Source organism: Mixophyes fleayi, chromosome 11, assembly GCF_038048845.1.
Source record: "Mixophyes fleayi isolate aMixFle1 chromosome 11, aMixFle1.hap1, whole genome shotgun sequence".
NCBI classification, from domain to species: domain Eukaryota; kingdom Metazoa; phylum Chordata; class Amphibia; order Anura; family Limnodynastidae; genus Mixophyes; species Mixophyes fleayi.
This window is the reverse complement of record NC_134412.1, coordinates 28,754,177-28,816,007: the sequence shown is the minus strand read 5'-3', so window position 1 is coordinate 28,816,007 and position 61,831 is coordinate 28,754,177. Positions and strand designations below refer to the sequence as shown.

The 61,831-nt window shown below is 41.2% G+C and overlaps 1 protein-coding gene across 1 annotated transcript; it reads left to right on the top strand.

Moving 5' to 3' along the window:
* Positions 1-20,159: 20,159 nt before the first annotated feature.
* DNAAF3 (dynein axonemal assembly factor 3) lies at positions 20,160-47,128 on the top strand. The gene is made up of 12 exons (XM_075191331.1): positions 20,160-20,310; positions 20,444-20,524; positions 22,203-22,342; positions 23,544-23,637; positions 25,590-25,747; positions 33,190-33,366; positions 34,936-35,058; positions 39,144-39,266; positions 41,946-42,171; positions 42,263-42,377; positions 44,101-44,175; positions 46,173-47,128. Exons 2-12 carry the CDS (start codon positions 20,449-20,451, stop codon positions 46,348-46,350), a joined length of 1,485 nt encoding a protein of 494 aa, XP_075047432.1. The 5' UTR covers positions 20,160-20,310; positions 20,444-20,448; the 3' UTR covers positions 46,351-47,128.
* The last annotated feature ends 14,703 nt before the right edge of the window (positions 47,129-61,831 follow it).

Genomic DNA, 61,831 nt, shown 5'->3' with positions numbered 1-61,831 from the left:
CTAAACAGGGATAGTATCATGACAAAATAAATCACGAAAAATCATGAAAATCCTATTATTATTTTTCCAGTGTAATATATTGTCTATATCCCCAAAGAGCAGAAGTTTTGTAGGAGGCTACATTACATTATGGGACTGAACATGTGGCAAAAGTCAAAACCTTACTTAAAAGATTTGCCTGAAATTAAAAACAGATTTTCCTTTTTTTTTTTTTTTTTTTTTTTTAAACTTATGATCGTTGGATCATCGTGTGTGTATTAAGTCATGCCAGTAACAGCACATTCTGGGGTACATTTATCAAGCTGTGTGTTTGAAAAAATTGAGATGTTGCCTATAGCAACCAATCAGATTGTAGCTCGCATTTTGTAGAATGTACTAAATAAATGACAGCTAGAATCTGATTGGTTGCTATAGGCAACATCTCCACTTTTTCAAACCTGGAGCTTTATAAATTAACCCCCCCGAGTGTATGGCAGTGGAAAGTGTATTACTGCAGCTAGTCTGCATTAGCCCTGATTTACACCACTTCTCTCATCAGTCGGAACTGCATTTTGCTCTCTTTCAAACTCCTCCATCTTGATGCACTAAGCCTCGCACAACCGTAGCAAAAATAGGTTCATAAAAATAGCCTAATTAACAAGACGAAATATCACCGACTTTCCATGTCCACAGTACATGCCTCTTAATAGCTACTAAATACACAAATGATCAGGTAAAATATGATCTATAATTTATGCTCAGGATATATCCATCAAATAGCATTGGTGATATAATTTCCTTGTTGGGTTAATATATGCAGTATATAATTCATTATTTCTGATTACACATAGATTCTTGCACTGATAATTAGAAACCCATTTATACTACTCTTTAAAAGTGTGTTCGCCCAGCTGTTTGATGTTGGTTTAACAATGTTATATTTTTGTGAGTTTCTATATTTGGAACATTTTAAAGTTGCAGGTTATTTTTAGGAATTAATGGAGAGCAAAGCAAGAATACGATGACATTGATAATGGAAAAAACATTTACAATATGCATCATTAACCTTACTGCCTTGAGTACTTAATAATCCAACTCCTATGCAACAATAAATGTATCTGCTCCCATTTTACCTACCTCCCCGCTCTACCCTTTCCTCCATAATTTTATAATATAACTTTAAAATCTTAAAATGATGTGCTGACAATGTTCTGTTTTCTTTTTTCACTGTTATCTTTGTTTATTTACTTATTGTTGTTACATTGTCGAACATTCAACTATTTGTAAATCATATTCGCCAACTTTTCCTCGTTGGCTTCAGGGAGATCCCGGGGGAGGTGGGCGTGCGAGGGCAGGGCTTGACAAATTGCATAATTTTGGCCCCGCCCCTAAATGATTGTCACAATTTTGGGCAATTACAGCAGGGAGTGGGGCTAAGATGACGTGATATTCGCGTCATTAAGCCCGCATCCGCCACTTGTCTATTACAGGGGTGAGAACTAGGACGTTGCCCTGCTCTACCGGGAGTCCTCCCAGAAATGCGGGAGTCTCCCGGACATTCCGGGAGGATAGGCAACTATACGTTAAAGAAAAGCAGCTGATGAATCTCTAGAGACTGAACTGTCTTTTATATTTCTGTCTCCATTACTGAAGTCATGTTGTCTTACTTGTCAGTCTTTGATTAAATCTTGGTCTCCATGAAAATGGACCCTCCATAGGCATCACTACATGGACATAGGACACAATTTCTGAACTGTGTCATCATGCCACAGATGCATCAGGGAGAATGCCAGACTCTTCAGGGAGTGAGGGAGATCACTCCTATTTCAGGGAGTCTCCCTGACATTCAGGGAGAGTTGGCAAGTATGTTGTAAATGCACTTGTTTATTTCACTTATCACTTTATTCACCTTTTAGTGTTCTAGCCCTAGCATTACAGAAAATATACACTTTTCTCACCTGTATTTTTAATTTAATTAATATATTTCAGAAACACTATTTTTTTCATTATCATTTAATCAGGGATACTATGCATATTAATCACGTTTTGGTCATGATATATATTTTTGGATATATTTTCTCAAATTATTAGCTTCACAGTTGAAATGTAAACAATAATATATGGTTAGGGTTAGAGTTAGAGGATTAGGGATAGGGTTAAGGATTCTACTGTTGACCTAATAATATTGTCTACATTTCAATTGTCAACCTAATAATACTCTCAATGTCAATAATGTCGACTTTCCAACCCTGTCTATATTATAGTGTCGACCATATAAACGTCGATCATGTAACTGCAAAACATATGTATTACATCCCACAAATACCAAGAACAACTGGTCACAAACCAAAAGGAACAATGAAAAATAGAGAGTAGATAAATCTACTTTGCTTAAAATACCTTCATATTTCCTAAACAGGAACAGGAAGATCTGTAAACGAAATCCCTACCTAGTTGTACAGAAAATTTGTTGCTTAATGTAGTATTTATATATATTTATTATGCATCCGAAATAGCATGACAACTGGTTTTGACTTGCGACCTATCACTTTAGAACCACTATCAGTGGCAAAGACGATACAGAGAATGAGAAAGAAAACCGAGAAAGCTGGAAAGAAAACTGACACTAACTTATAGAATAAAATGACAACAATTACACGTTGGCACAACCTTATCAACCTCATGAATAGTTTTTATTTATGATTCGTATTTCATAGATTTGTCATACCAAAAGCCTGAATCGGCGAAGTTTTGTGGAGCCTTATAAATAATAGGTGATGTTGATGGTGATGATGATGGTGATGATGATGATGATGATAATCCTACCTGTGACTATTGAGAATAACAATCTATTAAACTACAGCCTTCAACAGGTGTAATCTAGACAATGCCACAAGGAAGTTCCATTCATTAATTTTAATGCAATCAATTGGGTTTTTTCCATAAACTGTGTCACTATACATAAAATATACTAAACCACATTTAAAAATCCTCCCTATCTCCTGATACAATGGTGATCATTTCTTTGTGCATGACAAAATTTCTTTTTTTACCTTCCGGTTTTTGGAACTTTTTGTATGGGTTTCCAGATAAGATATAACATACTGTACTATGTGACAAGCACTGTAAAGCAGTAGTTTGTTAATACTGACTTTGGATCTAACATAGAAAGCTATATAAGTTATGTTTCCATGGAAATGGATCACATAACCCCCTATGTTTTACAGTCTGGTCTCAACAGACACGAACCTCCGTAGTGAGCCTGTAATTAGCATTATCAGAATGTATTGCAGTACTAGTATGGTATTTATTACAAGAAATAATTAGCATTCTAAGTTCTTAACCATTACTCCAATTATAAGTGAATATCACTAAGGGTTCCATTTACTAAGTTATACAGCACAACTGTACCTCACTAATTGCATGTTAACAAAGAGGTTTCACTGTGCCTTTTTTCCAGCCAATTCTAATTGGAAAGAGTATGGAATTCTAAGAACAAAAACACAGACATATAATGCAGGGTCAAGTAGCAAAATCCTTAATGATACACTCCCACGCGTTGTTTTGCTTTCATCAGCAAAGAACAAGACATAGCAAACCATTCAATGGTATACTCAAGTGACAGCAGCGCTAAATAATCAAATATATCAGTAACAAAGACCACGCCACATCACTTACAATAATAGGACATAAGTCTATATCAATAAGGAGTCTTCCCACACATTGCAATGGTTTGTTGCTCCATCACACCATTAGGCATATTTTAAAATGTGTAAAAAGCTGTAACAAACATTGCTGATGTTGATACTACAATAATAATTTAACAACACAGACAGAAATGTTTTGACAATTGGAGCAGACCATTGGGTGACAGTAGACAATCGACAACTTACACCAGCCTGTCCAATCAGATACTTCTTGAAACTCTCAGGGCTAGATTTACTAAGCTATGGGTTTGAAAAAGTGGGGATTTTGCCTATAGCAACCAATCAGATTCTAGCTGTCATTTTGTAGAATGTACTAAATAAATGAAAGCTAGAATCTGATTGGTTGCTATAGGCAACATCCCCACTTTTTCAAACCCGCAGCTTAGTAAATCTAGCCCTCAGTCTCACTTTATTTTGAAATTCTCAAGCCTGAAAAATACAGCACTTTGGCCCTGATGAGGGGTGAGGACTGAGTATCTCTGGTTCTGCGTATTGGAGGACATTGTGCCTTAAAGAAAAAGAATAGAATACAGCTTTGTTTTCTAAAACTCCCCACTAACATTTTCTTCCCTGTCTATTGAATATGACTGAAATAATCTCATCCCCCAAAATTAAATATTGCTTTGCACATGGTAGATGCATTAGTAGGTGCATTCATGTAACTCACGCAGCAAAAATACCCCCCAACTGCTTAGCTCCTCTCGTTACAAGATACACAATTTTGCACCTCGGCAGACACCTCAACGCTGCTCCATGAGCCTGATTCAGCAAGGTACACATACTGAGCGCAACCTGCGTTTAGTATTAAACTTATGTATTTAGGCTTTGCATACTCCCAAATTCATAATGGCACGGATCTGTTGAAATTGGGGTGGGCCTGCTGTGCTCTATTACACTAGAAGCTGCAGGATACATCCAATACCTATGTGGATTATCAATTTGCAAAAAAACATGCAGAATTATTTTTTTTTAATTAATGTCACTTATTAACAATATAGGCATTAATGAAGTAACAATTTTAAAAAAAAGTGCTTTTTAATTTATTTTTTTCCATGAAATACATTTATTAGGATGTTTTCAATGTCTACTGAGCATAAAAATACATGTTTACAGTTGCCCGTGGTTGCAAACACATGTTATAGCATGCATATGAGACTGCCATCACTACTGATCAGGACTTAGATTAGTCCTGTAGCTGGATCAAGAGATACGGCAGAAAAGCAAATAACTTTGAGATGGCCAGAGCTGGATTCGAACGTGGCTACATGTGCTTGAGTTTGGCACACCCTTACTGTACAGTGAGTATGGCAAAACGTCCCTTTCCCGCTCCTTTCAGTCCCCAAAGTCGTAGTGTCCTTGGCATTTGAAGACGGAGGAGACAGGGCTGCGTTCACAGACATATCTCCCGATTCTGGGCATGTGCAGAGTGATTTCAGGAACAATTGCTAACAATCAGCAGATACATGCCTTGATGAATCAGGCCCCATGTGATTACATATAACAGGTGCATTTGGACAAAAACTGAAGTGTGATGTTATAAAACAGCATTCCCACTGCAGGCCAGTTTCTAATCTGCATTAGCTTACAAGAGGCAAATTTTCCTAATTGCCACAGCATTGTGACATTACTGGTATTTCTAAAAGAGGAATTCCCTGAATGGTGTCTATATTCCTCTATATTCTATAAATTCCTCTATATTCCTCTATATATGGTGGCTAAGTGGTTAGCACTTCTGCCTCACAACACTGGAGTCATGAGTTCAATTCCCAACCATGACCTTATCTGTGAGGAGTTTGTATGTTCTCCCCGTGTTTGCGTGGGTTTCCTCCGGGTGCTCCGGTTTCCTCCCACACTCCAACAAACATACTGGTAAGTTAATTGGCTGCTAACAAATTGACCCTAGTGTCTCTCTCTCTCTCTCTCTCTCTCTCTGTGTCTGTCTGTGTGTGTATATGTTAGGGAATTAAGACTGTAAGCTTCAATGGGGCAGGGACTGATGTGAGTGAGTTCTCTGTGCAGCGCTGCGGAATTAGTGGCGCTATATAAATAAATGGTAATAATATTAATTTACATGATTATAATACATTTATTTAAGAGGTGACAGGATCCACACGGCCATTATACTCTGGAAACTCCGTTTTGTATCACCGGTATCGGGAAATTTACCAGTTTAACAACTAACCTTGGTCCATTATCCTTAAGTACACATTCTGCATTGTGTTATTTTAGAGAGAATATATGACAATTGCATTACAGCTTTGATTGTTGTTTTATATTGTTGTGAGATCTTAATACAATTATTTATGTTGCATATATCCTTTGATATCTGTGTTGGTGTTAAATTTGTGAATTAGGTAAGTGACGATGCTCAGCGTTGTACATTTTTCTCTTTTTACCTCGTCCCTAGCCTCTGATATATGCCTCTCTTTCCTTAAATGTTTACAGGCCAAACCTCTCCTCAAACGAGATAGTTTAGACAAACAGGGCTGCCATTAGAAATTGTGAGGCCCATTATTAATGAAACAGGCAGGGTCCTCTCAGTTCGGTGGACTCAGAGGTGTAGTGTAGAGCATACTTACCTACTTTCTTCAGCTCCCTTCCGGGAGCCAGCCAGTGGAGGGGGGCGTGAAGGGGCGGGGTGGCCGAAATCGCGTCATTTCGGCTCCGCCCCCTGTGACGTCATGACGCAAATTGCGTCATTTGACAGCGGGGGCGGGGCCAAACGCCGCGATTCACCGGGAATCGCGGCGTTTGGGATCTAATTCTGCCCACTTCACTAGGAAGTGGGGCACTTCCTAGTGAAGTGGGCAGAATTCGGGAGATTGCCACACTCGCCCGGGAGTCCGGGAGACTCTCACAAAATGCGGGAGTCTCCCGGACATTCCGGGAGAGTTGGCAAGTATGGTGTAGAGCCACGACAGCCGGAGAAACAATATGTCCCCAGACATCACCACATGCCCATAAGTTCTTCCCACATGCCTGTTACATGCCCAATAGACCTCCCCTCATGCCCCATAGACCTTTCCCTCCTATCCTTTACCACAGACACACAGAGAAGGTCCTTTGTTGAGCACAGCACAGATACTGAGATGGAGAAATATATCCTCTGTGTGGAGTTTGTACATTCTCCCCGTGTTTGCGTGGATTTCCTCCGGGTGCTCTGGTTTCCTCCCACACTCCAAAAACATACTGGTAGGTTAATTGGCTGCTAACAAAATTGACCCTAGTCTGTCTGTCTGTGTCAGTCTCTGTCTGTGGGTGTGTATCTTAGGGAATTTAGACTGTAAGCTCCAATGGGACAGGGACTGATGTGAATGAGTTATCTATACAGCGCTGCGGAATTAGTGGAGCTATATAAATAAATGATGATGATGATGATATCCTGTACATTGAACTGTGGGGAAGGTTTTACTAGTAGCACCAGCCCATAGACTTCATTTGTACAGGGGATGTATCCTGGTGATCACCCTGTGAGTTTCTACTACAGTGCGCATTTTCAAGCTAGCCTCACCAGACGCCACATAACATTAATATCTACCCCACATATTAATAATACATCTATAATAAATCACCCGCACATAATATTTATCAACCCATATAACTTACCTATCTTCAAAAGCAGATGGAGGCAGACACACAGCCACATGTAGAGAGGGGATGAGTAGAGCAGACAGACAAGAGGAGGAGAGGAGATGGCTGGGATGGGTGCAGAGAGATGGAGGATGAGAGATAGAGGAGAGGGACTGGACTAGAAAGGAAAGCAGCCCATTGGTGGTTAGTCCCAGGGGAAGAGCCAGTCACCAGGGAGTACAGTAATGATGGGACCTACCCTCTTCAGGACAGAGTTGGCCCCGATAACGCTGCACAAGCCGCCCTCAACATCTTCAAACCTGGGGCAGAATGAATGAGGGCCTCAACAGATTATTACAAACAAAAAACGCTGGTCTTAGATGTTTTCTACTGATGTAACTTCAGTGACCTTTTGGAAGCTCTACAATCTGCTTTCAAAGAACAGTAATGTCACTGATGACCCTCACATTGATAAACACAGAGGTTACTTTAGATTCTAATTCTTCTTGATGGCTATGTCACACTCAATTTTTTAGTTTAGGTAACACGGTCGGCCCTTTCAATTTCTTACCATGCCCTCTAATGCTACCTTTGAAATACGCATGCATCCTTGTTATTTGGCCAAGAGGGTTTAAAATAAATTCCCAATTGAAAGATCTTATCGCAAACAATCTTGTACACACACATTATAATCCTGACCATTTTCATCTAGTGAGCAAGCACAAAATAGAGATTTCTTTATTATGATTATTCAATCTGCCCACACACAATACGATTGTTTTAAAAAACTGGGTGTTCAAAATGATCAATGTTGTAAAATCATAATTTGGAATATAACTTCAATGAAGGCCTTTTAATTAGGAGGCTCATGTAGAGTGGGACGTAGATCTGTTTTATTTGTGTAAACTATACATTTGCGTACTTTGAATGTGCACCTACTAAGCAGACAGGTAAGTCTATATGCAGATTTTGCAGAACTTTATACTTGTAACCCCCTGTCACTGTGTGTAGTATGAGGTGCAAAGGGTACACAATACACCTCCTTCTCAAGTCCTGGCTAGCTGATGGGCATGGGTGTAAATGATCAGGGGGTCCCTGCACATGCAGGTGTTTCTTTGTAGTTAGTGGGACACAGGGGATGTCACTTTGGTGCAGTGTAATAGAAGTTACAATAATTTGGGCGCCAGACCATCTCTATAACAAACTCGACTCTTTATTTACACTCCTCTTCCTTCAGCACGATAATCATAATGGTTGCAGCAATAAAGAAAAATATATACATCTCCTTACTCTCTCCAGCACAGTTCTTAATGAGCAATACGAATATGGTTGCAAATATCTTATTACTCCTCCTGCACAGTTCTTAATGTTATCCAGATGTTAAATAACATCAATCATAGGTCTCTTACACTCCATACTCACTGCAGATCACCCTCCTCTGCAGGGGCACTCACATGGATGCTAACAGGCAGGCAGCCTCTCCTCCATGCAGCTCTGACACACTCTGTGTACCTCTCAACTGCAGCTCATCCCTCCTCTGACACTTCACTCTGTGTACTCTCAGCCTCAGGATCTGATAATACAGCTACCATGCCTCTTGTAGCAGCCCTCCTCCAGGGTCTCTTCCAATGCGAAGTGTCCCCCTCTATCTTGGGTTCTCTATAGTGATATGGAGTTCTCCCCCTCATCCAGGGTACACATTCCTTGCCCTGGTGCAGTCACCATGCTCAGACTTCCAGGGAATGCTGGGGGAGCCTGGGAGGAAGCTCCCACTCCCCAGCTACATCTCTCCTCTCCTGTGTCTCCTCTCTCTGTACTCCTGTGTCTCTCTTCTCTATCCCCCCTTAATGACAACCCCTCCTTCCTCTCACTTAGTCTCACAGGCTGGGCTGGGTTATCACCATGGTAACCAGTTTATGTAACTTTTTATAAACTTCTAGCTTACCCTCTAGGTGACCCCTCCTGTATTCACTGAAGTGCAGGGTTTTACTAGAACACCACTAAGGGGGTGTTACATACTTATGACTCCTTACAGTTGTAAGGAGTCATAAATATAACATTCTACAATTTTACAACTTAAAATTCTACAACTTGGGGCATATGCTAGTAACGCACAGCTGGACGCATCCTGGGATACCTTTCATTGAACATATGTAAGTAAATGCACATAATCATATGTACGTATTTTCTCCACTCCGCGCAGGGAGCAAATGCATCCAACTCTACATGAGCAGATTTGTGTTGAACACATATAGTGATAATTGTCTGATTGAATGTGATTGCAATGCAAGACAAGTAGTTGTGTGTGTCGTCTTTAGAGCATCACTCAGATAGACACAATCAGGACATGGAACATTCCTGCTATTGGGAAATAAACGAGCACATTCCTAAAGCTACTTGAAAATACAGTCATACAACCAAACACAATAAACACTTTTCCACACACAGATGCAGTCACATCTCTACTTGGACCATATTTGTAACCACAAAAATCTTAGATGTTTCCAGCATAATTATCCTCCAGACTGAATATTAGAACATTGTGCTCCTCATCTTCATGCCTTACGTCGCCAACATCTTCCTCCTATACCCAGGGCCAGATTAAGGGAATGGAGGCCCCTGGGCTAAGGGGGCCTCCATTCCCCCGTGAGGGCCCCCCTCCCGTGATCCGAGCCACCCCCCCGGTGAGCCAAGCCGCCCCCAACCCCCAAGGCACTTACCTCCTTCCCCTGGCATTGCAGTCCTTCCCCGGCGAGCTGTACGCTCTTTACTGAGGAGATCTCGTGAGAGTGAGACTCACGAGATCTCCTTAGTAAGGAGACTACAGCGCGCCGGGGAAGGACCGCAGTGAAAGTGCTCAGCAGCATTGATCGCGCTGGGGGCGCCCCCGCCCCCGACCAATCAATACTGCTGCTGAGCACTTTCAAGGGCCCCCTGGATGTCCGAGGCCCCTGGGCTGTAGCCCAGTTAGCCCTAGGCTTTATCCGGCCCTGCCTGTACCTTAGATACTAGTATGCAGGGCCAGACTGGGACAAAAAATCAGCCCTGGCATTTGAAGCACACAGGCCAACCTGTTGTGGGCTCCATGCCCTATATTGTTGCACACTGATGCTGGCTCAGTGTGCATTGCTGGTGCAGTACAACATGATGTAGTATGAGTGTGTGTCTGTGGGGGGTATTTATTTCTCCTAATGACCCTCAACATTACATTGTTAGCACCCCAATTACATCAATAAATACCATGACAATACATTATTAGTACCCAAATTACAGCAATAAATAACCTCCCACACATACTCATACTACATCAATACCCACCCACATTACAGCAACCAGCATTACCCCCCCCCCCCCAAATTACAGCAACCGGCCTCACCCCCCACATTACAGCAACCAGCATCACCCCCCACATTACTGCAACCGGCATCACCCCCCACATTACAGCAACCGGCATCACCCCCCACATTACAGCAACCGGCATCACCCCCCACATTACAGCAATACCCTCTTCTACTTAGTAGCAATACTAAGCCCCAAACACACTACAATAATGCCGCCACCACACCACCCCATAACAGCAATACAACCAATTATACAGGTGCCTTTGTAGGAAACCAATGTTTTGCTTTTTTCAAATCTCCCACAAAATAGCAACAACAGAATACTTACACACATATAGGTAACAGGTACCCTTTTCCCTCAATTAAATAGTAATAGCAGAATTTTCATGAATCATTCCACATGAATGGAATGGCTCTCTCACAAATATATAAGAAAAATCATAACCATTGAATGATCATTTGAACCCACGCGGCCGCATTAAAAGTATTTCCATCTACAGCAAAATGTCAGAGAAAAATATTTTTTTTACCATAGTAACTGGATATGCGTCTTTTCTATTCATTTTAAATAACACAGTATATAAATTAAGGGGGACAGAGGAGGTGGGTGAGAGATAATTGGATGTGATCCATCAGTTTGATTAGATAGGAAACATTTAGATTATTTACCTGGAGATGTCTACCCCCTTGACTCACAGGCAGGGCCGACAAGAGGAATTTTGGGCCCCGATACAGTAACTTATTTGGGTCCCCGTCATATTTAACAATGAGTGACTTGCCTTTGGCAGAAGTTCATATTATGCCACACCGTAGTGCCCCCAATTCATATTATGCCACATCGTAGAGCTCCCAGGTCATATTATGCCACATAGTATTACCCTCAATTCATATTTGGCCATGCAGTAGTGCCCCTAAATCATATTATGAATAGTAGTGCCACCAAATAACATTATGCCATATAGTAGTGCCCCCAAATAACATTATGCCCCACAGTAGTGCCCCCAAATAACATTATGCCATACAGTAGTGCCCAGACAAAAACTCATTCACAAATAAAAATTGGTACAGCATATCAGATACTGAGTGTGAGTCACAGGAGCAGCTTAATGCACCATTTACAATGCAAACAAAAATAGATATATTGACACAATCACAGATAAAATTTATGACAAGCAGTGTTTTTTCCTCTTAATTAAAAATCTCTGTACAGATAAATATGCAAGAAACATTACAGCGCAATAATGGGCAATACATAGTGTTTTAAACGTCATTGGATACACAGTAGTGCCCCCAGTTCAAGAAAGGATGGTTAAAAACATATTGCACATGAGAAAATATATGAACTTACCCGATTATGACATTCTGTGTTCTGTTCTCCTACTGGGCGCGCTGGGCGAGGAGGGATCTGCAGCTGTCAGCTCTCACAGGCAGTTGGGAGCAGGGATAGAGGGCAGTGGTCGAAGCGGAAATTTAGAAGTGGGGGTATGGAAAATATAAGTGAATGGAGTATGAAGGCTTGATTTTTTTTTTTTTTTTTTTAACACTTGTCACCTCTGTGCATTCCCATTCTTCATTACTACTTGTGTTTTATGATGGCTGCATCCCTGACATTCCCATTCTCAAGATGTCTCTCCCTTTACACTTTCTTTTGCTATGCCCCTGCACCATCTTCTCCTTTGTCCCTCTCACACGTCTTTCTGCACCCCCTATCCCCCTGGCTCTCACACGTCTTCCTGCACCCCCTATTCCCTGGCTCTCTCACACCTCTTCCTCCTCCCCCTCCCCCCTGGCTCTCTCACCACTCTTTCTGCACCGTCTTCTCCCCTGGCTCTCTCACACGTTTTCCTGCACCCCCTACACCCCTGACTCTCACACATCTTCCTGCTCCTCCTCCCCCCTGGCTCTCTCACCATTCTTTCTGCACCCCCTTCCCCCCTGGCTCTCTCACATGTCTTCCTGCACCCCCTAGCCCCCTGGCACTAATACCTCTTCCTGCTTCCCCTTCCCCCCTGGCTCTCTCACACCTCCTCCTGCTCCCCCTTCCCCCTCTGGCTCTCTCACCCCTCTTTCTGTACCCCCTACCGCCCTGGCTCTCTCACCCCTCTTCCTGCACCCCCTACCCCCCTGGCTCTCACCTCTCTTCCTGCACCCCACTTCCCCCTTGGCTCTCTCACCACTCTATCTACACCCCCTTTTTCCCTGGCTCTCACCCCTCTATCTGCCCCTCCTATTTCCCTGATTCAATCTCATCAGGCTCAGTACCAAGGGATTGGCGAATAGCAGATGTGGTGCCGTTGTTTAAAAAGGGGACGAGATCACAACCAGGGAATTATAGACCTGTAAGCCTGACATCAATAATGGGGAAACTACTGGAAGGTATTTTAAGGGATAGTATTCAGGTTTACTTGATGCGCAATAAAATTAGTAGTGGGAATCAACATGGATTTGTGAGGGATAGGTAATGTCAAACTAATCTAATTGGTTTCTACGAGGAAGTTAGTGGGAACTTAGACCAGGGCAGCACAGTAGATGTGGGGGTAAATGTATCAATATGTGGGTTCTTCAACACCCGCGTGTTCAGCCTCTTCCGCGATTAAATTTCAAGCGGCGCTGCATTGTAAAGGGAAGTTAACCCTTTACAATGCAGCGCCGCTTGAAATTTAATCGCGGAAGAGGCTGAACACGCGGGTGTTGAAGAACCCGCATATTGATACATTTACCCCCAGGTCTACTTAGATTTTGCAAAGGCCTTTGATACAGTGCCACACAAGAGGTTGGTTTACAAAATAAGGGAACTGGGTCTAGGAATCAATATTTGTACTTGGATTGAAAACTGGTTAGAGAATAGGGAACAGAGAGTTGTGATAAATGGAACATTTTGTAATTGGTCAAAAGTCTTAAGTGGAGTACCTCAAGGTTCCGTGTTGGGGCCAATCCTTTTAATATATTTATTCATGACCTTGTTGATGCTTTAGAGAGTAAAGTTTCTATTTTTGCAGATGACACTAAACTCTGTAAGGTAAAAAAATCAGAGCAAGATGTAGCTTCTCTACAGAGAGACTTAAATAAACTGGAGGATTGGGCAGCCAAATGGAAAATAAGGTTTAACATAGATAAATGTAAGGTTATGCATTTAGGGATCAAAAACAAGAACGCAACTATAAATTAAATGGAACTAATTTAGAAAAATCTTTAACGGAAAAGGATTTGGGAGTGCTCGTAGACAGTAGACTTAGCAATAGTGCTCAATGTCAAGCAGCAGCTGCAAGGGCAAACAAAGTATTGGCATGCATAAAAAAGGGGCATAGATGTAAGGGAAGACAGTGTAATTTTGCCACTGTATAAATCGTTGGTAAGACCTCATCTTGAATATTCAGTACAGTTCTGGGCACCACTCTATAAAAAAGATAATTTGGAACTAGAAAGGGTTCAGAGAAGGGCAGAGAAGGGCAACAAAATTGATAAAGGATAAAGGATATGGAGTCATTAAGTTATGAGGAAAGGTTAACCAGTTTAGGCATGTTTACTTTAGAAAAGAGGCATCTAAGGGGAGATATGATTACTATGTACAAATACAATAAGAGTCAATACAGAGAACTTTCATGGGAACTTTTTACCCCAAGGACTATACACAGGACACGCAGTCACCCCCTAAGGTTAGAGGAGAGGAAATTTCACAACCAGCAAAGGGAGGGGTTCTTTACAGTAAGGGCAGTCAAGATATGGAATTCACTGCCAGGGAAGGCTGTGATGGCAGATTCAATAGATATGTTTAAGAAAGGGTTAGACCAATTTTTAGTGGAAAATTGTATCCAGGGATACGACCGTTAATTAAAATGAAGGATAGTAGTGGATATAGGGTAAAAATAGGACTGCAATATTGGGTCTGGGGGGATTTTCCCAATTGAAACAGATTGGCGGTTGCTTACTCTGGATCAATTTCAAATATAAATGCAGGATCGCAGGAGATCCAAAATAGGTTGAACTTGGTGGACTGGTGTCTTTTTTCAACCTCATCAACTATGTTACTATGTATCCGCACCCCCTTTTTCCCTGGCTCTCACCCAGGGCCGGACTGGGACTAAAAATCAGCCCTGGCATTTAAAAAACACACAGGCCCACCTGCTGTTGACTCAATGTGCGATATTGTTGCACGCTGAAGTGGCGTTGCTGTGTATCACACTTTGTCTTCAGCCCACCCTGATCAAATGTCTTGTTGTGCAAATCAGTTTGCTTGAATAACAAAAGCATACCGTTCCGACTGTGTGCGAAAAATAAAACGACTACAGTAAACCCAGGGCCTGAGTAAGGGTTTCAGTCACCGTAGGGAAATACACCAACAGCGCCTCCCAACCCCCGTTCCACCCAATGTATAGAAATACTCCTAAATATAAATATTCCGAAATATTCCTCAGCATTCAAATTTAGATTGATTGTGCCGTTGTCTCTTACCTGTTCTTGCTCTTCTCTCTTGCTGCTTTGTTGTCTTCCCGCTGGCTTCTGGAAATTTGGAGTCCTGTATTGAAAATGCAAAAATTTTACTATATTGCAAAATGTTAACAAACCCTTAATGATTAGGCTCTTTAATTAAAAAAACCCCACTCCATTATGGACAGATAACACTACCCCATTGTACAGGCATATATAAGCAATATCTGAACATTTGTGGTCAATAAAATATTTACCTCTACCAACCCCATCTAATATTCTAGTGATAGCTGAGACCAGAGAGCAGCCATGTAACTGCCACACAAAACAGATATCATGCCCCCCAAAGCTGCTCTATTTTTTAAATACCACGCAGGACATTTTATAAACCCTGTAGACATATTCAGCCCCTCTCCCCCCCTGCAGACATTTTCAGTCCATCTTCCGCCCCCCTGCAGACATTTTCAGCCCCTCTTCCTCCCCCCTGCAGACATTTTCAGCCCCTCTCCTCTCCCTGCAGACATTTTCAGCCCCTCTTTTCCCCCCATGCAGACATTTTCAGCCCCTCTTTCCCCCCCCATGCAGACATTTTCAGCCCCTCTTTTCCCCCCATGCAGACATTTTAAGCCCCTCTTTTCCCCCTCATGCAGATATTTTCAGCCCCTCTTTCCCACCCATGCAGACATTTTCAGCCCCTCTTTACCCCTCCTGCAGACATTTTCAGCCCCTCTTCCCTCCCCGCATTTTTGTGTCCCGTCTCTTCCCCCCATGCGTACATTTTCAGGGTCCTCTCTCCCTCCCTCGGGGACATTTTCAGGTCCTCTCTTTCCCCCCCTTTGCACATTTTCGGGACCTCTCCCCCCCCACCTGTGCACATTTTCAGGTCCTCTCACCCCCCCTGCACACATTTTTGGGTCCTCTCTTCCCCCCCCCCCTGCACACATTTTCGGGTCCTCTCTTCCCCCCCCCTGCACACATTTTCGGGTCCTCTCTTCCCCCCTTCCTGCACACATTTTCGGGTCCCCTCTCCCCCCTTCCTGCAAACATTTTTGGGTCCTCTCCCCCCGGGAGCACCATTTTCCCTGTGAAAAGAAAGAATACACTTTTTCGGGTCCTCTCACCCCCCCCCCCCCTTCCTGCACACATTTTCGGGTCCTCTCTTCTACCCCCCCCTGCGCACATTTTTGGGTCCTCTCTTCCCCCCCCTTCCTGCACACATTTTCGGGTCCTCTCTTCCCCCCCCCACCTGCGCACATTTTCGGGTCTTCTCTCCCCCCTTCCTGCACACATTTTCGGGTCATCTCCCCCCGGGAGCACCGTTTTCCCTGTGAAAAGAAAGAATACACTTACCTCAGCAGTCTCCGGGAATCCACTGTGCGCCCTCCACAGTCAATCCTACGCGCCCGCGCGATGTGACGTCTGACGTCACGCGCGGCCGCGTAGGACTGACTGTGGAGGGCGCACAGTGGATTCCCGGAGGCTGCTGAGGTAAGTGTATTTTTTATAAAAGCGCTGCAGCAGGGCCGGCCCACAGAGCCGTCATGACGTGTGACGTCATGGCGGCTCAAAATATAAATTTTATTTAATTTAATTGTATTTAATTTAAACGGGGATCGCAGGGAGCCGGACCGGCCCACACTGCCATCGGCCCTTCTGGCATTTGCCAGAAGTGCCAGATGGCCAGTCCGGCCCTGCTCTCACCCCTCTCCCTGTACCCTCTTTTTCCCTGGCTCTCACCCCTCTCCCTGCACCTTCTTTTTCCCTGGCTCTCACCCCTCTCACTGCACCTTCTTTTTCCCTGGCTCTCACCCCCTCTCCCTCCCCCTTCCCCCCCTGGCTCTCTCAGTTCTCTTCCTGCACCTCTTCCCCCCTGGCTCTCTCAACTCGCGGAACCCCCCCCCCCGCACGAAAATCGCGCCCCCCTCCCCACCCACGCAACCCCACGCATGAAAATCAGGCCCCAATCCCCCCCGCGACCCCCCTGCATGAAAATCGTGGCACCCCTCCGCCCATCGGCCCTTCTGGCATTGCCAGAAGCGCCAGATGGCCAGTCAGGTCCTGCTTGTATGAATTAGAGATGCTCAAGCTTGGTTCCTCAAGAACCAAACACACCCGAATTTAGGGGATCCGAGTACCGGCTTGGTACTTTCACGCGGCTCAGAATTGAAAACGAGGCAAAATGTCATCATTGCGTCATCGGATCTCAGATCTCTGGATTTTTGGATTCCTTTTTAAGATCCAACATAACGGTTGGTGGGAGGGAGGGAGGGCGGGCCCAAGGACAATTCCATCTTGCACCATTTTTCTTTTCTGCCACTGCTGTGTGCCAATGTGTCCTAGGAACTGCTGTGTGTTTGTGTCATTGCTCTGTCGCTTACCATCCAGCAGGTCGCTGCAGTATCTGTCCGAAAGTGTATGAAAATAATATTGTGATCTGTGAGGTGATCAAAATTGACTGCAAATGGCTTGAAAATAGTGTTATTGAGGTTAATAATTATGTAAGAACAAAAAAAAGAGCAAAAATATGGGATTTTAGCATATTTTAGGATTTTTTTCTAAAAAATCAAAAACCAAAACCAAAGCACACGAGGGCGGTTTTGCCCAAAGCAAAACCAAATCCAGATCCACAACCAAAACCAAAACCAGTTCACGGGGGTCAGTGATTATCTCTAGTATGAATATGAGCAAATGTAAACAATAGACTGAATTCCGAGACTATCCTGTTCTGCGAGAAACCAGGAAAAACTGACAGTGGGATCATCAGCAACACTTTAATTACATGTGTGAAAAACAGTGCAGACAATCATTCCAATGAAGACAATATTGAGGGAGTCCCAAAATAAGAATCCCTAATGATGACTCACTGGAAATGATTATAACTGCGGTAAAAGAAGACAACTCTGTACAACACCAGCCTAATAAATATTATTTTCCTCAATATTCCACCCATGTGCCTGATGAAGAGTCAATCAATGAGGAAAACAAAAGTGAGGGAGATTGAGCCAAGCAAGGGTGATGCACAGCCTGATTTTGAAGATGTACTGAAAGAGTCCTGCAAGAATCCTAGTAACATGGGCAGCACGGTGCCCACAATAAAATACACCTCCTTCTAACCTGTGCTAGAAGCACTGAGGACCCAACAAGGCCTGTTAGTAATAGGCTGTTACATCTCAACTATTAGGGTTTTTTGGAGCTTGTAGAAATACAAGTGCCGGCATATCCATGTCTGCCCCAGCATGCTGGCACATGACAATCTACAAGCATCAGCATGCCCTAGCATCCAGGACCTGCTGGGACCTGTGGATCAACTGTACAAAAACGTGTTTGGAACAGATATAGCCATCTGGGTATAATACTTATTTTAACTGTCATTAACCTGCCCAACCACAATATAATTAGATGGTTCAAGGAGGTCAATTCTGTCTGGAGCGTAGAAAATATATGGTGGAATGTTCTTGAAATAAACCACCATATATTTTATTTTTTTCTGCTATTTAAAATTATACTGCATTGTCAAACATTCTTTGCCCTGTTGGGAAACATGTAAACGCATGGCCCCAGACTAAGAGGTATATTTATTAAACTGTGGGTTTGAAAAAGTGGAGATGTTGCCTATCGCAACCAATCAGATTCTAGCTGTCATTTTGTAGAATGTGCTAAATAAATGATAACTAGGGGCCTGATTCATTAAGGATCTTAAATGAAGAGGATCCTTATTTCAGTCTCCTGGACAAAACCATGTTACAATGGAAGGGGGGCAAATGAGTGTTCTGTTTTGCACATAAGTTAAATACTGACTGTTTTTTCATGTTGTCAAGTATTTTTGTGTGCTACATGAAAAACAGTCAGTATTTAACTTATGTGCAAAACAGAACTCTCATTTGCACCCCTTGCATTGTAACATGGTTTTGTCGAGGAGACTGAAATAAGGATCCTCTTCATTTAAGATCCTTAATGAATCAGGCCCAGGGGCGGGCTGGACTGGGGGGGCAGGGGTGGCAGCGGGACCCCGGGCCGCTCAGTCTAACGGCTGTTCGACTAAATGATAATTAATATTATTATTATCTTTTATTTTTAGGGCGTCACAAGATTTCCGCAGCGCCGAACAGAATACAAACAGTGGACCACACAGGGTGAACAGGACAGAACAATAAATAAAAAATACCAGGATTCCTAAAGCTCCAAATATAACTAGTACAGTGAAGTTGGAGAAGAAGAATAGGTTTAGAGACAGGAGGGAAGAGGGCCCTGCTCGTAAGAGCTTACATCCTATGGGAGGGTAAACAGACAGGCAGCACATAGTGGGGCATATTCAACTAGCTTTTTGATTCGCGGTAACGCGCGTTGCCGCGAAAAGTGCGCGTTCTTGCGGGTATTACGGTACCGCATTAACGCGGATTTTCGTTCGCAACCCTATGGGCTGCGAATGAAAATCCACGTTATTGCGGTACCGTGTATTACGTTTCGCGGCTGTTCCGGCGCGTTACCGCGAATCCAAAAGCTAATTGAATATGCCCCAGTGAGTCAGTAGATGGGATAAAACACAAGAGGAGCGAGTAGCGGGGCAGCAGCGGAAGAGGGAGCTGAGAAGAACAAGCAAAGATAAGGCTAGGTGGATGGCTGGTAGGCTTTGAGTAACAGATTAGCTTTACTAAATAATATTGGACATATTGGTTGCATGCACTTGTATTACAGCTGCTCCCTTACCCATTTCTACATTATTATATCCCATTAAAGCATACTGAAATATTTAATTTGCCAGATTACAGCATGGATGATTTTTATGCATTGCTACACTGTCTTATATCAAGGGCACCCATAAAACTTCTTTCACATTCCCATTGTTATCCAGAGACACCAAAAACCCATAAGCCATACTATTACATATCTCATAGTACTAGGTTAATGTAATAAAAAGTATGCAGAGCAAAGAGCCAGAGGGAGAGAAGGGAGGAAGGACTTAGAGGCACTGCTATAGAAACAGGGACAAAACACTCTGCAGCCTTCCGTCGCCATGGCAACTTCAAAGCTTCATTGACGAGTCAACCTAGCCTGCTAGGATAAGCAGCTTCGGACCCGCCTCTGGCACAACATAAGCCTTCCTATTGCTCGCTTTCACTGTCAGTCATGGAACCTTAGCTTTGTATTGGACAGTCATCTGCATGATACGGACGTTCGTGTGAGCTGTAGGAGTCACAGTGCTAATTTAAACGGCTGTCTGCAGTTGTGGTAGTTTCGTGGTCTTCACTTTAGGTAGTTATTATACTCCTTATAACACTCCATTTGTAAGTATCCTCTTATATGTGTTGAGCAATGTTTTGGCTTAAAATAAACACCAAAGAGGTCAAAAGGTCATTTTTGGCTAACTCTTAGGTCAAGTATATGTCACATGTGTGATTTATTTATGTTCATTTTCAGTGTCCATGGCTGCTGCAGTTAGTGGAGAGGTTTATCCTACCTTATGGGGCTGCAGTCCTGCGTTAGACCTTCAGATGCAGTGTGAGTTTCTGACTGTTTCTTGCTAATCACATTGTCCTTCTCCAGGATCTGTGTCCTATATATTGGTCATCATGTCTCTAAATGGAATTAATGTCTGTCCAGGGGATTTGTATTTGAGAACTGTGTGGCTGTTTATATGATGCTGGAGCTGAGGACATAATGTAAATTAATGTTGGCCATCAGTTAACTCTATCCTCATTAACACAGTGTGGGTGTCTATTTCAGCCTTACAATTTTATTTTCTAACTGAAATCACCTGTGCTGAATAAATTGGAGTCCAATGCACACATCAGTTAAGAAAAAAGCAACCAACAAGAATGATTGCACTGAAAAAAAGAGTTGGGTTGGCAGATGTGGTACTATTTGTTAATTATAAATTAATTACTGTCCCACATAAGCTAATTTTGTAGTGTGTACTATTACTTAAATGGAATTGTATGTGCTACATGGTTTGTGGGTGCCGTTCTTAGTGTACCTGACTTAATATAGGATTGGGCAGCATAACAGTAGTTCAACCATAACCATCAGGTTTCTGTGTTTTTAATGCATTTTGTTGTTTGTTTGTTTTTGTTTTTTGCTGATCCTACAATTTTGAGACAAATTGTAAATTTATTTACATATTTTTGTCGTACACAAATGCTGGTGTCTGCCAGACATTGCTCATGTATAGTTTTTCAATGTGTAAGTGTTGCTAGAAAGCCAACTGAGCCTATCTGTATTGGAAACCAGAATGCTCTCCCCAGTCTTATGCTGTAATTCTTTGTGAGTCTGCAATTTTTACATCCATGTGTTGTGACACCAACACAACTCTGTGAAACAGGAGATAATTTGACACTTTCCAATGGACAGTCGTGGCTTAATTCCAATTAACTATCCTGGAGCAGATTACTTCTGGGAAATAACTGGGGTGAACGGCTGCCTAAAGGTGGAGATCTGATTTGATATCTCTGCCAGGGATATCTATATTGAATTGTCTCATTCTGATATTGATCCATATTGGCCTGAGAGATGTGCTGCTAATGACAAGGTTCTAGTGTTGGAAGCTGTTTTATGCTTGTTAAAGTTGGCTCTAGTTTGGCACAGTAGCTGCTAGTGCAAGGTCACATATGACATAACCAAACCAGCCGTAGTGCTGAATTTTCTTTTTATGCCTGGACTAGCAGTTTTATTTGCTGAAGAGAGAGCACATGGCTAAAACACCTGTGTCTGTAAGTGGATTTTGATTAATTGTTTGACAAGTGTTAATTGGATGCACATCTTTCCCTTTAGGGCTTGTGCAGACAGGCAGATAATGAAGCATTTAGCATGAATTTGCTCACATTAGATTCTGTATGGGACACTGCATGAGTAAACTGCTCTGAAGGCAGTGTAGATATCTAGGTTATTTATCCTGATACCTGTGCTGTTCTGATGACCCAACGTTGTAAACTGTGGGTCAGCATTTTGCACTGACTTGTGGCTTCCAAAGCTGTTCATCTGGACACCAACAGCCTTCTGGCTCCAGGATAAAATGTTCTTGATTCCTGTGCGATAGTCAGAGCAGTTTTGCTCACATCTGGTTCAGTCTAACACCCCATAAGCAAATTTCTACTAAATGTTCCTCTGAACGGCCCATTAGTTCAATATAGTTGCAATCTTCTTTACATTTAGGATAATAGTGTTTACTTTTGTTGTCTAGGTCTTCAGAATACCCTTCAACACTTGTCTACTTCTGATGACATCCCTGAACTGAATATCCTGCTGGTGGGATGTGGTGATGGCAGACATCTTCTAAAAACCATCTGCCAGGCCCGTCGCTGGCCGCAGAGAAGACTTAATGTTAGTATCTAATCACAATAATTTAACACCATTCTATAAAATATATTAATTTTTCTGTAGGGTCCAGTTTAATATCGTCCAAGCACTTTTGAATGTATTTGGTTGTTGGGGGTGTTTGGTTTTTTTCATGTGTGTTTTTTTTTTTTTTTTAACTTTTATTTTTGTACATCACAAAATTGCCAATTCTGGTAAAACACTGAAGGATGGCTAAACATTGTTTAGTCACTGCCCAAATAAGTGCAATACCACTGTTTTTCTCCCATCAGAGCCACTTTTAGGATCCACATACCAGGGGGTAAATTTATCAAGCTGAGAGTTTTCCGGCGGGTTTGAAAAACCAATCAGATTTTAGCTATTATTTATTTAGTACATTCTACAAAATGACGATAGAATCTGATTGGTTGCTATAGGCAACACCCCCACTTTTCAAACCCACAGGAAAACTCTCAGCTTGATACATTTGCCCCCAAATGTTTATGGCTTTACATGGAACAGCATGTCCTATTTCTCAAACATTTTCCACCCTATGTGTAATTAAATGGCTAAATCTAAACAATTTTACTGGTCTTGGAAAAGGGAAGGTTTTAAAGTGAATTGTCACCTACATTTAGTGGAGGCAACTATTTTGTGGATTGAACTAATATTTGTGATAATCTAGTCTATGTGGTGTATTTCCTAAAGTGCGGATTTGAAAAAGTGGAGATGTTGCCTGTAGCAACGAATCAGATTATAGCTATCATTTATTTAGTACATTCTACAAAATGACAGCTAGAATCTGATTGATTGCTATAGGCAACATCTCCACTTTTTCAAATCTGCAACTTGGTAAAAAAATATCCCTATGAATTCATAGAAACCAGAATATGTGGGTATAAGTCAGGCAGCCCTTCAGTGTTGTCACTGGTCCCCTCTACAATAATTGATTGCAGAAGGAGTACAGGCAGACACAAGTCCCCTGCGCTCCTCTGCTAATCGCTATAGCGTAGTGACTGACGGTGTAAGAGGAGTTGCTCCTACGATGAATGACCGGTAGGAGGCAGCATAGATGTGCTACTGTGAGCGACAGCAGTGGGTAGATCACCCCTTGGGTCAATTCTGATGTCTTATTCCAGATATTACTTTGCTTACATAAGTATTCCCTGCTTCTTTAAATGTTTTTTTGCATTTTTCGTTTTTGCACCTTTTTTTTCACTTTTTTTAGTTCTTCATAATCGAGAGTGACCTGGAGCTGCTGGCTCGACAAATGTTGTTCTTGACTTTAGCACTGGAAAATCCAGATCAAATGGGTTTACAAGGTAAGACGGAGATGTACATGTCAAACAGAGTTCATATCTGGCCACGTTTTAAATGAGATACAAAGGTCAGCATCTGTCTCTGCACATTTAGAACGTCGCTTACGTTGTCAGAACGGATTATAAAGAAAAGCATGGACTGTTTTGTCGTCCTGTGTTTCCTGTTCTGTAATTCAATTAATACAAATCACGACTATATTGAAGGATGTTTTTCATTTTAATTTTTTATACATTTTTTTTTATTTTTATTTTTTTTTTATAGCAAATTTGCTCAAAGAGTTGACACCGGGAAAGGTAGTTACAAATGGTAGCCTGTGACGTTTTTGTACTAGTTTTAGAAGCTGCCTGAATATTATAAATCATTACTTTATTGAAAGCATAATATGGAGTGGGAGAACTATCGGGTTATCCTCTACTCTCCAAGGTTTCAAGCATGCACTTAAAACTAATTTCTTTATTAAAACCTGTCGGCCCTCCCACTAAACCCCTTTTCCTCAACGATCACCTCTATTCCCCCACTCGTTATCCTCCTATTTGTCTCCCATTCCCTTTAGGATGTAAGGTCTTCCAAACAGGGCACTCTTTCCACATGTTCTCCTTCTACTACTCCAGGCTTAGGCAACCTGCGGCTCTCCAGGTGTTGTGAAACTACAAGTCCCAGCATGCTTTGCCTGTTGATAACCAGCAGATGGGTGGCAAGGCATGCTGGAATTTGTAGTTTCACAACACCTGGAGAGACGCAGGTTGCCTACCCCAGTACTAGTCCATCTCCCTCTGTACCAATAGACCTGCTTTCCCCAGCCCTGTTTTTTGGAGCCCATACCTACTTCATGTTGGACATTACCATCACTCTTACTCACTGTCCTGTATAAAACGTGATCTGCCTATCTGTATATTATTTGTTAAATAGTAAATGTATAATTTTGTTTTCCATGTAGTGTTATATATAGATCCTTGTTGTTTGTTTATTGTATACTAATGTAAATGTGTTGTACGGCGCTGTGGACCTTTTGTGGCACCTTTTATAATTAAAAGATAAAGTTTCAGTACATTCAACTGTATAAACAAAACATTTAAAGGGGAGTTAGACTGAGGCATTACTAATCTAAACACATTATGGGCCTGAGTCATTAAGGAGAGCAAAGCATAAAAAAGGAGTAACATTTGCACTTGGGCAAAACCATGTTGCATTGGAGGGGGAGGTAAATTTAAAATGTTGGGACAGATTTATACTTGGGGTAGGACATGTCCTAGATCAACTTTAAATTTCAGTGTAATAATAAAGCTAACAAGTATTTGTGTGCTAGATGAAAAAACAGCCAGTATTTAACTTATGTGCAAAATAATAAACTAATTTGCACCCCTTAAGTTTTAACATGGTTTGTCCCAGAGAACATTTACATTTTTTTGCCTTAATGACTCAGACCCTATATGTTTAAGACTCCTTTTCCTGAATATAAATGTAGCCTTGTCCTTTTTAAAGATGTGTTTTTCAAATGTTTGGTAAGACCAAAACAAATGGCTGCCTATCATCTGATGCCTTTAGACCAGTGTTTCTCAACGCCAGTCCTCAGGACCCATAACAGTGCAGGTTTTCCAGGTGACAAGGGAAATGATTATATCACCTGTGGATCTGCTACAATGTGTCAGTCAGTAATGATTACACCTGTGCTTAAGCAAGGAGATATGGAAAACATGCACTGTTAAGGGTCCTGAGGACTGGAGTTGAGGAGAAACACTGCTTTAGACTTTATCTCCGCATCTGAAGTGGGTTAGTTAATAACCTCACATTGATGTCAGATTGCTTGATATGTAGTGATAAGACAAGCAGCGTCTCTTATAGTTATAAATGCATTTATGCAAATGGCAACATGCTCTCTGCTAAATATAAGTCTATATCCATATCATGAAGCATTCTTGTCTTGTCGTCAAGTATCACATTTTCCTTTTTGCAGAGAAGTGTGAATTGTTTTTTGAGCTTTTTGGAAACAGTCTAATCCGTTGTAAGACAGCGGCTTACCTGCAGGAGAAGTGTGTGCTATTCATTCGTTTCGTCACTGACCCGGAGTACCAGCAGAGTGTCCTCCCGCTTCTGAATATGCATTTCATCAAGGTACCTATACCGTCAGTAACATGTGTAAAACACACCTATATTGGATCGGTCATCTGGATATTGCACTGGCTTGAGTAAAAGTGAAGGCACTCTCATTTACGGTGGTTTAGTGGTTGGCACTTCTGCCTCACAGCACTGGGGTCATGAGTTCAATTCCCAACCATGGCTTGATCTGTGTGTGATCTTGTATGTTCTCCCCGGTTTTTTTGCGTGGGTTTCCTCTGGGTGCTCCGGTTTCCCCCCCACACTCCGAAAACATACTGGTAGGTTAATTGGCTGCTATCAAAATTGACCCTACAGTCATGGCCAAAAGTTTTGAGAAAGACACAAGTATTGGTTTTCACAAAGTTTGCTGCTTCAGTGTTTTTAGACCTTTTTTTCAGATATTGCTATGGTATACTGAAGTATAATTACAAGCTTTTCATAAGTGTCAACTTATTGACAGTTACATTAAGTTTATGTAAAGAGTCAATACTTGCACTGTTGACCCTTCATTTTTGGAGATCTCTGCAATTCGCCCTGGCATGCTGTCAATCAAATTCTGGGCCACATACTGACTGATGGCCGCCCATTCTTGCCTAATCAATGCTTGGAGTTTCTCAGAATTTGTGGGTTTTTGGTTGTCCTCCTGCCTCTTGAGGATTGACCACAAGTTCTCAATGGGATTAAGATCTGGGGAGTTTCCTGGCCATGGACCCAAAAGTTAAATGTTTTAAACCCCGAATTAGTTATCACTTTTGCCTTATGGCAAGGTGTTTTTATCATGCTGGCAAAGGCATTGTTCATCACCAAATTGTTCTTGGATGGTTGGGAGAAGTTGCTCTTGGAGGATGTTTTGGTACCATTCTTTATTCATGGCTGTGTTCTTAGGCAGAATTGTGAGTGAGCCCAATCACTTGACTGAGAAGCAACACCACACATGAATGGTCTCAGGATGCTTTACTGTTAGCATGACACAGGGCTGATGGTAGCTCTCCCCTTTCCTTCTCTGGTCAAGCATTTTTCCAGATGCCCCAAACAATCTGAAAGGGGATTCATCAAAGAAAATGACTTTACCCCCGTCCTCAGCAGTCCAATCCCTGAACCTTTTTCAGAATATTGTTTTTCCTGGAGAGAATTTGCTTCTTTGCTGGCCTTCTTGACACCAGGCCATCCTCCAAAAGTCTTTTCCTCACTGTGCGTGCAGACACACTCACACCTGCCTGCTGCCATTCCTGAGCAAGCTCTGCACTGGTGGTGCCCGATCCCGCAGCTAAATCAATTTTAGGAGACGATCCTGGCGCTTGCTGGATGTTCTTGGCACCTGGAAGCCTTCTTCACAACTATTGAACACCTCTCTCCTTGACGTTCTTGATGATCTGATAAATGGTTAATTTAGGTGCAATCTTACTAGCATCAATATCCTTGCCTGTGAAGCCCTTTTTGTGCAAAGCAATGGGGACTGCACGTGTTTCTTTGCAGATAACCATAGTTAACAGAGGAAGAACAATGATTTCAAGCACCACCCTCCTTTTAAAGCTTTCAGTCAGTTATTCTAACTCAATCGGCATGACAGAGTGATCCCCAGCCTTGTCCTAATCAACACTCTTATCTGTGTTGACGAGAGAATCACTGACCTGATGTCAGCTAGTCCTTCTGTGGCAGGGCTGAAATGCAGTGGAAATGTTTTTGGGATAAAGTTCATTGTCATGGCAAAGAGGGACTTTGAAATTAATTGCAATTCATCTGATCACTCTTCATGACATTCTGAAGTATATGCGAATTGCCATCATAAAAAACTGAGGCAGCAGACTTTGTGAAAAACAATATTTGTGTCATTCTCAAACCTTTTGGCCATGACTGTAGTCTCCCCTCCAACTGATATGAGTGACTTCTCTATGCAGCGTTGCGGAAATACTGGTGGTATATGAATAGCTGATGATGATTGGCAGGGTAAATCTCATATCTATAAAGTATTGCATATAAGCCTGCCTGTACTAGTGGTTGTGATGTCTGGTTCTTGCCAAAACCTGTTTTTAGATTGCAGCTGAAACATTTGTACAAATCTACCATAGATGCGCAGTGAACAAGGACCTATGAGTCAAGGAGACCTTCTGCACCCAGAGGTCCACGCATTACTCTTGCACAGTGGCCAATGATCAAACTCTTGTTTGTACCACTAGTTTCTGTAGATCAGGCAGGTGCAGAATAGTATTGATTGAAAAATCAAGATAGAGGGGTATTTTTCTGTTTTGAAATTGATGAAATGAAATTGCACCTAACAGGCATGATGTACATTTTTGTCTAATTTCATATCCTACCTTTCACTGTAGTGTAATGACCCCAGCTCCGTGCCAAACCTGGGATGTAGATTTGTGTTAATGTACTTGTGCTCCTGTTAGTCACATTTTAATCATTTTGTGGCTACAGGCACCGCTCCTTTGGTTGGTAATGTTTTTTGGGTTTTTTTTTTTCCTGCTATTTATGTAATAGTATGGAAGCAACCGTGGATGTAATTAAGTGCAGCATTACAGGGAAAATAGGGGATCTTTCTGAAAAACCCATGCCTGTATTCTACAGAACATACCTCCCTTTTATTTTATTTTTTTTATAATGAGGCAAAGTCAGGCAGTAGTGTTTCCAATTTCCATAGACTCCAATAAAATATATTTTAATAGTATTGAGCATGATGGCCCATTGTTAAACGTTTGTGTCTCTGTAAATACCTGAACAGCAGTGTTGTAATGGGTGAAAGCAGGGCTTGCGGAACGTGGTAAGCAAGGCGGGGGCACCGTGCCAGAGAGGCGCTTCCCCTGTCTGGCTTCCCTGCTGTCCACCGGCCCAGTATTATCCCCTCATGCAGAAATAAAATTTGTTTGTGCACAGGTGTGATTTTGCACCATTTCTAGCTGGATTTTCTTCTAAGAATATGTGACCATTTGTGCCTGTTTCATAAACACCCTGGAGCTCATGTAGTGCTGTCCACGCATGTACACCACAAATACATACTTTATGGATTGAAGTTTTTGTCTGACATTTAAGACTCCTTACCACTGGAGAGACTGCATGGGATGTACACCTGTCAGGATCTCTTGCTGGTACAATCGGTAGCCGTAGCTAGAGGTTGTTGATTGGCTGACTATGGATTGACCTCTCCAGCTGACAATACTTGGATCATGTGGCTGCTATATTATATGAAGTCACGGCTGTCAATTTGCATTACTTAATTGATGTTTCCATTTGCACTGCAACAGGAAAGAATATTCTCATTGGATTTTTAAAGGTGAAAACAGATGTTTGTTTAATTTCACTCCGTGTAACTTGCATTTAATACCCCATTCATACTGCACCAAAAACCCTGGTTTTTGCAGGGGCACGCTGAAAAACCCGGGTCTTGGTGCAGTATGAATAGTCCAACCACAAAATCCCAGGTCTAAAATCCCGGGACTTAGACCCGGGATTTTGCGAGGGGTAATTCCCGGGTTGGACCCCGCTCACCTGCAGTATGAATGGTGCAACCCGTGTAATTCCCGGGTCTCGCCATTCATACTGTAAAAAAAAAAAAAATGCCAAAGTAAAAAAAAATGATTTTAATTAATAAAAAAATACATAACAAATGTTTACTTAACTTATTTTCAGCCAGCGGTGTCTCCGGTGCGTTGCCGGCTGTCAGGGGGACCTCTGGGTACTAAAATGACGTCATTTCTAATGGACTTGAAATGACGTCATCTTAGTACCCAGAGGTCCTCCTGACAGCCGGAAACGCACCGGAGACACCGCTGGCTGAAAATAAGTTAAGTAAACATTTGTTATGTATTTTTTTATTAATTAAAATCATTTTTTTACACTTTTTTTTTTTTTTTTTTTTTTTTTTTTTTTCTAAAACTCGGGTCGGGCAGGTGCAGTATGAACCCGCCCGACCCGGGAATCTTCTTATCTATACTGCCCTGTGCCCCGGCAATATCCCGGGTTAACAACCAGGGATATTGCCGGGCGGCAGTATGAAAGTGGTATAACTGTATTTTATTTGGTAACTAACTCAATACAATATTTTTCTATTATGTACTTTTGTTACATTATTATATTGTGTACAAATAGCATAAAATGTGAGTCACATTAACCTAGCAACATCAAGCCACAACTCTCTGCCTTCTCCGTTATCGTGATGTATAAGGACAATACTAGAGGTAAGCATGGAGTACATGCTGGTGTTTTAAAGCTGACACATTCACTGTGCGCCTGATGGAGCATATGCAGGTAAATGCAGTCTGTCATGCGTACATAAATTCCTGCTATCGTTTGGTCACAAATCCATCTACATGATCCCCCCCCCTGTATGTTTAGCTTACATACCTGTGCACACTGTGAAATGGCCAGAGTGGGGTTTGACAGTAGAGCTTGTGCAAAATATTGTAATGTTTCCTGGCAGGAATATGGGATCAATTGCTTTGGATGTCCATTACTTGGAATTGGATGGATAGCATGGGTGGCTGACATGTGCTGTTTAATTACTTGAGCTTAAAAATGAATGTTTCTGTTGCCATTTCCAATATAGAAATGGTTTGTATTTGAGCAGGTTCACAACCCGGATGCTGATCCAAGTGAAATCTTAATTGGCACTGTAACATGAAGCAATAACTGCAACTTTAGGCGTATATATGCTAAGCACTGGTGATTTTATTACTGGGACATCCCTGAAATCAACAAACTCTTAAAAAAACCAAAAACAAACAAAGAACCCAAAGCTAATTGTTTATGTTGGGAGATTGTGTTTTTGTTTTTTGTTTTTGCCACCCCCTCTCTCTCCCAACATATATTGAGAAAAAATTGGGGGAATTTTTTTTTTTTTATTTTTATTTTTTTCTATTTTTGATACTGATAACGTCTGTTTCAAAGTTCCAAAAGCATGACTTTAACTCATTTTATTGCCATTGCAGTGACTTGCAGATTAACTAATTTATCCCTCTCCAGCTCTGCTTTATACTGAAGTGCCTGCTTTCATCTTCACACAAGAATGGACTAAACAGGCTTTCATCAAAGCCAAATGGGACATTATTTGTTACCTTCTATGCCTCTGTCTCCATATCGAAGTGGATCAGCAGCTCCTGCCTAAAAGCCTTTTCATGAAAATTAGAGAGATGGTTTAAAGTGTCTTATATGCTGGTGTTGAATTATTATACTAAGAATGGTACTCAAACAGCCCTTGTATCATTACAGTGTTTATGGAATTGGTGTATAATGATGGCCGTAGTAATCTGTATTCCTTTGATATGTTTGTTGCTCTCTAAATTGTGCACTAGGTCAGTGGTGTACAACCTTATTTTTTTAAGCAGAGACCCCAAGTGTCCGTGTTTACATTGTTCTAGGAATCCAAAAGTTGCAGATTCCAATAAAACTAGACAAACAAACAAAAACAAATGATGGCGCCTATCAACTCATACTTGTCCACTCTCCCAGAATGTCTGGGAGACTCACAAATTTTGGGTAGTCCTTCTGCCCCTCGGAGACTAGGCCACCCTCCTGAACAGGGGAGGGCTTTAGCCCTGGGGCGAGACTCGGCTCAGCAGCCTATTATAACACTTTCAGACTGTCACCCCGGCAATATCCTGAGTATATGAACCCGGGATATTGCCGGGGGACAGATCCTCAGACCTGGGTAGACTGTGGGTCCCGGGTTGAAAAAACTTGGGTCTCGCCATTCACACTGCAGGCTACCCGGGAGTATCCCTCCAAAAGACCTGGGTTCAATTCGGGTAGATGCAGGGGACCCCTTTCACACCAAGCTAGACCTGGGGCTAGATTTACTAAACTGTGGATTTGAAAAAGTGGACATGTTGCCTATAGCAACCAATCAGAGTCTAGTTATCATTTTATTTAGAACATTCTACAAAATGACAGCTAGAATCTGACTGGTTGCTATAGGCAACATCTCCACTTTTTCAAACCCGCAGTTTAGTAAATATACCCCCTGGTCTTTTAGGCAGTGTGAAAGGGGTATAAGGAACATTTGAAAGGAAAACATAATGCAGGTAGCCCTCTATGGGACTGGCCCGGGTGCTCCCCAGCCAGCACCTACTCCCGGATCCCACTAATCTTTCTTGTGAAGGGTGCAGGACCATTTGCATCCTCACACAGCAGTGGAGGCGATTCCCATCTGGGCTGTCATGACACAAATCACATGATCATGCTACCCTCCGGAGTCCGGGATCTCCAGGATGGGAGGTCAAAAATGGAGAACTAAGTATGAACTTGTGTTCTTGACTACCAGGTTGCACAAATCTGTATTGGGCAACATGGACAAACCGCAGTATAGTGTTAAATGACCAGTAAGCTGACTTACAAATAGTGATGTACTTATTCCCCCATCGGCTATCTAATGCTCTCACTTTCTTCAGCTTCTTGATCTCACCCCCACATTGTATAGGCTTGGAGAATCAATAAGTGTAGTTGTCCTACTCCTGTGACAGATTGTCATTGTGTATTAGAAGGGAATGTCTTAAATTCAACTACTAGGTATGTCCTAATGCAGGGAATGTCACTACATGAATGTGTGTTAACCTTGTCAGTTTGATATAAATTGTGGCAAATGTTCAGTGTTGTGCTACAGGGGAGGCAAATGTAAAATGTGCTGACAGATTTAGAGTTTGGAAGTCCTAGCTCAACTCTAAAAATCTGTTCAGCATTTGTGCTACATGCAAACGTAAAAATGTTTTGTGTATTTTTATTTCCTCTGCTCCAAACTCTAGAGTTTGTCAAAACTCAATTTAAAAACGCACATAAACCACATGTATGTTTTTCGATATGAGGTTTTAGATGTAAATTCTCAGCTGTGTTGACATGATGCACTGAAATGGAGCAAAACACATTCATGCGTCATTTAGATCTTATTTTGCAGAATCTTTTCACATTAGTTTACAGGCACTTAGCTTGTTAAATGCATAATGGTAACGATGGGTGCATAGCCCAATAGAGCTTTTTTTTGCAAAAAATATTTAAATTCTATTGTCTTGCTATGGGCCCCACTTCCACCAACAGGTGTAATTGATGCAATTGTAGTACATAGAATATGTACTGAATCACCTAATCTGTCATGCCTGGTCTCCCAGGAGACAGAATTCGGGAGTCTCCCAGACATCCCGGGAGAGCGGGCCTTTCTCCCACATCCAGGATGGGAGCCTCAGTGACGTGACTTGCTATGAATCGCAAGCATTTTGGCCCTGCCCTACAATGTCGCTTTCGCTGCTGGGACGGGACCAAAATGAAGCGATTTGCCATGACCCGCCCCCCTCTCGCCCTCCCACAACGCCCCCCTCCGGAGGACATAACCTTAATGCTGGCAAGTCTGCAATATGTGCCTGTGTGATTTGCATATAATGTATTGAATTGGGGAGACAAAAGGTTTCACACTTATCACTGTGTTCTATGTCATACCCTTTATACTGTGTCTTTTATCCCCTCTGCAGTTCAGAGAAAGGGATGAGCTGGAATACATCTTTAAATTCTGGCAGACGCCCGAACCCAAACTTTTCCCTATTGAGAGATATTGGGATGTGAAGAATCGGCAGATTTTGGGCAAACGCTATGACTCTAGGAGAGGAGCCTATGACTGGGATTTAACCATGAAGCTACATGACAGAGGGGTACGTTTCTCTGTTTTGTTTCAGACACCATCTTCATGCGAGCTCCTTTACCTGTTCATACTTCAGAACTAGAGGTGGTTTGCAGATTATGGACCATTTGTGCAGAATATAACCTAGAGGCAGGTATCAGGCCGTAAGGGGAAACATGGAATCCCCTGTAGTAGGTCTCCGCTGTTTTCAGCATCAATGGAACCAAAGGGAACGGAGAATGGGATAAGTATAGTAACTAAGTATCATGGCTGTGACAGAAGACAGTTTAGTGGATTTGTGTGTGTATTTAGCACTGCTATGGATGTGTATGTATAATCCCATTTATTAAAAGGTCATGATTCTAATGGAAAGCCTTAAGCCAGGGATAAATAAAAGTGGAGAGGTTACCCATAGCAACCAATCAGATTCTAGCTGTCATTGTGTAGAATGTTATAGAAAACTTGTAGCTAGAATGTGGTTGCTATAGGCAACACCTCCACCTTTTTAGAAGACTTGATAATCTACCCCCTGGTGTCTCTTTACTACTACACCGGCTTCATTTTACTTGTAGCCTTAACAAATAATTGAAGATCATAATTCTTATTAAAAATGTTAAGATATTGTACACAAACTATTTAGTAAAATGGTGTGACCGTATCACCTTAGGGAACGACTCCATTTCATGTAAGTTGGAAAAGGAAAATTGGATACTTATCCTAATTATGGTTTTTTTTGTTTTTTTGTTTTTTTTTATCTGGATGGAGCTTTTAGTTAAAGAGGGAAAAAAAATACTTCTTGGGGTTTAATTACTGAATGAAATGTAAGTGTATTTGTTTACAATAAATTAACTTGTGTCCTATGTCAATCAGCAGGAACAATAGCTAGGAAAGTGCTTAAGCAGAAGGCTGAATACACAAAAGGAGACCTGCAGCACAAGTCTGCGCTCAGCACATTGTATAAGCCGGTAGTACTCTCTTTTACCATACTGTAAATCACGACACTACTTCCCCCGGCAGGAGCCGCCTGTACAATGTATATGGCTTAGTAATGAACCTTGTACAGGTGGCGCCTCCTTAAATTAACTACCTTAAGAGCTCGGATGACAGTCTGTCTCCAATGTGACGTCATCGGACGCTGCCGGGTTCTTCATCTGCAGCAATTGAGTAAAGTCTGCGTTTCCAGCCGCCTGCGTTTACAGTGCGTCGGTGATGCGGTCTGCGCAGTAATCCTGCCGGGGTAAATAGTGTTGTGATTTACAGCATCGTTTTATAGTGCCCCATCCGTATAAGCAGCAGGCTGCTGGGTCATTGCCCCCTGAACCTATTCATATTTGCAAAATTTAGGTTTTACTTTATAGATAACAAAAAAAAAATATCGTAAACATAGTGAAAGCGGCTTTCATCACATATATATATATATATATATATATATATATATATATATATATATATATATATATATATATATATATATATATATATATATATATATATATCTATATCTCTCATGTTTTTTGTTTTGTTTTTTTCTTTTGAAGTTGTATTGAGTGTCTTTTTACCCTGTTTCCATTTTATGCAGTTACCATTCCATGTCTTTTAGGCAGCAGCGATTAATGCCGCTGATTACAATCGCTGGAGGGAAAAAGGCATTGCATTCATGATACGTGAAGGAGTCTATGATGTTCCTAATAAAACTCTTTCTTCTCATATGACTGTGCCACATGTGAGTATTTAAAGTGTATAACCTTTGTGCTGCAATCAGATTATACTGTTTTGTGAATAACCTATTGTAGTGTAACAGACCACTATATCAACAATAACTAGCGTAGTCCATTTTGTGTAGTCCGTCTCTTGACTCTATTGGAGGGCGGCTTATAAAACTATTTTGAAACTAAATTCTACAAATCAGGAAACCATAACCAGTGGGAGGAGAGTTATGGTTTCTAGAATCTCAAAAATAGCAATACTCAAACTAGGATAATGTATTAAGAAAATATAGGAATAAATAAAATATCTCCCTTCTGCGTTCTACTGTAAGCCTGACCCCAAATGTACCATTTGATCACTGTTATGGGCTGAGAGCAGTTGATGCTAAATGGCATGCACACAGAAAAATACCCACTCTTATTATAACCTGTATAATCAAATACTTCATTCAGTTTCCACAGAAGCCGGAGACTCTGCTCTTCCTGACACCACCTGCTTAACAATGAGTGTCTGTGGGGCTGTCCGCACCCTCTTCTGTATCTCCTGGTGTCAAGGAAATAGAGTTGTGAAAACTGCAAAAAAGTATCACAGAATGTGGTTAGGCATTTATAGGAATTAAACTTCTTTGTAAGGTGGCTAGACGTCCCTGGCTCCCGGACATTTTCTTGTAGACCTATTCTTATTATATACAGCCCATGTGAAGAGCTAGGCCTGAGGCAATGCACAATTAGGAAGCGGCTATCTCCATGTTTGCTGCTTCCTATGGTCTGAACGATCACTCACCACCCCCTGGCAGCACGCTCAGCCCTGGCTTTTGCTGTGGCCGTGTAAGCGAAATGAAGGAGAACTGGGACAACTGCAGGTAGCGGGTGCTGGGACTCGGTTGAGGAATTGGGCACTGTGTAACCATGCCGGCTACATAGTTGAGCTGATTTAAAAAATATAGTAGTCTCAGTAGATGATGGATAAAATATATGTATGTAAAAAAAGGTGTAGGGCAGATCCAAGGTGACAGAATGATAAATGTCAAATTACCTCAACCTTATTATATTGTATTACGTCATTAATTATAGGTTTAAGTTTACTTGTTTTGTGTTTTTTATTATTTTATAATGTTTGTATTGTTTTTATACTGTATGTAAATGTTAATTTAGAATTATTGGAAAACTTAAAACCATCAATACATCTTATCATATCATGATGAAAGCCCGAGCTGTATGATAGAATAATGTGAAGTGGGTTATTAATCGCATCAGCATTAGTCTGACATTAAGGCTTAATCACAAGTCACTCCCACTGCGGGATGACCACACCCCATCCATGGGCAGATTGCGCACCCTAGGTGCACATTATGTGTCTCAATTGCTTTTTTGGGTGGGGATTTGGTTGCTTATCTGTCTTTTCTCATTAAACATTGTTGGGGTATGTGCTGGATCCTAGAACCAAAACTTTAGGAAACAGGTTTTTGGGTTTTTTTTGTTTTGTTTTAGTTTATTTTAAACTATGTAGAGTGTTTTACCCTCCACAAGAGTTGTTTATGTATTATGCTATCTGTATTGGAAAGTTCTACCAAAAATAACTTGGTAGCCATTTTTGGGACTATTCACAAAGTGATTGTAGTTGGTTCCACCACAAGCTTATAATGATCCAGTTTCTTAGGCTCTCGGTAACCGGATGTCTTCCTGCTAATTGGGCAAAAGAGTTGCATATAAACTCATAACTTCCATTTATTTACTTATTTTTTATAAACCATTTAGCTGCCACTATAATATACCTCCTTAATTACTTCTAAAATAAACACGGAATCCATAGGCCCAAAACTTGCCTTTTCTTGGCCTACGTTGCTGTGATAGCTTTCAACTCCAAGCTGCTGCTCTTCTGCAGAGTCACACAGAATTGCCTAATAGAAGAGTTGATTTAAAAAAAAAAAAAAGTCTTCATCAAAACTGAACACATTGCTTTAATAAAGTAATTTCAAAAAGGTTAAATTGCACAAATATGAGCATTGGATTTTTAAAAACAAGCTATAATAAGAGTGGAAACCAGTGAAACGCGTTTGTCTATGAATGAAGTGGACAGCATTTGGGAAAACTTTGTTTCGCCACAAACCGTAATGTCCTCGAGGACTGATTAAAATTCCCCAAGGTGTGGGAGAAAACTGGTCCTTACTATAGCAAGACTTTCCCATCAGTGATTGAGATCGGTGAGGGGTTAATGATGATGATGATGGGGAAAGAGGGATATATGACACGTGGAAATCCATTTAAAGGATGGTTCATGGGTTAAAAGGAACATGGAGAAAAATGGATGTAAAGAGGATGGTCCACTGGGACCCTTTAAATGAGGGGGAGAGTCTAGTGGGAATAAATTGCAGACTAAATTACAGTCACACAGTTTGTAATAAACATTTAATATAGCACAGTGGCACACTTCTTGTCCTTTTATTTTTAAAGGTCACAAAACCAAGGTTGATCATTTTTCATTGCACATTGCTTTAAAACCATTGTATCGCTGAGTGTGTGGGCAGATAGGATTCCTATACAAGTCCTCTTTTTAATGTGCATGCTTGAAATCACAAGTATTTAGACTATTCCATGTATGGACACATTTAGTGAAAGGTCTTGGATTATTAAACATTCAGAAAATTTGAATTTATGTGCCACGTAAGTGTCGATTTTAAATATATTTTAAAACCGTTCTATAGAATAGCCACAAATAGTAATCCACAGTGTTAGTTTAAGTTATTGTAAGAGGACTAGAATGCATTTAAAGTCTCTTGTATTTCTAGAGCCCTAATCAGTTTTCTGATTACATATAATTTTTTAAGAGCCCTGGTTCTTTCTGGAGACAAAATTGCCGTCTTTGACTGGGAAACTATTGTTTATTATCAGGACACTTCAGTCACTCTACAGAGGCACATTATCACATTGGAGTGAACTAGATCTATTATAGAATGCATTCATTTGTCTGATTGGCGAACCCCTGAGATAGTTTGGCATGCACCACATAATACTACTTAGTATGTGCACATAAATAGAAACTTGCTATGCTTGTGATCATTAAATATTGTATTTTTATTGTAAGTCCCCACCCCTCAAGTAAATAAAAAACATTCTCTCTAACACAATTGTCGTGTTGCTATAATTGTTCCTATTTTTTTGGAAATTGCTTATTTCATTTAGGTAGTGCAATGGAAAATGTCTTGGCTCTTTCAAAGCATGCATCTTTGAATAGTACTTTTATAATAAATTATGAAAGCACTTTTAAACACTTAAATGGGGTTTACAGTGTAAGAGGCAGCTTTGGCATACCAATGGTCTTTAAACAAAAAAGTTAAATAGTCTCTTTAGCAGGCACTCAATGTAATTCTGGTGCTCTGACGTACATTTGATGATCACTTTTGAACCCCTGTGTGAGCATTATGACGCATGTGCGTTTCAGAACATTGGAGCGATTAGAATAAGCGCTGCGGTTTTATGGGAGGGGGTGGAGTTCAAGCTGAGCTTTCTCCTCGTAATTCTTTACTCTTGATTATATATAGCGGAATACTACCAAATGTGAGACCACTTCAGGCATGGCGGCTCACAGCTAGTAAAGACTGATTGTAAAAGTTGTGGGGGGTTTTTTTTCCCTACAGGTCAGCATTTAAGTGGCTCAAATTATTTTTAAAGCAGGGTTTGTTTCGTCAGGTACCCAGGTTGTAGGAATCGGCAGCATGGCCCCTGGTTAGGTTTCTAATCAATAATGCATTGCCTTTTCATTACTCTTGTGTACATATTAACTATATCATTAATCTATCGAAAATTAAATTAAGGATTGCATTCGGAGTATGTATTTTGTGGTGCATGTTCTAATACACAAGACAGAGTGTATTTTAGTAAGAAGCAGGTCTTCCGTCTGGGAAGCTTGTCCGTGTGGATTGTTGGCTTCCGCTCACCTCTCCCTGCCTGCTGTGTAATGGTGATTGCAGTGTTTCTCTACCTCTCAAGCTTGAGCAGCTCCTGCAGTTCAGAATAGCAAATAAATGTAAGAACTGATGTCTTTGACCTGTAACTATAATATGTATTTACATAATATTATTTATTTTATTTTTTATCTTAGAGATGTGGGAAGGTTCGGGCTCGAGGTTACTGGGGAGACCTCACTACCAGTCCTTACATAGCATATGGAATAGAGACCGATGAGAAGAGCTTGTTGAGAACTGCTAATGGCGTGCTGACACAGGTATCTACATCTATACACAGCTGTCTGCCTGTCTTGGTGTCTTTTAATTCCCACATTTGATATTTTGAAATGTATTTCAATAATGAAGGTGCATATGCAGTGTATAAGTGTGTTTTTGTATACTTGGAAGAATTTGACAAGACCTCAATCTGTTTGAAACTAAAAACGTAGTCCAGAAAGTACAACCTTAAAAGGTATCTGACAGGATGGGCTTACCCTGGGCTCCAGTGCAGTCGGTATCTGTCCTGGGTTCATTTACATTCAGGAGCCGCCATTCGAAGTACCTCTGAAGCCGCTGCTCTGGAACTGCTGGCCGTGGTTGAAGAGCTGCTGTTGCTCAGCCCAGAGCCTGCTGCCGTAGCTCTTCCTTTAACAAGAGGTATTGTCCTCAGGGCAGTAATATCTTCACAGATCCTACCAGGGGTCAACTTGAGGAAGCCTCACCCAACTCCTGGACAGTGCCTGGTAAGGGAGGGAGACGCACAAATGATTGATGGGGAAAAAAGCCACCTGGCACTTCTATTGGGGCATAACAAAATAGGATAATGGCAGTGGGCTTGGCAAAACATAATTGTCAGGGATAAAAGCCATTGACCTCTGTATTGCTCAGACTGAACACGAGTTTGTAGGTTTAACCACACTGTTTGGGTAGATGCCAGTCCTTGGGGGGGAGGGAATGCAAAGGTTTATACTGTGGAAGTTGGCTGCCTTGCAACATGTTGCAGCTGGACTTGTTGATTGTTGCGACTGGACCAGATGCTCTAGAGCAGACCTGTCCAACCTGTGACCCTCCAGGTGTTGTGAAACTACAAGTCCCAGAATGCCCTTCCAGCTATTAGCTGGTTGTCTACCGGCAAAGCATGCTGGGGCTTGTAGTTTTGCAACACCTGGAGGGCCGCAGGTTGGACAGGCTTGCTCTAGAGCGTATTTGGTATGGATACTGGGCACACTCTTGCAGCTTGAACGCCTTCAGGCACTGGAAGAGGACATCATAACAGGAAACCTGGACACCGAATCTTCTCCACATCGAGGTCAGGAAGGCATCTGCAGTCAACACCTCTCTGCTGGGGCCTGTTCACTCTGCTCCTCCTATCCTGCTGAGCTGCACTACCCCAAGCTCCCCTATGTCTTCTCTGCTCCCTGCTTCAGGGACCCCAATGGATGGGTGCCTTCTTCCTCCTCCTGCACAGCATAGCATGATGGGGGAGATGTAGTCTCTGCAGTCCAGGATCAGCCAGTACAGCCCCAGCAGTCTGGTCTCTCTTCTGCATCTCCGATCTAGCAGTGGGTATTACACTGAAAAATCAATTCAGCAACAAATGATATGTGATGTAGGTAACTTTAATTATATATAATTGAACCTAAATATTTCAAGGCTGTGTACAGTTTAATTTGTAGAGATGGAAATAAAACGTTTAAATTGATATATTTGTCAAAAGGAACATGGTTATTGACTGGTGTTTGTGCAAATGACATTGACCAGCCTGATTGCGATAACATTTTATTGATACTGCAACCAGTAGATGCATGTATTCAATTTGTTTGTTTAAATTATTGTACTTGACAGAGCGAATACCTCTTCTTGAATACTTGGCAGTGGTCAATGACAGATCCCAAAAGAATAGATTTTATCCAAGAGAAGATATTTTTTTTAAATATCATACTTGATTGACATTAGGGGGTGATTGTTATTGGTGCATTTACACTGAATTTTGTTTCTTGGTTAATGTCACTGTTCTGCTTAGAGTTTAGCACCAAAATTACTTTGCTCTAATTGAAAGTTCTATGAGCACTGCCAGAGCTCTGTTACTGCTGTATCCGCTGCATATAATATAAGCTGCTTAACATTTGGTACCCTCCCCTCTCTTCCCCCAGACAAAAAGACACATGGGGAAAAAGAGGTTCCCTCTTTATTTAATAAACATTTTTAAAAAAATTTGATGTAAAGAACAGCACTGCAAATGCCAGCCACAAATCCTAACCATTGGGGGGGTGCCCAGGCACTGGGTATCCCACCCACCCTCTCCCCTGGCTCTGCACATGGATACTTCCACAAGAGAGGTGTCATGAATTTGAAGCACAACTTAAAAGGGGGTATCCTTATGACCATCCATTGGATGCTTATTGCAGTGCGCGTTACCTTGCTGGGACTCATCTGCAGTCAAACCTTTATCACAATACCATAACCACTCCGCATTTAACTTCTTATCTTAAATCCAGAGTCATGGTGGCATAGTAGTCTGAACAATTCTCCACTTACTTTGGTGTGATTAGTTGGGAGTTTTGGAGATCCACAGCATACAGTCCTTAGCTTTACCTGACCTACTTTTTAAATTCATATAATCTCCTTAGGTATGGCCTCTGTCCTTTTACAACCCTATTGGCCATTCCCTAACCCCTCTACTTATTGCTAAACTGTAACAAATATCGCCCATTGATTAAACACTGAAGCCGGCCCACCCTCATCACTTAACCTCCTTCAGGCCTAATCTGCCCTTTGTTGTCTGGACTCGGTCTCATTGCCGCTCACATTAAATGACGCTGTATATAAGCTCTGATGGACATATTTCAGCTACTATAGGTTCCGAAAAGTAAATTTTTAAATAGCAACCAATAAAGGAAACATTGTAACGTATGATGGTGGAAATGTTAATCGCAACATGTTTTCTTCAACCCCAGACAGCTCAAGATGTATCTCAGTACAATATCACATCAATGTTTCACGAGTTGTTTACCGGACAGAAATACACTCTGCCAACCACAAATAAAGAGGAGAATGGAGCCGGAACATCTCGTCCCCTTTCCTCTGCTAGCTCTCTAACGGATACCGCGATCCAAGAGGAAGAGGGAACCACTGGAACAACGGATGGGAGCACAGATTGTGAGGATTCCAGCAAAACCCCAAGTAACGTTCGATTTAGTTTATGGTGTGAGATACGATCAGCCTTACACATATCTGGTTATTTAGTGTTTCCTTTTCAAACTCCTTTTTCCAGGTTTTATCAAGGTAGACAATGTGGAAATACATTTCCTGCCTCTCAGCTGGGTGAACAGCCTTCATCAGAGGAGCAAATTCCTTAATCTGTTCAACATTGTCTATTTTTCCTGCAGGTAATCTACAAGTTTGTCATGTCCTCACAAGTGGACCCTGTTCATCGTAAAGGGATTGATCTTGGATTAACACCTCTTTGTAAAAGGAAAACTCTACCCCAAATTATTTATTTTCTATTGGGGGGTAGTGTGATCTAACATAGATATATTAAAATTGTATCTGCCTCTTGTTCCCTGATGGCTTTGTTCTGGGTGGTCTCGGATTACCGTAGCCCCCAACTCCTGCTTGAGTGGGGGGGCTTTAAAATTCCTAACAGTGTTGTAAAGTACCCTCTCCTGTGAGCTTCCAATTGGATGCTGATTCAGCCCTGTCTGTGTCCTTCTGGTCAGTCTACCTGTTTGTTAGTCTGCCTTGGTGTCACACTTGACTCCCCCCTCTGCTTTATACCTCACATCCAGACTCTCTCCCAGTCCAGTCGATTCCACCTTACAAACATTGCCAGAATACGCCCTTTTCTTACTCAACATGCTACCAAAATTCTTATCCATTCTCTCACCTCCCGCCTTGACTATTGCAACCGCCTGCTATCTGGCATTCCTGACGCCCATATATTCTTACTTCAATCCATCCTAAATGCTGCTGCAAGACTGATCTTTCTCTTACCGCTCCACATCTGCTGCACCACTTGGCAAATCCATACACTGATTACCTGTGTCCTCCAGAATCAAATTCAAATTACTCACACTTACCTACAAAGCCCTCAGCAACACCACCCCTGCATACATCTGAAATCTCATATCAAAATACTCTCCCTCCCGCCCACTTAGATCTACCTCTGATCTGCACCTTGTCTCGTCTCTGGTAACCACCTCTCACTCCTGCTTACAAGACTTCTCCCGTGCTGCTCCCCACTTATGGAGTTCCCTACCACGCTCAAACAGTCTTTCCCACAGCCTTCAAATATTTAGATGTTCTTTGAAAACCCATCTTATATTTTATTTTTAGTTTTCCTTTGAGATGACCTTATCCCCGATAACTCTATTCATACTAATACACCCTACTAATACACCCTAACAACTGTCCCAATCTCCACTCTGAAACACATTTACTCCTCTTGTTTAAGCTGTGCCCTCTTCCACTTGGAATATAGGCTCTCTAATGCGCAGGGTCCTTCATACCCTTTGTTTTCATGTCTGCATTTATTTTGTCTACCTTTATATGTCCTTGATTAATGTATGTCCTGTTTTCCCTATTGTACGGCGCTGCGGAGCACTGTGGCGCCTTACAAATATATACGATAATAAGAATACCACTACTAAATGTTCCAGTGGCATGCTAGGGAGATAACTAAAATGGTGAATGCCAAAACTCACCAGGACACAAATAAAACATTGATAAATAGTTTGTTTCAAATACACGATAGAACTAAAGAAATAAAAACTTGGTGTATATTTTAGGGTAAATGTAAGAAACACTGGTTTTGTCAATCATTGATTTTCAGGATTCTGACGTCCATATTCAAAATGGCAATTTAATTAAAGGCAAAACTGCTGGGTTTTTTTGGCAACTTTTTATTTTGCCAAGGCAGCGGTGGTGCCAGAATCTATCGGCAGCAGAATATTTCTATTTGTCGGCTTTGTTACTGTTTAAGATGTAGAACTTTTACTGACCTCCATTCCTGCTTGGATTGTACTATACATAGGAAGCTGTTTGCTGCACATTAAATACACAGCTCTTTCAATGATTAAAACCTTAATGTTGTATTTTTTTTTTTCCTTCTAGCATGGTTCACTATTTGAATCCAGAATACAAGCTGATCACTGCAAAGAAATCAACTCTTATTGTGGAACTCACAAAGTACGGTCGTTTCTGGCTAATGTGTTTGTATTGGGGCAATGACATGGCTTCCACACAATGTCCATTATCACTCAGTTGGCTCTGACAGTAACTGTTCTACCCTGGCAAATTTACTTCGGAACAGAGAGCATATTTGCTTTGGTGGTATATCGGGCTAGATTTTTTTTTTTACATTTTATTTTCTGGGCATTACACCGTACAAGACTGGGCAAAGGACATGTTTTATACCAGTGGTTCCCAAACTTTTTCAGTTCGCGGCACCCTTAGTCTCCAAATTTTTTTTCAAGGCACCCCTCCAAAATAATTACTGAGCAGTCCTGTTTTAGAAGTAGTTGGGTTAAAAAATTGTAATAAGTATTTAGGTCACAACAGAAATACTTATTTAGTTGTATGCAAAAATGCCCCTCTGCATCCAGGCGCACTGCCCCCTCTGCATCCAGGCGCACTGCCCCCTCTGCATCCAGGCGCACTGCCCCCTCTGCATCCAGGCGCACTGCCCCCTCTGCATCCAGGCGCACTGCCCCCTCTGCATCCAGGCGCACTGCCCCCTCTGCATCCAGGCGCACTGCCCCCTCTGCATCCAGGCGCACTGCCCCCTCTGCATCCAGGCGCACTGCCCCCTCTGCATCCAGGCGCACTGCCCCCTCTGCATCCAGGCGCACTGCCCCCTCTGCATCCAGGCACTCTGCCCTCTGTCACGCTGCCCCCCCTCCTCTGCCCTCTGTCACGCTGCCCCCCTCCTCTGCCCTCTGTCACGCTGCCCCCCCTCCTTTGCCCTCTGTCACGCTGCCCCCCCTCCTCTGCCCTCTGTCACGCTGCCCCCCCTCCTCTGCCCTCTGTCACGCTGCCCCCCCCTCCTCTGCCCTCTGTCACGCTGCCCCCCCCTCCTCTGCCCTCTTGTCACGCTGCCCCCCCCTCCTCTGCCCTCTTGTCACGCTGCCCCCCCCTCCTCTGCCCTCTTGTCACGCTGCCCCCCCCTCCTCTGCCCTCTTGTCACGCTGCCCCCCCCCTCCTCTGCCTCGATCCCTCTCACTCTGCCCCGCGCCAGGCACCAGCCATAGAAAAAAGATAGAAAACAGGAACTTACCAATCCGCAGGGGCCCAGCAGCCTCCTCTCTCCCGCAGCAGCTTGTCACTGACGTCGATATTCAGTGACAGCTGCGGGAGAGAGGAGTCTGCTGGGTCCTGGCGCCCGGCGGATTGGTAAGTTCCTGTTTTCTTTCTTTTTTCTATGTCTGGCCTGCAGCACCCCTGGGAGCCGCGGCGCACAGTTTGGGAACCACCGTCTTATACTATTGCTTAATATTGTATAGTTTGTTGTCGGGAGCTGTCAACATAGCAGACTCTCTCCATTAGTCTTATCACTGTACTTTAGCTGATAGGGGTGGATCAGCAAGATAAATAACATGATCATCTGGTTATTAACCATTTTGGCCATCAGCACCCCTTAGATTCTCACAATATGTTCTTGCACCCCCTTGAAAAGTATCTTCAGATTGGGAAAACATTTATTGCAAGAATACTTTTTCATGCATGTTTAGTAAAATTTAACTTCAAATATAAACAAAGGCTCAAATCTCTTTGACTGTTTTGCTGTTTATTAAGAATATCCTTGAAGTGGGGCTCTTGGTGTTTCCATTTTGTAACAAGACTTAATCCTGTATTTCAAAAGTACACAACTTGATGATTCCCTATTAAGGGTAAAGTGGGGTTGGAGTGTTGGTAACTACTTATAAAGGAGGTATTTGTGCTTTTCATTACATGTTGCTTCTGAGTCTTAGGGGTATATTTACTAAACTGTGGGTTTGAAAAAGTGGAGATGTTGCCTATAACAAGCAATCAGATTCTAGCTGTCATTCTGTAGAATGTACTAAATAAATGACAGCTAGAAACTGGTTGTTATATTCAACATCTCCACATTTTCAAACCTGCAGTTTAGTAAATATACCCCTCATTGTTTTGTCTATAAAGACAATTCATTTTTATTTTTTTTGTAGGTTCATGGTGGACCTTCATGTGGACAAGATAAAGAGTTACGTCACTATAGTGACCAAAGTTGCAAAGGAAGCAGGATTTGCAGCCAAGGAAAACACTGATTGGAAGAGAGATCATATCACTACATTTGAACGTGTGGATGACTGTGTAGAAGAGAAAAATGGAATTGAAAAACACTGACTTGCAGATCGTTGGACTGTTCACTTTATGCTGTGGTTCTCCATGCAGAGATCTCACTCTCAATTATACGTATTTAATACTGACCAATCACAAGCATCCATTTCTGGTTTAAGCTAATTTTCTGGACTAACCGCAGTATTCCAGGGCTGTGTACTCTCTGCATAAGCAAGATACTAGACATTGACCATTGTTAAACCCAACATTTATTCTTTGAAGGAAGGGGTATGAATCAGACAAAATCAGACTGTTATTCCAGTGTGTGTGGTCCACTATACCCCCAATACGTTTCCAGGAGTAAGCATGCTGACAGACTGGAGATCACAAGCCATTAGACTGGACTCTTGGCCCTTATACTTCCAGCACAATCTTTAAAGGTTAATTTGTCCTGGGGAGAGCACTGGAACATATACTACCGAAATAGTATCCACAAACAAATATATTTTGTAGGATTCCACTCGCCAACAAGAACATATTTGCTTATCTGCAAAAATCCTATAAAATATATTTTTACTAATTTAATTAAGATATTTTCCGTTAATATAAAGCATTTGGATGCAATAATACATTTGATGTCAAGTTGAGGTCATACTAATTTACATTGTTGATATTTTTCAGTGTACAGAAGTTTAATTTATATAGGAAGTGACGTACGGCCACAGCAGGAGCTGGTTGTAATCTCTCTGTGGTATATAGCATATCTTTACTAACCTGTTCCCTAACACGCACATATTTATCTACCTATTTATTCTTTTTGTGGAACTGGTTTCTTGGTGTTTTTTCAAATAATAAAATTGTCATTCATAATGTGAACCTTGCATATATTGTCTAAACTACACACCGCCTTCATTGTATGCAGTGTTATAATATTGTACATTTTGTTTTCTTTAGAGCACCTGCTTTTTCTAGTTGGAACACTTCCTGAACTTAACGTGCGTGCTTATTGGTTCATCATGTTAGGGCAGCATTTGTTGCACCAAGAGGGGAGAGCGATTGCGTCTTCTGATTTACATAAATAAGTGTAATTGTGACTTGAGCATTATAGTGCAGTAAAGTTTACTAAAGCTAGGTACACACTACACTGTTTTCCTCCAATAATCGGCTCAAACAGCCGACATACGACCGCTCGTTCAAAAGTCGGGTCAGTGTGTGCAGTGACACAATGGTCTAAAGTCTGCCCAAATGGATGATTGTCGCCTCATTTGGTTGGTCGTACCACTTAATATTTTCGTTCCAATCTCGTTTCCGTTGTGTAGTGTATAAACTTCCTACCGATCCACAACAGTGAGTACGAAACTACAGTCATTGCTCACGACAACATGGCTGTAAAAAGTCGCTAAAGGGACGTCCGCTCTTCCCTTTTATCGTCCTAAACAAGGCTAGTGTGTATGCAGTCCATGGACCGAGCGATCGGACCATCTATCGCATGTAAAATCGCTCGCCATAAAAAGTTGGTCGAAATTTCTGTAGTGTGTACCCAGTCTGTATCAAAAGAATACACAGCCAGTCTCTAGCTTTAAAGTGAGTTGTCCATATATTTAATATTTGGAGGAGTTGAGTGCACAGTACAGGAAATTACTGCAGATGTGATTTCTGTAACGATTTTGCCAACGACTAAAAGTCCCAATGAGCTTGCAGATGTATGTGTACACACCTACACGGATCTGTGCTCTTCATCTGTCATAACCATCTGCTGAAAAGATTTACTCTGTATACAATGTATACAGATCTGCCTACACTGCTGGTCATGAGTACATACACAACAACACATTTGCCCAACATTGTTGATTGTGAATTTGTTTTGTTTTTTTGTTTTTTTAGTCCGTTTATGAAACCAGATCAAACGATACTATGTGCCTTGGAACGATAAAACGTGACCGTGGGAGCATACACGCTAATGCAATATCGGACTGAACAGCCGTTTATTGTGCGATTTAGCACAGTAATCGGGTGTAAAACCTGTAGTGTGTACCCAGCTTTAATCTACCTCTCCCATCCAATTAAAAAATAATCACCGGTATGCACAACATTCTAGATGGATCAGCCGATTCCTACTTGCTGCCAAATGCTATATTTTTCTATTAAAAACAGTTTGAGAGGCCTACCTGCCACTGTAGTACCACAGAGCAGAGAATACTGCATTGGGGCGGTGGTAGTCAGCATATCTATGCTGACTACCCAGACAATATCATCACCGATGACGACGACTCCTCACACCGACTTCAGCCAATCACGATGAAGTAAGAAGCCAGCTCCACTTGATGACATCGTTCATCATGCCGACGGGATTGTCGCTGCTGTTAAGGGGGTAATGTAAGTATGCACCCATGTTCAATGTAGAAGCCTTTATAAACTAGATTGTACATTAGTAAAGACTTACATTACCCCCTTAACAACAGTGATATTCCTGCGTGCATGGTGAATGATGTCATCAAGTGGAACCGGCTTCTTACTTCATCGTGATTGGCTGAAGTCGGTGTGAAGAGGAGTCCTCATCGGTGATGGGCGGGAAGGAGCACTTCGGAGTCCTCAAGTCGGGGTAAGTCTTGTCGGGGTACTCGGCATCGATACGCCGTACCCCACCCGCGTGGGGGAGTCAGGATTTTCCTCTTTATTACTCTTAAGTACCATACCTTAAATTTACCTTAATGTTTCATTGTAATGTGTGCAAAATGCATTGTAATCTATTAGCTATCTGCACTTTTGCTGAGCTAGAATTCTGTTTCCAAAAAGAAATCGTACTTAATAAAAAAAATTAAAAAAAAACTGTGGGCACAAGCCAGGGGGCATATTTACTAAACTGCGGGTTTGAAAAAGTGGAGATGTTGCCTACAGCAACCAATCAGATTCTAGTTATATAGTACATTCACGTCTAACCGTTTACTTACCCAGTGATAAGTTTGCATCACCTCATCATAAGCATTGTTTATTTCTAGTATGTTACACAACTCCACAGGGCCGGATAGTCCCGAACTAAGTCATACAGCTTGTGATAGCTTACAGTCTACAAGGAGAGGACAATGCTCTGACAATAAGAGCTGGTGGAACTGTGAGTGGACATGGGATGTTGGCTGGCAGAACATGCAGTCCACACAAACAAGAGGTCTAAAGAGAGAAAAGCAGAAGTCGGAGAACAGAGTTTTTAGATAGAGGAAAGGGAGGAAAAGTCAGATGTAGACACACTGAAACATCATTCAGAACTGAAGAAGGTGTAGCGGGAGGGAGCAGTGCTGCAAAGGCCAAGGGAGTAAGGTGTCAAGAGAAGAGAGTGGTTGACTATTGAAAACAGCAGAAGGGTCAAGGATGATGAGTAGGGAGATGTGACCCTTTGATTTAGTCAAGAGTAGATCATTGGTTACTTTAGTGGGGTCAGTCTTGGTGGAATGTAGAGGGCAGAAGTCCAATTGCAGAGGGTCAAGAAGCGAATGACTGGAGAGAAAGTGGGTCAGGTTGTTGTAGACCAGCTGCTCAAGGAGTTTGGAAACAAAGGGGAGAATTGGGGCGACATTGAAGTAGGGTCGAGAGATGGCTTCTTGAGGATAGGAGATATGAACACATGTTTGACGATGGAAGGGAACGCACCATAGAGAAGGAAGTCTGAAGAGTTGAGCATTGGGGGGAGGGGTCAGATTGAGGGAGAAGAGTGGAGTGTGAGGACTTTGTCCTCCACAGTAGCAGATTTATTGACGGATGGTATTGATTCTGTCTTTGTAATAGATTGTGAGGTCATGAGCAGTGAGGAGCGACCGGGAGGGTGGTGGGGACAGGCAGAGAAGTGAGTTGATTGACTGGGTGGATATTAGGGATTTAAAGTAAGTTACTTTGGTGAGAGAGAGACAGGGTGGTATAGTAAGGAGACAGGATGAGTTTGGACTGGAAGAAGCCAGCATCTGAGCAAAGACTTCTCCATCGGCACTCGTGGGACAGGAGCTCTTGTGCAGGTGATGGGTTTGTTTGGAGTTCCAGGGTTGCGGTTTTCAGGCATTTATTCCTTCTTTTTAAATATTATGAACATTACACTAAAAGACAGAAAGACAGAAGACTTGGGATCAATGATGAGGTTTCACCCATCACTAATTAATCAGTGGTGTGTACTCTTCTTACCAAAGCTGGACTGGAATGTCATTTCATAGAGCTCCCAGTTCCGCTATACAGCAGAAGAGACCTTTTAGCCTCCCACAAGCTTTTTTATTTATTAATGTAGTTTTAATAAAACAATGATGACATCTTATTAATCACTAAAGCCCTTCTGCTAGAAAAACACATTGAACCCTGATGAACTCATCCCATCCACCTGAATATAATGCACTATATGAATCACTCTTCAGAGAGATTTTCTTTTTCTCTGACTCATGATAAAACCAACTTCAGCTTGAGCACGTACACTGAAGACATCTCTTCAGTTTTTCCATTTATATAATGCATTTATTTGAAATATTCCTTGTGCCTGGGTTATATGACTGTACTGATGAACAAAGTACATGGTCACTAATGCACAACACTGATGGTACATATGCAATGCTGAAACACGTTCCCACAGTACTGGGGAGTTAGAACGTAAAGTTCACCCAATACAAGACCAATGTGATAGTTTAGTACCAGAAAATATATTTTCGCAGTGTTTACTGTTTCTTAAATCACAAAAAAACATTGTGCGGAGAAGGTCTTATATTATTGCTTATTTATCAGGAGTGGGAGAGATTGTGGGTGTTCCTGAAATAAATTGTATATCCGTAAATATCAATACAACCAGTGCTTTTTTTTTTTTTTTTTTTGTCATAGAACGCACTGGAACGAAGTTTTGGCACCTTTTTTTAACGGATTATCCAAGTTTTAAAAGTGACTTTTGAACATTTGATGTTTGGTCCACGTGGACTGGAATCGACGTGTTGAGCGTAGCAGGTCAACGGCAAAATCATTAAAACGGTGCATGCGGGCTGCTTGTGTGTTGTGTCCGATGCATGCGTACTGTCCGCGCTGGTTGTGATGGCACTGCTGGGCTTGTGGCGCTGCTCAGCTTGTGATTGGTCGTGTGGTCACGCGCTGAGAGCTCAATGCGGGTGGCGACCCTTATGTTTCGTTACACAACTGCCGTGTGTGGGTGTGTGTACTGTTAGTGACTACGTGTGAATGGTAAATTATTTATTTTAATAAAAGATTAACAAGATGTGAGTTCCTGCACCTTTTTTCTTACAAAAAAAAAGCACTGAATACCACGGTACTGGTTTGTAACTAAATAATGGTATAATTCTTGTCACTATCAAGTACTAAGCTGTACAAGGAATGGGAGTAAGAATTATGGGCCTGATTCATTAAGAATCTTAACTTAAGAAACTTCTTATTTAAGTCTCCTGGACAAAACCATGTTACAATGCAAGGAGTGCAAATTAGTTAAATACTGACTGTTTTTTCATGTAGCACACAAATATCAACTTTACATTTCAGTGTACAAATAAGCTATCAAGTATTTGTGTGCTACATGAAAAAACAGTCAGTATTTACCTTATGTGCAAAACAGAAAACTAATTTGCACCCCTTGCATTGTAACATGGTTTTGTCCAGGACACTTAAATAAGAAGTTTCTTAAGTTAAGATCCTTAATGAGTCAGGCCCTATATCTTTAAATGAAGTTGCATTTGCCAGTGAAAATGTTATAGACAGCTCAAAATGTGCTTGTTCCATTAGTGGTGTGGATTTAAAGTAGAACAATTTTGTTTTTCATCATCACTTAAAATGTCCTGAATTTGCACAGCAATGTTTGTCAGAGGAATGTCTAGCATGATAAAGTGTGATAGTGACCTGCGAGATAGCGAGTCGAAGAGTGGTAACTCCTCTCCTTACAAGGATAGGTCTGCTCTGCCCTTTATAACAATCTCTCATGCCTTCATGTCACTTTTTCATTCATTTCCAAGCATTACAAGAGCTGCAAGAGTTTGAGATCACTACCCAGAAACCTCTGCTCACTACAGGTATGTTAAACTTTGCAATACTTTGACAATGTGTATACATGACCATATACTGTGGGTTTATTAGAAAAGCAAAACAGATGACATGATTGTTCAGATCTTCAATTTGAAGCTTTCAAAAAAAATAGCTTTTTTTCTTTTTTTAATTTATTGGGTATTTTTAATAATGCCTGTTGTATAGATCCATTTATGTTTTTTTGTGGTTGCAATGTATTAGAAAAGTCAGAAAAAATACAACATGTGGAAAGCTACGGTAATTCGTTTTACTAACTTGCTGCTAGCAATTGACATTAACTGACCGTTCAAATGGGACACATTCATTCACATCAATTATATATAAATCAAATATAGTGGTATATTAGTGTTCAGCCTGTTCAACTGTCCTGTGTAATATGTAACTTCTCTAATACTCTATAAATTGTTTGACTTTATAGTCTTGTTGGCATCAGTGTCTTCATGAACATTCGTTAATGAAACACATTTTCATGCAGAAAAAAATGAATAACTTCGTGAAAATTGGATGGATGAAAAATCATAATGTGAAAAAACAAATATTTATTTTTCTAAAAATAAATGTATAAAAATATTTTATTTTTATACATTTGGCAGTGCGGTCCCTGGGACTTATAGTTGCCCACATTTAAATACAGATTTACAGAATGAATGCTCAAATATATATTTACTAATTTCTTAATGTGTGTATATGTGTGTGTATATATATATATATATATATATATATATATATATATATATATATATATATATATATATATATATATATATACAAGCAAAATAACTCCTACTGATTAAAATAGCTGTAGTGTACCTAATATTCTACATTCATACTGTGACTTCAATGGTTGATGTTGGGTGCGAGTAAAACGGTTAAATGTCAACACATAGTTACTCAGCTATACTTACTGTGACGCGTCTTGCTATGCTTATGTGTGTGATCGACCACATTTTATAGAGTGTTTCTGACTGCAACCCACTGACTTACTCTGGTTTCAAAACAGCCCCAGCGCAAGTGTGTGACAATGCGGCACACTGAGACAGCTGTTGTAGACAGCAGGTTTGAAGTTGGCAAAATACAGGGAAGAAACTAAACAAAGTATTTTGATATTTCTGAAGTTTGAAATGTACGTCTATCCTTGAATGCTAGATCAGCTCTATGCGGAAAGTGTGAAGAGTATATGGATTTCAGTGCTACTTAATAGGTTTGTGAATGCTAAAATAAAACACTTTGGGAAAGGCTATGGGCGTTTTAAAGAAAAAAAAATCAGAATGCAGAGGTTCATCCCATTTCAGGAGTAGCGGTGGAAGCGGAGGTATGCCGTACTGCCACTTCTCCCACTGCCTTCATTGTAATACATTAAAATACCAGTCACTTTCATGATGTCATTTCTAAATTTCCACTTTGACTACTGCTTGCAACCTCATACCACTGGTAGTGACCACCTACAGCTTATTTTCTTTTGTTAAGTTGAATAGAGCAGGTTGAGAGAACGAATGGCAGCTATGAGCAGTGAGATTTGGAAGCCTACTCTCACTACCACTCTGCTATAGCCTTTATTTAATAATTTCATCATCATCATCATCATTTATTTGTTTATATAGCGCCACTAATTCCGCAGCGCTGTACAGAGAACTCACTCACATCAGTCCCTGCTCCATTGGGGCTTACAGTGTAAATTCCCTAACACACACACACAGACACACACAGACAGAGACACAGAGAGACACAGACTAGGGTCAATTTGTTAGCAGACAATTAACCTACCAGTATGTTTTTGGAGTGTGGGAGGAAACCGGAGCACCCGGAGGAAACCCACGCAAACACAGGGAGAACATACAAACTCCTCACAGATAAAGTCATGGTCGGGAATTTAACTCATGACCCTAGTGGTGTGAGGCAGAAGTGCTAACCACTACGCCATTTTCATGCAAACCTTAAAGGATTTTCACATAAGCCAAGCTGTCCACTTCAGCCCATTGCAGATAAAGGCTATGTATAGCTCCAATACAGTCACCTAGTGCTAGAGTGTTGCAGCACATTTCAATCCGAAGCATGCCCACTTTAACAATATTATTTCAATCGTAAATATTCAAATAAATATATTTAAGTTCTTTTCATCCACTGTGTATTGCAAACAAATATGGTCCTATATGCACAAGTGTGTCCTTGTTAACAGGATATTTCATGTAGAAATATATAAACATCTTATATTTTTAGCTAACATACCAGGCATGAAACCTTCTGACGTCCTTCCCCTGATTTGTAATATTAGATTTGCTTTTAACATATTCTGATCTTCATGATGAAGCTCTTGTACGAAAATGCAATAATCAATTGTGGGACATCACAGGCATGTGTGTTTATTTTTAAATCAACTGAAAATTGTACACAGGTAGACTTCACTCAATTTTTTCATTGGTTCGCTGAAGAAGACTAATTACTTCAGGTGTATCTTAGTAAAGTCGGTGAATACTAAAGTAAGTAATTATTGCCTGTTTTGGTTTTTTTTTGTAACTATAAAAAAAATGCTCTAAAGTAGTGTTTTGTGTTTTATGACATTATAGAATATTTTATTTTGATCAGAGATAAAAAGTTCAGAATGAATACGTTTTGATTATATGATAAAAAATAAAAATAAATCCAAAGTGGAAAATACTTTTAAATGTAGTTACTGAGAACAAAAACAAATACTAATACAATAGAATACAGCCCACAAGACTAAAAGGGGATAATGACAGAAGCCCACCGAGCTACCAGTACGACCCTGTCTACTGTGGGTCACATCTATTTTATCTTTGGCTTTTTATAAGGTGATACCTTGTTACATGTAATATTTTATGGTAGAAAAAAACAACAATAATAACAGTACTTTGCCCACCTAAATAAGCTGAAAGGTGCTGACTTGTACCATCTGCCCAGTTCCCACATCTCTCCATGAAACGGTTTATTCCCTATACCCAACTAATTACTTCATCCTCCTCCAAGACTTAAGAGATCTCTCAACATCTGTCTCACTCAATCTTCTACTAAGAGTGCTTAATTTACACTGGCCCTAGAAGACATGGGATTCCCTAGAAGTTATCATGCCAGGTAAACACTGTGGTAGGAACAATTTGATTAGAGAAACCCTCCATCGTTAAACTGCAAAGACTATATATAGTGTATGTGTATGTGTGTATATAGATATACATATAAGCAACCAAACCGACTTCTTCATTTGATAATATATAGTATTATACATGTGTTGTATTTATTTATATGTATATGTGTATATATATATATATATGTGTGTGTGTGTATATATATATATATATATATATATATATATATATATATATATATATATATATATATATTATACACATTACTTTTGTCATTTATATTGCATTTACATTTATGGAATTTGCATAAACTGTTGCTTGAAATATTGTACATACTATACTATAAATCTGTAAATATTTTTATTATTGTTAAAGATCACCCAAATATAATTCTTTTGCTGTTTTTTTTTCATCCTAATATAAACACACACAAACCTCATTTAGAAAAGGAAAACAGGTTGCAGCTATAGGATGGTTATTTTAGGTGTGTCCCATAGATTGTAAGCTTGTGAGCAGGGCCCTCTTACCTCTACGTATGTATGTATTACCCAGTATTGTTTTATTACTGTTTGTTCCCAATTGTAAAGTGCTACGGAACTTGCTGACGCTATATAAATAAATGTTGATGATAATGTTTTACTATAGACTAAAAGCATTACCAGTTACCAGATGAGTCCGTCTTTATATGTACTCCCTAAAACCTGCCTACACTTGTCACATCATTCATTTTCATTGAAAACAAAAGACACAACTAGAGGAAAGGAACACATCAATTTACTTTCAGTATCCAGCCTACCTAAAGTGCTCTGATGCTTCAGATAAGCTCTTTGCATTGTCAATGAGTTTCTAAAAAGACAAACCAGCCAAACAGAATCTCAAACTCTTATTAAAGACTTTCTATAGAGTACTAGTGTGAGAAATGAGGACTGTCTCAGTTTCTACGCTCCTGGGCGCAGACTGCGGGAAAGAATTAGTCCATCGGAACATAGCCTTAGCGTAAAAAAGGTTCTACGGTAGGAAATGACTAGTTAGGTACCCTGGGGTATAGTTACTAAACTGTGGGTTTGAAAAAGTGTAGATGTTGCCTATAGCAACCAATCAGATTCTAGCTGTCATTTTGTAGGATGCACTAAATAAATGACAGCTAGAATCTGCCATAGGCAACATCTCCACTTTATCAAACCCACAGTTTAGTAAATATACCCCCCTATCTCTGTACAGAACATGCTGCTCTCCCACACACACAGAACACACTGTCCCATATCCACAGAACGGTAAAGGTTAATTCTATAAAATATGTCCTAAATGCTTGAGCCTACCACAAAGTCTTTCATTAGACGGTAAAGATCATTCCGCAAAAAGAACGTTTTAAACATGTGAAAACCGATTGCATGGATTTTCTTTTTAGTCTTACTAAAGATTTTTCATTAAAAAAATCTATTCACATTTACCCTGTAGCAGGATGCACAATGCTATACTAAAACAGAAACAGCATCTACGCTGGTCCTAGAATTGCTTGCCTTGTGTTGGCACTCCATCTAATGGCTGAAAGATGTAATTTACCAGTACGAGCATCTATGAAGCAACCAGTTCTTTAGAGTAGTGCACGCAATGCAGAAAGTGACACAGAGAGAGAGGAAATCTGCCCCTTTTGTAGGTGGAAGTACTAAATCGTGTATCATTGATTAATGTGCTTCCATCTATCCTGTTGATGTCAGTTCCTATGAGGTTTTTTTCTTCAGTACACAACAGAAGATGTAGACGGTCATTTGCAGCCAGTATGCTATTACATATCACGGCACAGCAAGTTTACTTTATGCAGTTCTGCATACATGCCTACAACATATATGAATGATCACATGAAACACAGTGTAGGGCAGGCTGGGCTGGGGGGCATCTGCCCCGCGGGCCAGTCCCATAGTGGGACTACCTTGGGCTGGGTCACTGAGCCACCTGCATTTGTTTTCCTTTAAAATGTTGAGTCTTGCCCCAGAGCTAAAATTTGCCAGCCTCCCCTGTCCTTCTCCACCCATGGGTGTATGTAGTGCTGCCCAGGGGCACAGCCAATGCCTCCAAGTGGACCATACAAACATATATGCAGCACAGTGGCCTAGTGGTTAGCACTTCTGCCTTACAGCGCTGGGGTCATGAGTTCAATTCCCGACCATGGCCTGTGTGGAGTTTGTATGTTCTCCCTGTGTTTGCGTGGGTTTCCTCCGGGTGCTCCGGTTTCCTCCCACACTCCAAAAAACATACTTGTAGGTTAATTGGTTGCTATCAAAAATTGACCCTAGTCTTTCCCTGTCTGTCTGTCTGTCTGTCTGTCTGTCTGTCTGTCTGTCTGTCTGTCTGTCTGTCTGTCAGTGAGTGTGTGTGTATGTTAGGGAATTTAGACTGTAAGCTCCAATGGGGCAGGGACTGATATGAGTGAGTTCTCTGTACAGCGCTGTGGAATTAGTGGCGCTATATAAATAAATGATGATGATGATGATATGGCACCTCCAATCTCTCTCTTTCTCTCTCACTCGGGAGAAGAGAAGAATAACTAATGACTAACTAATGGAGAGCAGCAGACATTTTCTTGTACAATTTCTCATACTAGAACTAAATTTTGAAAAGATACAAAGCCAGAAAACTGCTACTGGGTCTCACAGAAGCTCCTAAAGAGACACTACTGGACAATAATAAGTAAAAACACAAACACATATTTTGGGCAAATATTAGCAATAATTAGCTAGTCTACCGGAACGTTCAGAAGACCTTCCGGGGTTAAGGTAAGACACTGAAGAGCAGGCAGTTTTCCTGGAAATAAAGCATACCTGGGCACCACGTGGCTCAGTGGTTAGCATTTCTGAGACTTCATTTAGACTATAAGCTCCAATGGGGCAGGAACTGATGTGAGTGAGTTCTCTGTACAGCGCTGCGGAATCAGTGGCGCTATATAAATGGTGATGATGGTACCTTCATGCAAGTTGGACGGCCATGTACCGCAATGACACAAATTCTGGGGAATACCCTGTCTTGTTTTACTACTGTGTTTATTCCCAATTGTATGCTCTGCAGAGTATAAATGTTAATAATTATATAAATAAGGTAGACAAAATAAGTGCAGATGTGAAAACAAGGGGTAAGGGAGGGAGGCTTTGCTCATGAAAGATCTTACATTCTAGAGGGGAAAGGCAGAGATAAGACAAGAGGAGTAAGTGATAAATCGGACAGTATTGAGGGGGTACCAGTGTCAGTATTATGAGTGGTATCAGTAAGATTGAAGCAAACAGGTAGGTTTTTCGAGTGTTTAAAGAATTGAAGTCTGAGGGAGAATGTGATCAGACGAGGAATCCTATAGATGGATACTGCCAGGGAGAAGTCTTGTAGATAAGAGGGAGACATAGTTATCAGAGAGGAGGTGAAGAAGAGGTTACGGATAGATCTAAGTGGGGTGAGGGAGGATATTTAGAGATGAGGCTTAAGATGTATGAAGGGCTGGTGGTGTTGAGGGCTTTGTATGTAAAAAGGAGTAATCTGAGTTAGATTCTGGATGATGGGGGGAGCGGCAGAAAAAGGAAATCTTGTTGCAGCATTTATAATGAATCCAAGCAGGGAACAGTTGGGTGAGGGAAACATCAGAAAGTAGGAGGTTGCAGTAGTCAAGGAGGGAGATGATGGGAATATGGATAAGAGTTTTGGCTGCATTTTGGGTAAGAAAAGGGCATATTCAAGTTACTGCTGGCACTAGCTGTGTTATCACTGATGGAAACCTTTTATTGTATAGGGTGAAACAACAAAAAAACCCTACATATCGGCAGCAATTGGCCTGATATCGCAGTGTATGTGGACCCAAATCCAGACTAATGTCTTAATAATGTGGGAGGAATCGATAGGAAAATGCGGATGATCTTCAATTCCTTATAATAGGTCCTACTGAATCCTAAAGAGATCCGACTTCACCCATGTGCTGAACAATTGGATCCAATCCAATTAAGTCACTATATATGTGATCATCCTGGCAAACGGGCCTGTTTGTGAGCATTAGTAATTAGTCATTTAGATGCTAGTATTAAAAAAATAAAATGTTCCCAGTTGTTACAGAATATTGCTTGGTGAGTATGCCCAATATTAATTACGTTTCGGTCCAATGTTAAAAACTTTATATATGAGATTACTCAAACAGTGGTCCCTAGTAGCCCCAAACATATCATTTGTCCACTTCTAATCTTTATAGATGATAAGTGATTTTTCATACCTTTAATGCAGCTAACTGTGCTTGAAATATCCAATGTCAACTTTACTACAAGCAGTAATAACAGAATGTGTTATGTGTATAATATGGAATATATGACTTACATATATGGCTGATACATCAACATGGTTTTGCAAAGTTTGGGGATCCTGGACCTCCTTCTACAATGCCACATTTTTGTAGAGTTCCCCATGAGAGACCACACACGGTGGTAGATGTATTAAACCTTTAAAAAAGAAAAGTGAAAGTGTTACCCATAGGAACCAATCAGATTCTAGCTATCATTTATCGAGTACATGCTAGAAAATGATAGCTAGAATATGATTGGTTGCAATGGGCAACATCTCCACTTTTCCTCAGACTTAACGCTGGATCCATCACATGACCAGATCATTTAGCAGTAGCTACATTTATGTGATTGCTGCTCTTTATTCAGAAATGTGACCTCCCCAAATCTCTTTTCTCCTAAAATGTGTATTGTGTGTGTGACAATCCACCGCTTGTTTTCTTCCTAGTGTTCTCCTTTTCCCCTTCAGTCTTGTCTATTTAACAAAATAATATTTTCACTATGTATAGTCCTGTATCTATGTACCAGGCCACGCATATTTTAGACTATTGTATCCTTTCATTGTACAATTTTGCAACAAAAAAAAGAAAGAATATCATGAACTATTAGGTGTGGAATATGAATGGGCCAGTTGATAAGGTCATTAAAACAATACAAAAAAACATTCTGGTACGTAGAGTGGGGTCTAACCATTGGCTGCTCTTACGTTGCATTATAAGCTGTTGTAACATAGTAACATAGTTGATGAGGTTGAAAAAAGACACCAGTCCATCAAGTTCAACCTATTTTGGATCTCCTGCGATCCTGCACTTATATTTGAAATTAATCCAGAGTAGGCAACCGCCCATCTGTTTCAATTTTGAAAATCCCCCCAGACTCAATATTGCAATCCAATTTTTACGCTATATCCACTACTATCCTTTATTTTAAATTAACGGTCGTATCCCTGGATACACTTTTCCGCTAAAAATTTGTCTAACCCTTTCTTAAACATATCTATTGAATCTGCCATCACAACCTTCCCTGGCAATGAATTCCATATCTTGACTGCCCTTACTGTAAAGAACCCCTCCCTTTGCTGGTTGTGAAATTTCCTCTCCTCTAACCTTAGGGGATGACCACGTGTCCTGTGTATGGTCCTTGGGGTAAAAAGTTCCCATGAAAGCTCTCTGTATTAACCCCTAATGTAGACATGTATAAAATAAAGTCAGTATTCTACCATCAATAGAGAAACCACATAATACGACAATATTCTGCCCATTCTTGTCTGATACAACTGGCGTGTAATCTGCCTTTGTCTGTCTGCCTCCCATTGTGACTGTCTCGCAATAAAACAAACTGTCTCTATGCATAAATATGTATAAGTCTAAACACATTTGTTAAGAAATCTAAGGCCAGTATAACACTTGATTAATCAAATTCCTGGGAAACCTGCAGATTCTAAAGTGCCTGCTTAGCTTTATTCAGTGCCTGCTTAGCTTTATTCAGTGCCTGCTTAGCATTATTCAGTGCCTGCATAGCTTTATTCAGTGCCTGCATAGCTTTATTCAGTGCCTGCTTAGCTTTATTCAGTGCCTGCATAGCTTTATTCAGTGCCTGCATAGCTTTATTCAGTGCCTGCTTAGCTTTATTCAGTGGCTGCATAGCTTTATTCAGTGCCTGCATAGCTTTATTCAGTGCCTGCTTAGCTTTATTCAGTGCCTGCATAGCTTTATTCAGTGCCTGCTTAGCTTTATTCAGTGCCTGCTTAGCATTATTCAGTGACTGCATAGCTTTATTCAGTGCCTGCATAGCTTTATTCAGTGCCTGCTTAGCTTTATTCAGTGCCTGCATAGCTTTATTCAGTGCCTGCTTAGCTTTATTCAGTGCCTGCTTAGCTTTATTCAGTGCCTGCATAGCATTATTCAGTGCCTGCATAGCTTTATTCAGTGCCTGCATAGCTTTATTCAGTGCCTGCATAGCTTTATTCAGTGCCTGCTTAGCTTTATTCAGTGCCTGCATAGCTTTATTCAGTGCCTGCATAGCATTATTCAGTGCCTGCATAGCTTTATTCAGTGCCTGCATAGCTTTATTCAGTGCCTGCTTAGCTTTATT

Coding starts and splice junctions, on each gene's coding strand:
- DNAAF3 (XM_075191331.1), top strand. CDS start 20,449: ATGGCTGCTGCAGTTAGTGGAGAGGTTTATCCTACCTTATGGGGCTGC. Junction 25,748..33,189: donor TGAATATGCATTTCATCAAG/GTACCTATACCG, acceptor TCCCCTCTGCAG/TTCAGAGAAAGGGATGAGCT. Junction 42,378..44,100: donor ATTGTCTATTTTTCCTGCAG/GTAATCTACAAG, acceptor TTTTCCTTCTAG/CATGGTTCACTATTTGAATC.